Raw genomic sequence first — 72089 nt, 5'->3', positions numbered from 1 at the left:
TTCATTATTTTTTGTAACAATGCTGACTAATGTAAATATATTTGGAATGAGTTTTCCAAACATGTTCAGCATTGCCAAAAATAAATATTTTTGGGTACAGCCACATTTTCAAAAATGTATCTTTTTAAGGGTTGCATCTGTGCTAAACCCCAATAAGCCAAACAATTTATTTCTAGAAGAAAGCACACTTAACTTAAACCTTATTTCTGCAATCTCTCAGAACATCTGAGAAAGTATGTGTATATATATATACACACACATGATGTCTTCCCTTAATGTTTTGTTTCCATATTTTTAACTGCTCAAATATTTTAAGCCTAGTGTCCATTGGTGTATATTTGTTTCACCTTAATGTTAACTATCAACTTTAACTTAGAGGTAACAAAGTGCTGTTACTTTTCTTTGCTTGTTAGTTTCCCAAGTTCATTTCATCAACACATTTTGCCCGTTAAAGACAGCTGGTCTGCTAGTTGTGGCCATTTACGTATATTAACAGCAGAAGGCCAAGCACTCACTGGGATGCCTTAGAATGCTATCTCTGAGTTAGACAAATGTCTGTTACAAGAAGTTACAGTGACAAATAGTCTCTCATATTTTAAATTACACATATTTCCTTACACTTAATGCCTGTTGCCTCGTCCAAAAGCTTGGTCCTTAAACAGGTGCCTGGGGTTTTGAGTTCTACCAAAATCATCTTGAAATTCAAATTATAACATGCATGGTGGGTGGCAAGACCTTTTAGGTACATATTATAAGGAGCTTACAAAAGAACAAATTCTATTTACCCTTTCACAGTCAGCATCAAGTAGAAAACAAGTTAACATTTGTGGCAGGTATTAATGTTAGAGGCATCATTACAACAACAGATAGGGAGAGAGGATGGCGTGGCAGGTCTGATGCTAGCATGGGACTCTGAAGACAGGTGTTTAATACACAGTTCTGTGACAGACTTCCTATATGACGTTGGGCAAATCACTTAGTCTCTCTCTGTGCTTTGGTTCCCAGCTTTAAAATACAGATAATAGCACTCCCCTACCTCATAGAAGTGTTGTGAGGATAAAGACACTAATGATTGTGATGGTATTCAAATATTATAGTGATGGAGGCCATATAAGTACCAGAGCTAAATACTATAAAGCTGAGGGTCTCTTCATTTAGTCAAAGTGGTTCTGAGACACTCCACAAGGATGAGTGAAAGTGCTATGCTTGGATCTTTCGCAAGAGCAAGTTTGAATGAGTTTGGCATGGAATTACTTTTGTAGAGCACTTTGAGAGCTACAGATGGAAAGTGTTATATAAGAGCCAGGTTTCATTATTATCTTCCTCACCAACACAGCGCTCTAAACAGGGAGCTAAGCTTCTCATATAAACAAGAATAATATACCAAGTAGTATTTTAAGTGTACTGCAAATAAACAGTTGAATTGACCTACAAAACAAGGTGAGAGTCCTGCTTTTCTATTGAACAAATCTGTTCAAAATCTATCTGCAGGAACTGTCCATGTGTAAATAAAAATTCAATGGGATAAACTGTTACTCCTGTGTCTGGTGTCCCTCATGTTTTCTCACAGAAATAACTCATTGCTTTCTGCCTGACCCTGACAGTGCCAACAACTGCAAGTGCTGTTATGTTACAATAGAAGACCGGTACCTTTAAGAAGTTGGTGGTTGGATTTTTTTTAAAAGGTAGTGTTTTGTGGCTGTACAAAAAAGGCAATCCTGCTCTGCTGGCATTATCCACCTTCTCAACAACCCACACAAAAATGTCAAGTAAAATGTTTGACAAGCTACTCCTCTTTCTCATCTATAATTGTACTGGATTTTTTTTTCTAATCTGTAGTGTATACTGTTCTGTTTTGCCCCTCAGCACAGTTCCTTTCCTTTGCATCTTGCACATTACATGGTGTGGATATCAAGCTGGTGAGACTGTGGCTTTTGTCAGTTGGGTTTCCTCTCTCTTTTTTTTTTAATATAACTGCAGTGTCATCCTATACCTAATCTTGTGAAAAGAAATTGAACTACCAGAAGTGTATGTGAGTGTTATGTATATGAAACTTCTAGCTTCTAAATTGCTACAACCATTAAACTAAAACTATTAGTTTTGTATCTAATGGAAAGGAGCTGAAATGATTGGTTCTGAGACCCACTACCCATAAAGGAAAGTAAAGAGCTGAGGACCAGCATCTCACCTGGTGTTAATTGGGGTAGCTCCATTGGACCCATAGCAGGATTGTGGCCAGGGGACTCTTTTTATAATTTTCCCTTAATGTTCACTTTTGCATGTGGGACTTGTGCATGGCCCCATGGGTTACTGCTTTGAAATGGCTCCAGGACTCAGAGTGCTGAGTCACCTGTTCGCAAGAGTATGGTTTTGCAGTAGTAACTCTCAGATAACTTAACCTATATGTTCCAGTATTATATAGTTAATTGTCTAACTTACTAAGAAGTTTTGATATTAAGCCAGTTCTGATGTAGTATTTAATACAACTAAACATTCATACATGGGGATTCCACATTGCTGGTGTCATAAATGATGGCTCTTTGCAGAGGGATGGCCACCACTACCATTAATAGGCTCAGGCATATTAATTATAATGTAAAGTTAATCTTCAAATATAATATATCATGAGAAATGATTTTCATACTCAACTTTCAGGTTACTGTTCTGAGTTTAATAGGAATAATTTTCCTTTAAGCTAATGAAATAGGCCGTTATCAAAAATGGCAGCTATGGAATAAGGACTTTAAAGAAGCCCAAGTGCTAGTAAAGCCTGGCTTATTCTCATCTTATATATACTTTTAACACTGGTTGTGCTTTCTTTTATTTGGAAAACTTATTTAAAACTTATGGAAAACTCAAACATGTTAAGAAGCACCATATTTTTGTGAGTGAGAGACTCCAGTGAGAGTAAGCAAGCTATGTAACAGCTGAGAACAGCAATCTACAATAACTCTATGTAATAATTATACATTAGATCCTGAAATCTAGTTTTTCAATTGGTCAAATTAAAATAAATATTTGGTCTGTGATTATCATATATGTTCTTTCTTCAAATTAAGCTTCAATAAATTTCCGTATTGCATACCTGCAAAGTGTTTACATTTAGAGGGAAGAAAGAACATGATAAAAGGGAGAGATGTTTGCCATGCTCTTCCTCTCTCTTCCATGTCCATCTACAGACATCACCACCACGTGACTGAAGCGCTGATCAAAGGAGAGAGTGTTTGGTTTGAACTGTGTCAGAGACTTCCCTTGGAATAACAAGCCTGGTACATATCCATTTCTTTGTTAAATTGACGAACTCATATAAGCTTGCAGTGTCCAGCGGGCATAACTGGACACTGCAAAACGGAGGTTCCTAGGATTGTGTCTGGGACTGAAGATATTGGCTAGTGTCATTCGGTTGCACAATCCGAGCAGTTTACATGCTAGAAGCTGTGTGTGAACAGCCCAGGAGTAGGGGTTCTCACAGCAGAGCAGGGTAAGGCTGGCTCTCTGAGTCAAGGACTGGCGCGACCTAGCAGATCACCGGTCCAGATAACACCAGGGGAATGTCACAGTGGTGCAGCAAGCAGGGTATATGTGCAGCTTGTTACTCCAAGTAAAGTTCACACTATAAGCACTGATATTTGTGATTTTAAGTGAGTCTTAAGTGCAGTAGCTAAGAACACTCAGGAGGAGGTCACAGTTTTGTTATTTTCTGTTTACTTCGGGTGAGGGAAATAAGCACAAGAAAGCAGAAAAATGACTACCAGTGAGGCAGCTACAAAACTAGAGCTGGTCATACTGGAAGCGGCAGAGAAGGAAATGGACCGCGAGTTTCAGATGTGGCAGGCAGAAATGGGGCTCAGAGAAGAGAAGGCTGCACACAGAAGGGCCATGGGAGAGAGAAAGAGAGAGAGAGAGAGAGAAAACACCAACTGGACTTGCTAGAGAAGCAGAAGCAGAGGCCCCTGACCCCAATGATTCCCATCACTCCAAAAAATCCACAAGTGGGAACACTTATATCCTGCATATAGTGAGGAGGATGATATTGCTGAATATCTGACTACCTTTGAAAGGCTGTGTGTAATACATGAAATCCCTGATGATAAGAGAGTTTCTACCCTGATTGCGAAATTAACTGGTAAAGCTTGAAATGTATTTGATGGAATGCCTATTGAAGATTTAAAGATACTGTTTTGCGAAGTTTTCAAATTACCCCTGAAACATATAGAGTTAAATTTAGGAACCTTAAGAGGGATATTGGTATTAGTAATGGGGAATATGTAAACAAAATGAAAGATTTGTTGGAATGGGTGAGGGGTAAAGAGCTGGCAAGTTTTGAAGGACTGCTTGATCTTGTTGGTCAAGAGCATTTCTTAGGCATATGTAAGACTGATGTAAAGCAGTGTCTATGGGACAAAGATGTAAAGTCTGTGGATGAGATGGCTTTTTTAGCTGATGCTTTTGAACAGAATCAGACATCTATTGAAGGCAGGCTTCAGAAAGAGGGGTGGAAAGGGAGGATGCCATTTTCCCCCTGGGAGGAGAGAAAGAGTCTGGGAGCCTAAATATTCTCTGACCCCAAAACATCCTTCTACTGGTAATACCTATCCCAAACCTCTCAGCAAAACAGGGGAACCCAGAAGGTGCTACAACTGTAATTCCACAGAGCACCTGAAGAACAGATGCCCCAAGCTGAGGGAACGTAAGCACCCACTAGCCCATGTTAGTGAAGTTGTCCTTGGTACAGAGGCCCCAGAGGGGAACCAGGCAGGAACTCCGACAACTTACCTACCAAGTTTTGTGGGTACTGGCCCCAGTGAACCAGATATGGAGCACATTAAAGCTGTCAAAATTAATGGCAGAGAATACTTGGGGTGGAAGGATACAGGGACCCAGATCTCTCTGATTAAGCAAAGTGTGGTCCCAAAGGCTAGTATATTACCTGGCCAAATGGCAGAAATTGTGGGGGGTGGGTGAAACCAGGTTCCTCGTACCATTAGCTTAAATACATGTGACATGGGAAGGTTTGGAAAGCAATCTGGTTTTGGGGGGTAATGGCAGGCATCCCGGTTGACATGTTAGTGGGTAATGATTTCTTCCACAAGGCTAAGACCATTAGTGTGGTGACCCATAGCAAGAAGGAATATTGTATTGGGTCCTCGGAGGGAGGGATTGAAGCCCCAGAAATGGCTGAGGGAAACAGGGAAAGTCTCTTGATTCCCCCCGTGGCAGAAAGCAGCATTCTGCTTTCAGATAGGGGAGGGGCTGGGATGTGCCAGACAGCATGCCCTCAGGACCAACAGTGGGGGAAATGTTGTCTGTGACTGAGGATGCTGTCACAGTTGCTAGCTGCCAGAATTTTACCCCACTCTAGAAAGTATACGGAAGTATGTTCTAGAGGGAATCCCAGGAAGGGAGAATGGGGAGAAGTTATATAGAGAGGCTCCTGTGGAAAAAAACAAAAGCCCTGGGCAGCCCTTTAAACAGTTTGTTGTACCCAGCCAATGCTGTGGGGACTTAATGCAGCTAGTGCATAATGGTCCCTTTGATGGTCACTTGGAGGTACAAAGAACCTATGATAGGCTGACGAATTTCTACTAGCCAGGAATACAAAATAACATAAAAGATTATTGCAGGTCTTTTGTATTGCACCAGGCAAGGAAAAGGCCACAAGAACTCCAGAAAGTTCCTCTGCAGTGAGTTGACACCAGCTGAAAGGGGGGAGGTGTTATCAGTGCTGCAAGGATACAATGAGGTGTTTTCCAACAAGCCAGGAAAAATACACATGCTAACCCACAATCCTTACAGTAGGGACACAACCATCCCCTTCCAGGCCTTACAGGGCCGCTGGCAAGGTACAAGAACAAATCTGTACAAAGATACACAATATGTTGGACCTGGGAGTGATTAAGGAGTCTGACAGCTCTTGGGCATCCCCTGTGGTCTTGGTCCCTAAAAAGAACAACACTGAAAGATTTTGTGTTGACTATAGAAAGCTTAATGCTGTTACAGTACCAGAGACATACTCTATGCCTAGGATTGATGACATGCTGGATATACTGAGCAAAGCCAAATACTTCAGCACCTTTGATCTAACTCAGGGTTACTGGCAAATCCTTCTGGATGAAGCTGCACAGAAAAAATCCACTTTTATCACTGACATAGGTCTCTAGGAATTCAGTGTTACCTTTTGGTATGATCAATGCCGGCGTGACCTTCCAGAGGCTGGTCAACAAAGTGTTAAATGGTTTACAAAATTTTGCAAGGGCATATCTAGATGACATAGCGGTGTTCAGTAACTCATGGGACCATCATAAACACCTGGGAATTGTGCTGTCCAAACTCAAGGAGGATGGTCTTATCATAAAACCCTCTAAGTGCAAAATAGGAGCAGCCAGAGTCCCTTATTTGGGACATTGAGTTGGAGGGGGACAGATATCCCTTGATCCCCTTAAAGTGGAAGCCATTGTAAATTGACCTGTGCCTCAAACTAAAAGACAGGTCCAATCATTCATCGGTCTGGCAAACTACTACAGAAGGTTTGTGTGTGGGTTCAGCAACACTGTATCCCCAATCACAAACTTGTGTAAAAAGCACCAACCCAATAAGGTGGTTTGGTCAGAAGTGTGCCAAAAGGGTTTTGATAAAATAAAGACAGCCTTGTCTGGAAAATCCATACTAGCCAGTCCTGACTTTGAAAAAACGTTTGCGCTATGTACAGATGCCTCTGACATCTGTGTGGGTGTTATACTGATGAAAACAGGGGAAGGTAACAAAAAACACGCAACTGCCTTCTTGAGTAAAAAACTGTCACCAACGGAACAAAATTACTCATTAAAAAAGAATGTTATGCTATGGTATGGGCAGTTAAACAGTTGCGGCCCTATCTCTTCAATAGAAAGTTTAGGTTTCTGACAGACCATTCATCCTTGGTATGGCTAAACAGAACCAAAAGCACAAACTCAAAACTTCTGCGCTGGAGCCTGATCCTGCAGGAGTTTGACATGGAAATTATACACATAAAGGGAAGGGAAAACCTGGTAGCAGACGCCCTGTCCAGGAAAGAGGACCCTGGGCACACTGACGTTGAGCTAGTCAGTGACTAGCCCTCTTGCAGTAAACTAAGAGGGGAGATGTGATGTTCTGTACCTTGGGGGAATACCCTGCATCCCCATGTCCATCCTTATAATATAATTATGTGGTATCCAATGCAAAGTTTGTCGTGTCGGGTGTTTTCAGAAGGCTCATGATGCACTGAGCATTGTTGCTATGCTAATGTTCTCACAGGAACAAAGGACACTGGCCTAGGCAGCAACAAAGGATCTATTGGACTCTCTAGTGAGTCACCCCACTTCCTTTGGTCAGTTTGGGACTGTGATGAGGTAACGTTCACCTGACTCGGGGATGGAGGGGCAGCAAAGCCAAGAGGGAAGAAAGAACATGATTTTGCAAAGATTTATGTACATGAATAACTTTTTGCAACAGATGAATTTCAGTGGACTACTTAGGTATGTAAACCTTTGCAGGATTGAGCCTTTAGATTGCTGGTGAGCAACAGACAGATGTAATCTAGCAAATACAATAACCCATACCATACTGTTTGTGCTATATTACATAAGAAAATATGGAAGATACTGGATTGCTCAAAGGCTGTTCATATATCTGTAGTTAAAACTTCGAGTATGGCTTTCTGAAGCCAGTAATATTCGTCTTATTGCCAAAATAATGAACACAATTTTCTTTCCACTGTTATACTCACTTTGTTTACTGACACTGTTTGTCTAACTAAAATGAATTGATAGGATTTTCTTGTCAAACTGGATTTCCATATTATATTAAACAGGTGATCTTGGAACTGAACATTTGCTAGCTAAGAAAATAGACTAATTATAGATAATTTAAAAAATGAATATAAATTACCTTGCAAGAAACAAAGTACTGTTTTTTTTTAAAATACATGATCTTTGTCCTTAAATGAACCATCATTAGCAAAAATTTAAAAAGATGCAAGTAAGAAATGGGAAGTATTTAATATCTATTTGCTTGTCTTAACATAAGTCATGGTAACAGATAACAGATTCCTGCATGTGACTGGCAGCAACACACAGTGTTTAGTACCATTTATGGTGATGAAGAAACCCAAATGTAGCAATTTACATACCCTCCCACCTCCTGAGGTTACTTCTAAGAACTAGTTTTCTGTTTTATTTCTTCCAAAAATGCCTGTGCTTTAATCAAATTCAACGTTCTTCTAAAACAGAGCACACGAGATCTCATATCTGGTCTGAATACTTTATGACTTTGCTGACAGTTTTTGAATACAATTTATTACATTTTACACATTTCAGACAAAAACAGATATAATTATAGAAATGATAAAACGCATACACTCATATAAAGATAGAGGTAGCTATGAGTAGATACAGTTTTACAACATAAGATCCCAATTCAGGATCACTTAAGCACATACTTAAATTCATTTCTTCTTAGGAAAGCATTTAAGTGCACTTACTCAATTTTAAGCAAATGTCTAAAAGTCCCTTGACATCAATGGCAATTAAGCACATGCTTAAGTATTGTCCTAAATTGAGATGGTTTTTTGAATAGAGACCTAAATGATATAGTGGATTGGAACATCTTCCTTGAATTGTAAACACTTGGAAGTCTACAAGAGCACAAGAATGAACAACACAGATGGTCTGAGCTGCAAAGTTCAATCTGGATCTGAACTGTGCTTAGATTCAAGTGTGTTTTGATCTGAGATTTTGATTCTGGCCTATCACTAGAGGATGGGAAGCCAGTGCAAGGAGGAGAAAATGATATGAACCAAAGAAGGCTATTAGACTCAATATTGTTACCTGTTCCACATCTGAAGCAAGTGTTTCACACTACTAGCACAGGGTGATTCTGTGTCCCTGTAGTGGTCACTCACTCTCAAGTGGAGAGAGAGGCCACTCTGTCTCACTATGGCAGGCAACAATAGTTGGGCTGAGGCCATTCTGAGTGGAGCAGAGGAACAAGCACTCTATGACCTGCATCCTCCTGGCTGGGGCAGATAACATTTTAACAGTCTATGACAAGGCCTTTTGGCCTCAGGTGAGTAGGCAGCCAGCCCCCAAGTGTGAAGGGATGGTGGCAGGAGGTAGGGGAACCTGGGCCCATCCTACTTCACTGGGTCCCACCCTAGGGCCATAACAGTGGCAGGTGGTCCTGCCACTGGGCCAGCGAGGAAATCACTGGAACACATTGCCTTGCTTCCTGGCAATGCAATCAGATCAATGTCTGGTTCCCCTGGGCTACTTCCTACCCCACTCAGGTGGCGTTGCTCCATTGACACTAAGATCAGTTTGGCTGCTTGATAGTCGGGCAGTATCCCCTTTGTTGCTCCTTGGGGTCTTCCACCTCCTCCATCAGCAGGGTGCTGCTCTGCTTAGGCACTGCTCCAGGATCCCGCAGAGGGCTCAGCTCTCTGGAAGAGACATTTGCTCCCTCTCTGGGTCCAGCACTAACTGAGCTCCAGGGATCTCCTTTTATACTTCTGGTGAAGGGGGCAGTGTAGGTCTGGGAATAGGGGGAATAGGGTGGTCCCTCACTCTTGAGTCTGGAGGAAGGCCACTCTGCCTCACTAGTCTCATATTACAGAAAATATGTGGACTAAAACTAAACTGTTTTAAATAGATTTCCTAAGAATGAATTTCATTATGATGATATGTTTGTGGAAGAGTAGTGGATGCAACATTGCTATGCAAGGGCTGGACTCTGAAAGTCCATCCTTCACTTTACCAGAGAATTTGAATCCCAGTACTTTCTTTTGATGACGCTAGTGTGTGCACACATGCATGTGTGTATTTTTATAATAGCGGTTTAGTGCTAAAAGACTGAGGGCTCAGTCAAGCTCTTTCTAAAGTGGGATAGACTCCCACTGATTGCAATGGAAATTGGATTGGACTAGTTATCAACTTGAGTTCCGTCAACTTAAAATTTGAGATACTATAGCAAACTATGATGGAGGACTAATTTGAGACAATTGGTGATAGTAGCTGTAGTGGTTGGGTAGCAATCTTTCAGTGTTTCTATGTTTCTGAAGTTAAAATGAAAACCAATCCATAGTGGCAAAGAATCCTGTGGCACCTTATAGACTAACAGACGTTTTGCAGCATGAGCTTTCGTGGGTGAATACCCACTTCTTCGGATGCAAGTCCATAGTGCTGGACTGGTAATCATAAGGGTGACACATATTGAACTGGTGTCCTGGGTTTAACTAATTTAGAGGAGAAGAACCTGTTAGTTATAGTTGTTACTAAGCTTAGGTCAATGGCTGCTGCTGCTGTTAGCTAATGGCTTTTTAGAATTGGAAACCATTAGTTTCTTCAGCTATACATTTAGAAAGTGTCACTATGTGAATAATTAGCTCCTACTGTAAAGCTGCAGATACCTGATATCACATTACTTTTTTTCCTTCATTTTTATGTTTAATTTCCTTATCTACCTAAAACAGTCCAGTGGTTGTCAATGTTAGTTTACTACTTTGTAATACAAATACTTGGCACGTTAAGACATTTTATACTTAGCAAAACAGCCTTGATGTTCGCATTTCTTATGGCTGCATCAAAATTATAATTGAAACCCTAAAAAGCTTTTGCTTCTTATTCTAATGCAAGTCAGGCCAAATAAAGAATTTTCACGTTTCCTATATGGAAAATTAGAAAGTAGCTGTTCAAGCCCTCCATCTGTCGGAGAAAGGAAGTCTGCTATTAGAGACAACGTCTAGCTTTGACTCTATTTTTTTTTTGTTGCAGCTATTTTTTCCCCCCAGCCTCAAAAACTATACTTCTGTAGATATCTTTGCTTTTCCATATGGTGGATCAGCTTTGGTTAGCAATTGAAAGGGAACTGTAGTTCTCTCTCACAAGTCCATTACTAATGCAAAATTCTTTGTTCCATCCTTTATTAAGGCTTCTTTTAATATTATATTAAAAAGTTTACTAAAACCCCTTCTGTATTGATTTCATTAGGCTGCTAGAATCTTTCTGCTGCTCTGGATGTCTTCATAAGATCTAATAGAACTTCCTAGAGATAAACTGAACCGTCTAATATCAAGTCATATGACCCAAGAATGAAAATCATTTGCTGATTTACTTTAAGTACATTCTTTTCAGATTGTTATATGATGCATTTAAGAGGGATAAATATAGCAGTTTTCTATGTCTAATTTAAGTGACATTCAGATGTGGTTTTAATATTGAAATGATTTTTATTCAGTTAGGGTTAGATCCACAGAGGGATTTAGGAACCTAACAGCCAGTTTAGGTGGCAAAGTCCAAAATTTAGATCAAGACCCCCGCTCAACTTTTGCTTGATTCTATAGATGCCTAGAATCCTTAGGTGCCTACATGTCTTCCATTAAATTCCCCCAGGTGCCTAAAAATTTGAGTGAGCATGAACATAGCTGCCTGTCACACCTAAGCCCTGGCATGATTGTTATTTAGGTGTCCCCCCACCTATTTTGTCTGCAGGGCTCAATCCAGTAGGTGTTCTCAGAGGCTGCCTGACAGATCTGCTTCACACAAAACAGCTGGAGGAGGAGATAGTGTTGCCTTTACAACGTTTACCTCACTGGTTAAAGCACCTACCCAGAATATGGGAGACCTAGGTTCATATCCCCTGGTTAGGAGCAGGGGATTTGAACCCACATCTCAGGAGAGTGCTTTAACCACTAAGTTATGGGTTATTCTGAGGTGGGGCTTTCAATCTCTCCTGTTGAAGATGATCCACTAGGTAAACATTAGAACAGGAACTTGAACTTGGGTACCCTGCATCCTGGATGAGTGCCCTAACCACTGGGTAAAGGGCATAAGGGAGGCAGCGGTGGCACCCCTACTACCTTCTTTTCCTCCATTTTTGCAAGAATTTGGAGAGGGCTCCTGGCTGGGAATCTCAGGCAGAGATAGGCACTTCCCTCCTCCAACCCAGACTTAGTCATCTATATCCTTCTGAAGGGGTGGGGCTTTTGGTCAGCTATATTGGAAAATTTCTTCAGTATAATTCCACCCTATAATTTACATATTGATTTTTTTTAAATGAGTCATGGCTTAGGTTTGTCAAAAACAACTTTTAAAATATGTCTCACTTACTGAACTACAGTAAAAAAAAATGGCTGAATATTCTGATTGATCAGTATGTTCTATTTGTGAAGCAAAAAATGGTTTTCCTATCAAGGCATATTGCAACAATTTTTGTACTTAACAAGTAAATAAAGGATGCAAACCATTAACAAGTACTTGCCATAAGTGTAGGAATGTCTGCAGTAACAAATAAATATAAAACATGACAGGAAGAAATAAACATAGTAGAGCTTGAACTGAAGGCTAAAAATATCACATATGCGCTCAGGGCTGATCCTAGAGGTTACGATGCCTAGGCAAAGTCCATCTCCACAAGCTCTCCATCACTCAAACAGTCACTGAACAGCATTCTCATGACCCAGGAAACTGGTCCTGTATAGGCATAGTGGCTGTCTGAATTAAGTTTTAATGAATTACTTGAAATACAGTTAAGAATGGGTACCTCAGCAGCTATACATAATTTTAAAAGTTAATTGGACATAATTAGCTTCAGGATGATTTATTGCAGAGGGTTATCTTTCAGCATCATTTTTAGAAATTCATATGAGTTCTTCTAAAGTTGTAATGGGTACACAGCAAGTGTCACATGTAGTGCAACTTGCTTTGCAATCACTGAGTAGCGGTATTGCCTCAGGACCTCATGGATTATGAGGTTTATTATTATTGGCACATTTCTGATAAAACATTCTCATACTTCGAAAACTGTCTCTACCTGATGCCTTTTTTTTAAAGTCTTTCCCTCTATGCAGCAGCATATTACGAAACCATAAATTGATTGATGGCTCACAACTTTCACTTTGAAATCACACAACCATAGGAGGTTAAATGTCCAAGTATGGGCCCTAGTGATTTCCAGCTCCCTGTATGATTCTCTAGACACACTATTTTCATTTCTGTGTGCTGAATAACCGTGATTTGTTGACTCAGTTGAAATTATATTCACTTGTAAATATTTAGTTGCACTGATATCAAATAAAGGCTGCTGTTTCACTATGGCTACCAGATAAAAGCTAGAACAGCAGTTGACGCCAAGTGTATCATCAACAGGTGATGGGTCCAAAGCACTTCTTTTTTCTAGGGCTTGAATATCACCAAGTATGTCTGCTGTTTGCAGATCTAGATCAGCAGTTGAGTGGGGAACATGTTAAGGCTGGTGACAGACCAAATGACTTATAGCAAACATCCTGCAATATTCCAGGAGGATACTAAGGCCCACAAAGTCATTTCTGCAAACATGGATAACTCATGTTACATGGATAACTCATGGATAACGGATATGACCCGCGGGCTGTAGTTTGCCCATCCCTGTTCTATACCATTACTTTGGACATATCTCTGCCAGAAGGTGGTGAAATGATTGGGTATATCTTTTTGCAGGTCCATTAATTTGAGCATTGAGTCAACGTAATCATCAGGGAAAGAGGCCAACAACAAAAAAGCAGGAGATGCCTTTGAATCCAGCAATTACAGTCTTTCATCAGCCAATGACACACTAGCACAGATTATCACAGTCTAATACAATAGTGTTACACTCATGGTTAGTAAGGAACATACTCTCTGCCACCCAGTGGTGCAAGTAGAATTAATTTCTTACTGGTACGCTACACTCATGGGAGGGGCACAAAAGTGGGGGCACCAGCTGGGGGGGGCACATGATCTCCCTCTGTGACCCCCCCCCGTACTCTTCCCTGCCCGGTCCCTGCACTTTCCCCATGATCCATCCCATGTTACCTGGGGGGTTGGGGCTCTGTCCTCCTCCTGCTGCGCTGGAGACTTCTGAACTGCAGGGCTGTCCGGAACCACAATGGCAAAAGGAGCAGAATGTGGGGCCACTAGCTAGCCTCATGCTGGCAGCTCCTCCGATTCGGCTGTAGCGCCCCTAGCCCCACCTCCAGCCCTGTCCTCTGGTGGGGCTGCTGTACAGATCTCAGACAGGAGATGCAGCTGTGTGGAAGGGCTGGGGGCAGTACAGCAACGCTGGAGGAGCTGCCATCATGGGGCTGCCCGATGGCCTCAGTTTTGCTCCTCCTGTGTCTTTCTAGTACAGAGTACCAGCCGGGGCGGCTCTAGGAATCCCGCTGCCCCAAGCAGGGCGGCACGCCGCGGGGGGCGCGCTGCCGGTCGCCGGTCCCGCATCTCTGGGGGACCTCTTGCAGATGTGCCTGCGGATGGTGCGCTGGTCCCGCGGCTCCGGTGGACCTCCCGCAGGCATGACTGTGGAAGGTCCGCCGGAGCTGCCTGCCGCCCTGCTGGCAAAATGCCACCCCAAGCGCGCGATTGGCGTGCTGGGGTCTGGAGCCGGCCCTGGTACCAGCTATAAATATCTTACTAGTATGGCAGACTGGGCCACCTTACTTGCACCACTGCTGCTACCACTGTCCCACTTGTGAAGCATCCCCTGGGTTGCATGAGGATAGATACTTGTAACTAGTGTTTTCAACTCTGTTGTCAGTTGTCATAGGTCTCACCCCCTCTTGGAGCTGTTGGGTTCCAATGTGGGGACCTGCCTTGGTTTCCCTCTAAACTAAAATCCTAGTTTAGATCTAGTAAAAGCTGCCACCAGTCAGTTTTTAAGTGTCTGACACACTCCCTGTTCCCCCAAGAACTTCCCCTGGGGAACACAGATCCAAACACCTTGAATCTCACCAGAGAGAGAGAAACAGCCAGTTCCCCTCCCCCCTTCCCTCTCTCCAGCCTGCTTTGGAGAGATTACACTGAGTCAAATCCTTGACTCAACACAAAGAGGGACTCACCTCCCCCTCCCCTTCCCTTGAATCTCCACAAGAGAAGAAATTAACCAAGTCCAAAGAAAAGAAAAGAATTTATTAAAGAATAAAAAGAAAGTAACTGTCTCTGTGATACCAAGCTGGAGCAATACACAGGGTCTAAATTTATCAATCTCTGGAGAGAATTCCCCCTCCCCCTTTCTCAGTAAAAGCAATATCAGCAAACAGGAATAAAGAATTTCCTTTAGCAAACACACAATTGCAAATATAGAAAGCAACTCAAAAGACTAATCCGCCTTTCTAATTAATACTCACTATTAAATAGTAGAAATTACTCTAGGAGAACTTGGAGACATGACTGACCTCTCTTAGATCCAAAGAGAGCTCTAACAAAGAACACAGACAAAGGCTTCCCTCCACAGAGATTTGAAATTATCTTGTTTCTGATTGGTCCTCTGGTCAGGTGGTCATCAGGTACTGCATGTTAACCCTTTACAGGTAAAAGAGACCTTAACCCTTAACTATCTGTTTATGACATCAGCACTAAAACTTGATTGGTATTAGTAAGTTTTTGTCATGGTTACTGAGTGAGCTGTGCCTTGGACCCCTTTTAGTCCCTTCAGTACATCCTTTGGGGACCGGCTTCATTACCAACCACACAGTCCAGCCACACTCAGACTGGATGTCTGGGGTGCAGCTCCCCACTCCCCATTTCCCAACTGTGTTAACCTGACAGATCCAGCTCAGTTTGGCACCTGTAAGTCTTTTCCTCTGGGAACCTGTGACAGTGGCTAACAGATAACAGATAAGAGGTGCATACAACTCATATGACTCAAAAACAGTTTTTTTTCCAACACAAAGCATTATTTATTCTTTCACTCAAAGGTACATAGCACAAAGAACAAAGGGTTAAAACAAAAAAGAATCCCATATATGTATTTTCCTTTACCTATCCCTTAATCCTTCCTTGTCAGAATTTGTTAGTCCCTCTCAGCCCAGCTAACCCCCATCTCTGACTGTGAGAAGCAGACTGTTCTGCATGAATCATGCTCTCTATGTGTCTTCATTCTCAGGCTTCTGACAACCTTACTCCTCTCCTTCTCCAGGCCACCATCTTTAAGGTTAGGATCCACTTTGATCCTAGCTTTCAGTCTTGGGAAGAATAAGCTATTCCAGCCTGCTGGGAGTCAAGCAGGCACATTCCCCAATTAATAGCTCCCTGCATTGTTGCCCGAAAAAGCCTTATTGTTGTCATTTTTTCATCTACTATTTACTGCCTACTTGGATTTAATGCCTGGCAGTCAGTCAGGATAACAGATAAGAAGTGCATATAATACTTATAAAAATATACACAGCTCCCTCATTCTCCACAGTCTTGAGTGACAATTGCTTCCTTGGAAATCACATCCATCTCCAGCAGTCCCTGTTTTCATTTGTGTTACTTAAACATACATCAGACAAATGTCTTTATGACAATGGGTGCCAGATGGCTTTACATCCACTGTGGGAGATGTAGTTCTTAGTCCACTGATGGCTGGATCACTTTCAGAAAGGTCAGTTTTGTTGACTGCAGTCATTTTGAGTGTTTTCTCACAAATATCTAAAACTGTAAAAATTTGGACTTAACCCAGTGAGGTTAGGCATTGGCATGAGAAATCAATAGCAAAATGACCAAATGAAGTGATTAACATAGCTATTTGTCAAAATGAAACCAAACTTAGTCTAAGCCAGGGAATAATTATAGAGTACTTATAATACAAGCTTCCTTTAGTTGCTGTAATGCACTAGTGTTGCTGCATTTTTATCTGCAGAGTTCCTTAACTTCCTCCTGCTCACAACATACTTTGCTTAAAGGACCATTTCTAATTCTGGCTCTGCTATTAGACAAAACGTCCTGAGCAGAGTTTAATTGCAGGGCAGTTGCTGTAATCGCCAATGCATTCCCTAGTTTGGGGTTTGGATTTAAAATGTTGAATAATCTGAAGTTTAAAACTACTGCTTCTTTTTAAAGTTTGTAGTGTTTCTTTCCATTTATCTACAGGAAGGACCTTGCTGTAACAGGAAGGAGTAACCAGTGTGGTAATGAGATTTCAAAAATAGTTAAAATAATCCACATGGGTGAAGGAGTAAGAAGGGGAAGGATATCAGCAATGGGAAATTGAACAAGAATGTAAGACATTTACAAGCCTTAACAGCCCCTTCAATGCCATGGGGGCCTTTTTCCTCCCCTCAGATCCAGACTGCAGCAAGAAGATCAATGTGAGACAGAGGACCTCACAAAACCATAACCACGCTTGATTGTTTCTTTCATGTAATGGCTTCTTTGTCTCGTACAATGGGCAGGAGATCAAAAGAAGCAGGGGTATTGGAACAATTTGTATACTGGGGGTGCTGAGAGCCATTGAACCAAACTGTATATAATGGAAATCACTTAAATCCAGGGAATGCAGCAGCAACCCCAACACCCCTAGTTCTAGCACCTATGAAAAGAAGTGACCCTCATCTCACAGTGAAAGCTCTTCCTCACGCCACCCTCCTGTGGTGTCACTCTAGAGGAGCGATGTGCTCTTTGCCCGGATGATCTCACCTGTACCACCGTTAGAATCAGGAAACCAGGGTTTGCTTCTTAACCTGACCATTGCCTTCTGTTTTGACCTTGAACACTTGACCTTTCTGTCTCAACTTCCCCATCTGTAAAATAGGGAAAAAGGCTGAACTACCTTTATTAAGTACTATGGAGGACATTGCTATATAAATATAATGTATTATTATAGATTTCCTGGGACTTCTTCAAAGAAAGACCAGCCTTCTTTTAATATACAATTGCAGACACTAACTACAAAGCTAGCTAACTTAATATGGTCACATGACTTTATGAGCAGTCTAACCAAAGGCTCTAAAAATCACTCGCTTCACAACATTTAATCTATGGTGGAGTGTTAAATCAATCTGTGGTATCTGTGTCAAATACGTAGCTTCTAAATATCATTGTCACACAAGTTTTATGCCATTAATGTGACATTCTACTGGGTCTTGAATATGTAGCCTTTGACAGTCCCCTCTTGGAAACCATGCCTGAACACAACAGATAATAAGAGCTATCCAAAGTTTATAATTCCTATAAGGTGTAAAGCAGTTTAGTGAGTGCCAAGACTTTCCTTTCCTCTGTACTTGCTGATACAGCATACATTATCATATTAATGCTGACACAGATCACATTCTACAAATATCAAGATATCTCTTAGGCCCTGAAGATTCCAATTTTTATTTTGATTAAAATTTCCTGGGATTTTATCACTATTTATTACAATTTTTTTAAAAAAATGGATGAAAATCAGGACAAAAAATTAATTCCAGCTTTCTGGGTAAATATCAGGGTTAGTATTGGGGGATGGGAGGACAGGAATACTGAAAGTAGAAACAGTTTAATGCTGTGCTTTATTTCATGATCTGTACATTAACAGTATGTACACATATGCAAGTGCATGCATTTGTGTACCTTCGACATTGCTTTACTTTAGGAGACAGCCTCGCATTGACGCTTAGACTAACTTATTAACAGACAAATCTATATCTACTGGATTTTCTTAACATAGATCAGTATTTTCAGGTTCTTGAGTTGTCCAAAATTCAGGTGGAAATTAGTATAAACTGAATGACAGCTTTTGTAAAACCCAGGAATTTTTCAGTAAAAAATTCAGTTAAAAATGGAAAACAAAAGGGCCTTAGTCATCTCTTAATCTTCTCCTGTCTAAAGTAAATAGATTGAACCTCTTTTTTCTGTAAAGGCACATTTTTCAGACCTTAAATCATTCTTGTGGCTCTTCCCTGAGCCATTTCCAGTTTGTCTACATCCTTTATGAAGTATGTACACCAGAACTGGATACAGTATTTCCATAACGGCCTTGCTAATATGACATAAAGAGGTATTACCATCTCCTTACTCTTTCTTGATGTTCCCCTGTTATACATCCAAGGATTGCATTGCTCTTAGCTACAGTATTGCACTGTGACTCACCCAAGTCACATGGGCAGCCTATGGCAGAAATGGGACATGAAGTCAATTTCCTGTGTTGCAGTCCAGTGACTTCCGTTCTATGGATTCTTTGGAGACCAAATTAGGGCCTGATCTAAAGCCCATGGAAATAAACAGGAGTCCATTGACTTAGTAGACTTTTGATGGGGCCCAAAGCTACTGCATTTTTGACAGTTCTCCTGTATAAGTTGTTCAGTTCAGACCAAGTGTTTTTGTTTTCCAGTTCATCTGCGTGTGGGGGTGGGGGAATGACGACACTGTTGATTATAAATGCAAGCATTACCTCATGATGATGATCTTTCCTTTTGCATGATATTATTAATATGGGGCTCTGTGAGCTTGTTAGAAATTATTTCTTAAATGAAGTCTAAAGAAGAGAAGATAATAGGTTTTACAATCCCTGAGGTAAACAGTGTCATTTTAATTTTCTTTAATAAGGACCTCATCTATCTTGCTGCCAGTCTGTAGACCTAGAACATCTTGGGGAAGTGACTATCATGGTTACATGAACTTGCACTTTCCTACAATATTATAAATGGCAGGAATGGTTGAAAGTAATATAATGGAACATTATTTTGTTCCATTGTTACTCTAGGTAGAGTTTTGCTTTCACTCTCTCTTGGCTACTTTTTTCTTAACCCTACTTTCCTGGAACATTGATAGTAAAAGTTTCAGAACAAGGCATGGGCATTTTTCTGCATTGCTCCCCCCTCTACACACACTTGAACAAATTATTTTATGCTCGTGCCTCTATTTGAAGCTGTTCAGGGGTTTGGAAAGTTACAAGTGTCCTGGTAGAACTGAATGAGTGGTAGGTGAGCGGGGTCAAGGATCACCAGAAATGAAATTTATCAAATGTTTCTGCAGTTTATTTCATAGATATCATAAAAGTATTGGTGAATAGCTATGCAATAATTGTGAAGCAGTATAATAAGTCATATTTATTATGCACCTTTGACCCTCTCATCTGGAACTAATCCATCTTCACTGATATCAGTTCTAGTTTTCCAAACAACTTAACATCTTCCAAAAGCTTTTGTCTTGTTTCAATTCTGCCTGCTAGAAAAAAGGTTTCTTTCTTTCCCCCTAAATGGGAAGTGGGATTCTATTCTCTGCACAGGCTGCTCTGGCCCACAGGCCAGCCCAGTTCTGTCCTGGAACAGTGACAGAATAAAGATCAGGTTCCCCTTGCTCTATCAAGAGGTAAAAACAGGAACTCCATGCTATTACAATTTGGGGAGAGCGTGAATACATAATGGAATGGTATTAATAAAGGGGTTATTGACAATATTTTTGAATGATCACATTACTCATGAGTAGTCATCTGAGAAGATTGCGAATAAAACTCTTATTCCACTCCATCATGTATTACAAGTATACCACGTGAGTTATAGTATAACAATAGCTGCTTTATAAGTATTTAGAGAATTCAGGACTTTTCAGTGGGACTATATATTATCTTCTACCTGGAAAAATCTTACTTGCCACAAATCTAACTGTACAGGACTATGAAATATAAGTGCAACCGACAGAATCTTCCCCTTCCTTCTTTAAAGTGAATGAGGGATTTTGAAAGAACTCATACCTGGGGGAAATACTGTATTCTACACCCTTCTTCTGATTCCCCACTTTTATTTGCATGCATGCTGGCAAATACTCTCTTAGTAGGGAAAACACTCCTACCACTGAGTGATTATATTCCACTCTCCTTTTTGCTGTTTCTCTGTCTGGCCAGAGATGATCACATTCTTCATTCTGTCTTTATTAGAAGAAACTTTCTCTGGTTGTGCTTAAGCCATCAGCCTAACTAGAAAGGTTAGTCAGGTGATGAGGACTCACTGGGGAGACCAGAGTAGTTACCATCAGAGCAAATCATACACACTAACAGCTGAATAGAACATACTCTCAAGTGGCAAGAAGTGTGGCCAACTGTAGACTCTTGGACTCCAATGCACAAAAAAGATTTAAGTAATTTAAATTTCAGATTTAGGCACTACTGCATCCACAAACCCCCACTTGGCTGCTGCCTAACCCTTTATGCACATAGACTTGCTTGGTGCCTCAATTTCCCCAGGTGCCTGTCTCTCCCTCTGGACATGCACACTGATATCTTAGGCAGGATGCCTCTCTCTGGCCTAAACCACAGCATGATCCTCAAACCAGGTGGAGATAGATGGGCAGAGGCAGTGCTAGTCCATTGGGGGCCCTAAGCAGTAATATTTTTCAGCCCCACAATGCACAATAAAAAGTGAATAGGGGGTCCACTTGAGCTGCTCAGGACCTAAGTAATTGCTTAGTCTGCTTATGCCTAATGCCGGCTCTGTAGATAGGTGTTGCCCTAGCTCAGCTGGGGGGGGGGGGGGCAATCTTGTGGCTGTGCTCAGAGACCCAGGGTTGTGAGCTCAATCCTTGAGGGAGCCATTTAGGGAAGTGGGGTAAAAATCTGTCTGGGGATTGGTCCTGCTTTGAGCAGGGAGTTGAACTAGATGACCTCCTGAGGTCCCTTCCAACCCTGATATTCTATGAAACATGCCCAACTCCCATAAAATGGGTAGTGGTGGAAAGGAGGCCTCCCTTATATCCTTTAGCCTAATGGTTTGGGTACTCACTCAAGATGAAGGAAACTTAGGTTCAATTCCCCCCGCTGTCTGATGGGAACCAGGAAGCTCTTATCTCACAGGGGAGTGCTCTAACCACTTGACCACTTTCTTTTTGGCCCAATTAATATATAAATTATTTAATACAAAGTGGAACAGCTTCAAAAAGAGAGATTAAGAGAGGCCCACATCAGAATATCCCCATAGCCCAGTGTTTAGGACACTCAGCTGAGAGGCAAGAGAATTAACAAATAGTTAGTTACCTGAAACAGATGCCTCATATGGCAAGTTCTGCTGATGACACCAATCCTTGGCACTGGTTAGAAGGCACTTTAAGTATAGGTCAGAAGAGTGGAGTACCCTGTTCTCATGATTGAAAGTGGCCTTAAAAAGAAGCCTAAAAGGCTCTGATGAATAAATAAGAGGTCTTATGAGCTAGAGCTATAGGGCCTGGCAGTGAAATGCTAAGAAACCCACAAATTTATTTAGGCTGGATGTCTAGGTAATAAGAAAGCATTCCTAGCATCTTGCTTGAAATGCACTGATCAGAGTTACAGCTGCAATAGCTGAAACTAGAGAGAGTCAACATTTTTCAAACAAAAATTATTTCATTTAGAAATAGCCTTTTTTCCAAAAAAATTCTGTAGAAAAATGTCATGCCTTTTCAAAATACTTTTCCTCCAAAATTGTAATCCAAAGCATTATCCAAATGCGTATCAAATGTTTTAAATTACTGAGTTTTTGGTAAATGAAAAATTTCCCCCAATGTTTTCAATAACAACCCCCTGCTCCCAAAACTTTGAAACAAACCAACACTTTCAAGAAGTGTTGTGAAACTACTTTTGGATTTTTCAACCAGCTTAAGCTGGAGCTATGGAGGTCAGAAAGGCATGGTCTGGAATGCGCTGGGCCTTTGTAGATCTGAAAAGATCAGCACGGCAGACTCTTCAAGCCAATCTACAGATACCTTAGAGAATTTAAAAAAAAAAAAGGACACTCAGGAGAATTTCACCACAAAACTGAAGCTGAAGTCACAAGACTCAAGGGTGGGAATCCTGTGTGTATAGTATCTTTAAAGAAATAAATGTATCACATGGCTCTGCAATTTATGGCCTGGATGTAACTCAGAGCTAGATTAAGGCAATCCAGGAGGACCCTAGGGACAACATGATATCCCCACCCCTCTACTATTCCCACAGCTTGCAGTCCCTTGCTTTCCCCCTCCTTGGCCCTCAGAGTAGCAGCAGGGGTTTCCTCACCCATCCTGGAGAGGCAGGAAGGGCAGTTGTGGTGTAGGTGTCACAGGAGCAGGGCTGGCTCCAGGTTTTTTGCCGCCCGTTGAAAACTGCCGCCCCAAGCACATGCTTGCAATGCTGGTGCCTAGAGCCGGCCCTGCACAGGATATTGGTCAACTGCTCCTGCTGGACTCTTCTCTCCCTGCCACACACAGAGAACTCTACTGGGATGGTGTTTGCAGGTCACTCACCAAGAGCAGTTGACCAAGGAGCAAACATCCCTCTGAGGTATGTGGGGCAGTTTCCTCCTCTCAGAGCTATTGATCCAGGGTGTTTGGAGACTTGGGCAGAAATCACTGCATTGGTTACACTCACTGCTTAATTTGTAATGAAAAAGGTGCCAGAGCTCAAGCAATTAGGTGCCAAGTCTCAAGCAATAACTGATGCAGCAAGCCCAGAGGTGCCTGGGCTATGAATTGCAAAGCCTAGAGGTGCCAGGGCTCAGTCCTGGCAAGCTGTGGCACAAATTAAGACTGATTAAACTTGAGTCACATTTCCAAGCTTTTCTTCACAACCATGAAGGCTAGAAACTTGTTTTTAAAATGACAACTGAGATTCTGATGTACTCATATGATTCCAGGAACTGGGGCCTTAGTAGGGTTGCCAGGTGTCCGGTTTTCAACCATTAAAAGTCCAGTTGGCGGCGTAGGCAGGCTCCCTACCTGGCTCCATGCAGCTCCCTGGCAGTGGCGGCATGTCCCTTAGCTCCTAGTCATAGGAGCAGCCACAGGGGCTCCTCACGCTGCCCCTGCCCCAAGCGCCGGCTCCACAGTTCCCATTGGCCAGGAACCGCAGCAAATAGGAGCTGCAGGGATGGCTCCTGCAGGCGCGACAGTGCGCAGGGCTGCCTAGGTGTGCCTTCGCCTAGGAGTCAGAGGGAGATGTTGCCACTTCTGGGAGATACCTGAGGTAAGCACTGCCTGCACCCTGCACCTCCTGCCCCAGCCCTGAATGAATGAAACATAGATGAACATAATTTGTTGTGGAAGAGTCAACATGGTTTTTGTAAAGAGAAATCATGCCTCACCAATCTATTAGAATTCTTTGAGAGGGGTCAACAAGCATGTGGACAAGGGGGATCTAGTGGATATAATGCACTTAGATTTTCAGAAAGCCTTTGACAAGGTCCCTCACCAAAGGCTTTTAATCAAAGTAAGCTGCCATGGGATAAGAGAGAAGGTCTTCTCCTGGATTGATAACTGGTTAAAAGATAGGAAACAAAGGGTAGGAATAAATGGTCCATTTTCAGAATGGAGAGAGGTAAATAGTGGTGTCCCCCAGGGATCTGTACTGGGCCCAGTCCTATTCAACATATTCATAAATGATCTGGGAAAAGGGGTAAACAGTGAGGTGTCAAAATTTGCAGATGATACAAAACTACTCAAGATACTTTAGTCCAAAGAAGACTGAGAAGAGCTACAAAAGGATCTCTCAAAACTGGATGACTAGGCAACAAAATGGCAGATGAAATTCAATGTTGATAAATGCAAAGTAATGCACATTGGAAAACATAATCCCAACTATACATATAAAATGATGGGGTCTAAATTAGCTGTTATCACTCAAGAAAGAAATCTTGGAGTTATTGTGGATAGTTCTCTGAAAACATCCATTCAATGTGCAGTGGCAGTCAAAAAACAATCAGAATTTGGGAATCATTAAAAAGAGATAGATAATAAGACAGAAAATATAATATTGCCTCTATATAAAGCCCACATCTTGAATACTGCGCCCCATCTCAAAAAAGATTCAGAAAAGTTCAACAAAAATGATTAGGAGTATGGATCGGCTGCCATCTGAGGAGAGATTAATAAGACTGGGACTTTTCAGCTTGGAAAAGAGATGACTAAGGCCTGGTCTGCACTGGGGGGGGGGTCGAACTAAGGTACGCAAGTTCAGCTACGCGAATAGCGTAGCTGAACTTGAACTACCTTAGTTCGAACTACTCACCCGTCCAGACGCCGCGGGATCGAAGTCCGCGGCTCCCCCATCGACTCCGCCACCGCCGTTCGCGATGGTGGAGTTCCGGAGTCGACAGGAGCACGTTCGGAGTTCAACATATCGCGTCTAGATGAGATGCAATATGTTGAACTCCGAGAAGTCGAACGCTACCCGCTGACCCGGGCGGGTAGTGTAGACGTACCCTAAGGGGGGATAGGATAGAGGTCTACAAAATCATGACTAGTATGGAGAAAGTAAACAAGGAAGTGTTATTTACTCCTCATAACACAAGAACTAGGGGTCACCAAATGAAATTAATAGGCAGCAGGTTTAAAACAAACAAAAGGAAGTATTTCTTCACACAACGCACAGTCAACCCGTGGAACTTTGTCAGAGGATCTTATGAAGGCCAAGTCTATAACACGGTTCACAAAAGAACTAGATAAATTCAGGGAGGAAAGGTCCATCAATGGCTATAAGCCAAGATGGGCAAGGATGGTGTCCCTAGCCTCTGTTTGCCAGAAGCTGGGAATGGGCGACAAGGAATGGATCATTTGATTACCTGTTCTGGTCATTCCCTCTGGGGCACCTGGCATTGGCCACTGTCAGAAGACAGGATACTGGGCTAGATGAACCTTTGGTCTGACCCAACATGGCCATTCTTATGTTCTTAATGATTATACCTGTCATGTACTAGCAGCATATAGAGCAAAATACCTATGAAAGGAATTGATGCTGACATTCTAGTTTTAATGGGGTTTTTTTGTATAAGAGAAAGAATACATGACACTATGTTGTTGTGGCATAAAGATTTTAATGCATTCATTTGGAATAATGTTGTACTTGCACCTCTGTGATGTGTGTAATATAACCATTTCAAATTCATGCTGTTAAAACCTTAATACAACAAAACCCTATGCCCCATCATGCATACTCTCTCTCTCTGCGTTTGCAAAATCTCCTTTCAAAATCTGACATTAGCTTGCAGACATTTTGAATTGTGTTTGATCAATACTTGTTAACTTAAACCTAGAATATCAGCATCCGTTCCTTTCATGGGCATTTTGCCATATATGCTAATAATGGCAGGTATAATCCTTCCATGAACAGCATTGTATTCCTATGCTGAATTTCTACCTACAATGAAACAAAGACTTTGTTTTAACAGGGTATAGAGGTTTACTTTTAGTGTCTTAGAACCATCATGTTTGTATCTAGTGTGTTTATCTTTTTCTCTCATTTTTGTTGCATGCTCTTCTACTCTGTATAGCTCAAGACAGCATAATTAAATAGATTTAGATTTTGGAATTCTGATATTTAAGAATTATATTTTTCTGCTGGAGAAGTTTCAAATGTATTCAGAGAGGTGTTTTACTCACCCTGATCTCTTTGATATTCTCAGTTCTCTAAGATTCAGTGACTCAGTCACTGAGCACTAGACATCATCTATATCTTTTTCTTATTTCCAAGATCAAATGGTATAAAGGGCAGAATAGAGAAAAATAAAATGGTGTGGATGGTAACATGGCAATTGAATACCAGGAAACTGATAGATGTCACACTCATCTTTATTTTTTTAGTGATGCAGCACAAGGTAAATTGAACCAGTTAGTTCATCCCATTTTTCACTTTGTCCTTATGAGATGTTTGGAGCAATGAGGTCAGCTGAGAGATGGACATAAAACTTACCAGAGCTGGCCCAAAACAACACTTATCCTTATACTGTTTTTATGCCTTTAAACATTCACTTCACTTGTTTGCAGTGACGTGCTGCCAGTATGTTAACAAAAGATTCCAAACAAAAGATTTCCCTCTTAGCCAGTGACAAACCGTGTGTGTGTGCGTGTGTAAACATATTAAACGGCACTATTCTAAAAATGCTTATAACCTCTTCCTGCAAAAATATGTGGAGTTTATTAACAGTATAGTATAGTGTTCAATTTGTATAATCTGAATAGGCTGCAGACTTTATAAGTGTGCCAAGTAGAATCCTCTCCTGGATTTTTTTCTTCAAAGTAATTGTAATCTGGTCTATTCTAAAGGCAACACACTTGATCAGCAGAAGTAATTTATATGTCATCTCTGGAAGGGATGAATTCACAGTATTAAGAGATTTGGTTAGCCTTCATAGGCAGGCTAAACATCCCAAGCTTCATTAAACTGGTTAGCAGAATTTTAACAAGGGAACCCCCTGAACCCCAAATACTCCTTCCATTATATCAGTGCATAATCATTAAAGAGAAAATAATATACAGACATTTTAATGCATGTCTATATATGTATTTCTAGCTTGCTTTTGGGGTATATGGGGTGTTCAGGGAGGGGTAGCACCTCTGGTGTAGGGGCATGTCATGTCCCTTCCAGGGCAGCTCGTCCACCTTTGGTCCCCACCTGTCACTCAGCTCTCACCTGTGGCTCCTAGTAGCTGTAGCATGCGCAGCGGCCACACCCCGGGCAACAGCTTCGACAGGCTGGCCAAACCAGGTTGAGGGTAGCTGTCGGGCATAGACCTATGGTGAGATAGGGCCTTGTCTATCCCGAGCATGTGAAGACAGACTCCAGCGGATTGAGCGGATGAGACCTTTTAGAATAGGACCAACGGTCATGAAGGCGGTTTCCGCAAGCGATGTGATACGCTAAGAGCACGGCAAGACACGAAAGACGCCTTGGTCAACCACTGCGCCCAGCCCATCTCCAACCGTCTCGACTTTTGTCCTGCCATTGGAGCAAGATGGAATCTGGGAAGAGAGAGTGAGGCTGAATATGCGCACCTCTCCCTCACTTTAATCCAATTCACGCGCAAGTCTTGACATCCCTCCAATTTCCATAAACCTTAAAGTCCTGTGGCGATGGGCGAGCGACGAAGCAGCAGGTGTGGATACACTGGGAGCTTTAGCCGCGGACCTGCACACAGGCGGCTCAGGTCTAATGGTCGTCTTCCTGCTGACCGAAGCAACAGCTGGATTCGGCGTCTACCTGAGCGACTGAGCAGTCCTCTTTAGGACCGCACTGCTCACCTCCGTAGTAAGAGGAAGGGGCTAGAAAAGGTGCCCTAAACATTGTTTGCTTCATAGAACCCTGGCCAGCTTACCGCGGCTGGAGGGGATCCCATCTTATGCGGTCAAACAACAAAATTTCAAATAATAAAACGTAAGGTGACACCACTCATTATTGGTACATGGAATGTACGTACACTTCAAGACAACCCCTCAGCAGATCAACCAGAAAGAAGAACAGCCCTGGTCGCCAGAGAGCTCGCAAGATTTAACATCAATATTGCGGCCCTGTGTGAAACTCATCTAGCCAACGAAGGTCAGCTCACAGAAACAGGAGGTGGTTACACATTCTTCTGGTGTGGATGCAGCAGTGACGAACGTTGTGAATCTGGAGTTGGCTTTGTGGTTAATAATCATCTTGTCCACAAACTTGCCAGTTTTCCCAAGGCGTGAACGATCGACTCATGACACTGCATTTTCCACTACCGAGAGGAAAGCGAGTTATACTAATCAGCGCTTATGCACCCACAATGACGAATCCGGATGAAGTAAAGGACAAGTTTTATGAAGATCTTGATGCCCTACTCTCATCCGTGAAGCACACCGACAGGCTGATTCTACTTGGCGATTTTAACGCGAGAGTAGGATCCGATCACTCTGCCTGGGATGGCGTCATTGGAAAAAATGGAATCGGCAAATGCAACAGCAATGGCCTACTACTATTGAAGACAGGTGTGGCTCATGATTTGATCATCACCAATACCATCTTCCGCCTGCCCACTCGCAAAAAGACGTCCTGGATGCACCCACGCTCCAAGCACTGGCATCTCATTGATTATGTCATCGTGCGGAGGAAAGACAGACAGGATGTAAGGGTGACCAAGGCCATGCCGAGTGCTGACTGTTGGACTGATCATAGACTTATCATCTCTAAATTAAGCCTTCACATCAAGCCAAAGAGACGTCTGCAGGGAAACAAAGCTGTGATGAAAAAGATCAACGTCAGTAAACTGAGGAACCCCAACACAGCAGCTTCACTAGTAGAAGATCTTGGCAACCAACTCTCAGAGCTGCAATTAGAGGAAAATGTTGAGAGGAACTGGGAACGCTTCCGAAATATTGTGCACTTTTCTGCACTAAAGGTTCTTGGACCCTCACACAGGAAACAGCAGGACTAGTTTGATGAAAACGACGAAGAGATCAAGGCTTTACTTGCTGAAAAGCACCGCCTTCACCGTGCTCATCAGAATGACCCGTTGTCAACAGCTAAGAAAAATGCCTTTAACAACATTCACAGGACCGTACAGAGCAAGCTTCACAAGATGCAGGACTCCTGGTTGAGTGCCAAAACGGATGAAATCCAGAAGTTTGCTGATAGAAATGATGCCAAACGGTTCTACGAAGCCCTTAGATCCTTGTACGGACCTCGGCCTTCAGGGAGTTCCCCTCTACTGGACTTAGATGGTGTAACTCTCATTACTGAGAAGACTCTGATTCTACAGCGTTGGGCTGAGCATTTCCAATCTGTACTGAACTGCCCATCTTCCATCAATAACGAGGTGATTGACAGAATGCCCCAGGCGGATATCAACTACAGCCTGGACATTCCACCATCAGAGACTGAAACCTTACAGGCCATCAGCCAGCTGTCTAGTGGCAAGGCCTCAGGATCTGATGCGATTCCAGCGGAAATCTATAAGGATGGTGGTGCAATGCTTGTTGACAAACTCACTCAGCTGTTCCAGTCCTTCTGGAATCAAGGGTCTATTCCTCAGGAATTGAAAGACGCGTCCATCGTACACCTCTATAAGAGGAAAGGAAATCGAAAAGTTTGCGATAATCATAGAGGAATATCACTGCTTTCTAGCGCAGGTAAGATCCTTGCACGAGTGTTGCTGAATCACCTGATTGACCACCTGGAACAGGGTCTACTACCCGAGACACAGTGCGGCTTCCGCAAAGAGCGTGGCACTGTGGACATGATCTTCGCAGTCCGACAGCTCCAAGAGAAGTGTCAAGAGCAGAATTGCGAATTGTACACCATCTTCGTGGATCTTACCAAGGCTTTTGACACTGTCAGTTGTGAAGGTCTGTGGCGCATCATGTCGAAGTTTGGGTGCCCTGATAGATTTATCCTGATGGTATGTCAGTTCCACGACGGCATGATGGCTCGTGTTCTGGACAACGGAGAAGCTTCAGAGGCCTTTTTCGTCACAAACGGCGTCAAGCAAGGGTGTGTGTTGGCACCGACCCTGTTCAGCATAATGTTTTCAGCTATGCTGTCAGATGCCTTTCAGAACAGTTCCTTGGGAATCAGCCTGAGATACAGGACTGATGGGAAACTGTTCAACCTGCGAAGACTCCAGGCTGTCACCAAAATAAAGGAGACTGTGCTACGAGACCTCCTTTTTGCTGACGACTGTGCCCTGAATGCTGGATCAGAGCAGGAAATGCAAGCTAGCATGGATAAATTCGCAGCAGCATGTGACAACTTCGGCCTCCTCATCAACATAAAGAAAACCGAAGTGTTTCACCAGCCAGCTCCGAAAGCCCAACACCAAGAGCCCACCATCACAGTGAAGGGAGCAGTGGACCAATTTACATACCTTGGCAGCACCCTTTCTCACGCAGTGACAATTGACATCGAGGTCAATTGCAGAATCGCCAAGGCAAGTTCTGCATTTGGCAGACTGCTGACCAACGTGTGGTACCGCCGTGGAATAAGCCTTGCTACAAAGCTTAAAGTCTACCGAGCAGTAGTGCTAACTACCCTGATGTAGGCCAGTGAGACTTGGACTGTATACAGGAGGCACGCTAGGCAGCTGAACCACTTCCATATGACTTGCCTCCGCAGACTTCTGAGGATCCGGTGGCAGGATAAGGTGCCAGATACAGAAGTCCTCTCCAGAGCAGGCCTGCCGTCAGTTTACACTCTGCTCATGAAAGCCCAGACACGCTGGGCAGGCCATGTTGTAAGGATGCCAGACTACCGCATCCCCAAACAGCTCTTCTATGGTGAGCTGTCTCAAGGAAAGCGATCGCACAGGGGACAAAAGAAGCGATACAAAGACACGCTGAAAGCCTCTCAAGTCCCTGGATATCGACATCACCTCCTGGGAAACCCCGGCACAAGATCGATCGACATGGCGTATGCTGATCCACCAAGGCTGCCAGACATCTGAAGCCAGAAGGATAACCATAGCACAAGAGAAGCGAGCACTCCGTAAAGCCAGAGCTGCAAATGCTGTAACAGTGGTGCCCACGCATGTCTGCCCGACATGTGGCAGAACATTCCGTGCCCGTATTGGCCTTGCCAGCCACCTGCGAATGCACTGTGGACAGCTTACAACCTGCTAGATGTCAAGGTCTTCTTCGAAAACGATGGACGAACATCATCTAGCTTGCTTTTTATAACAATGAATCTATGTAGGATGCGGTTGAGAAAGAAAAAAATAGAAACAGCTGGATTTTAAAATCTTGACTGGCATAATTTGAGAGACACTTCTTACAAAGGTATTGCTAACATAAATTCTGTATATGGCTATGATTAGAAAGTTGAACCTTATGCCTGCAGGAATGCCTTGATTTTGAATGTGATAAACTGTTTAGGTTGCACTGAGCTAGGGACAGAACCATAGGCTGGCGTGTAATGGACACCATCTTATGATTGAAGTCATTTTATAACATTGTACAGTCATGGCACTGCCACTTCCTTCAGATCCACTAGTCTGAAGAAAGCCTGTTTGAGTATTAGAAAAGGTAGTGAAATTTACCATTCACTGGGCTATCATCCAGTTATAAATACCAGAAGTATTAGGGAAATACAAATATCAGGATATAAAGCAAGGTAAACAAAACTTAAATTCCAATTAAAAGCAAATCAAGGAAAACCGGGTAAGAACTTAGTTGATTGTGGGTGTTTGGTTTTTGGTAATAAATGCTATTTATCATAGCTGTAGTTCTATTACACTGTAGAACAGACAGACATTCTGGTTAATTTACATTAAAATAAAGAGACATTAATTTGTTGAGTGGGATCACTCACACATAGTTTGAAGAATTAAGTCTTCAATGTTTTTACCAGTTGTGCTCAAATAATAAAGACTTTGGGCCTTTGGGTCTGATTCTCTTCTCACACCAGTTTTACATGGGTGTAACTCTGTTGACTTTAATAGAGTTATTCCTGATATATATCGATATAAGAATAAGTCCTCAGTTAAGGTGATGAGGGACACAGTTAAAAACCTAAATAGAAGATTTAGATGGAAGGTTAGTATTTTACTAAGAAACCAACGCTCGTCACAAGAAATATCCTTTGATTTTATACAGAAGTGATGCTCTTGGAAATATTTTTATTTAAATATACCACATTGCTTTAAATCTTCTGGATTTATTTGTCTTGACAGGTTTTGTTTCCTCCGTATGTTTGCCAGCAGCTAAAGGATCAGAATTGATGAACTGCATGGAAACATGTTGTCATGTTGTATATACATTTCTTACTTTCTCACAATTGTTTTTTACATTTAACTTGCACTCCTTTGGAGAGGAGATGATTATTTACTGTTACACTTACATACTACTTGCCCATCAAAAATGCTTTGCAGATGAACCTTTCTTCCAAACATTGCACTGTTGAAGTTTGCACTGGCAACTCACCAGTGTCTGTGGGCTGCCCTTAATATGCATAGTCATTTTCATTGGTTCTGACTTTGGACAGACAGTGTTCCTGCTTGGTCTCAGCAAAATTGTCTGGATTGTCTGGAACAGTGCATCCCAGGGCACAGCAGTGCAGTGTAAGGAGACTACGTGTTAAGTAGGAGGATGTATGAGGACCTCATTTCAGATCGATACTGGCCTAATTTTTAATTGTATTTGTTGATTTATTCACATTTATAAAAGCACCAATGCAAAGCTCCAGTTTCATGGCAATAGTTATATACACATTCATACAAATATTTGACCGTCAGGCTGTAGATCCTATGACTAGCCAACTCCCTTTCTCTTTAAGGAGTGACTGCAGAGCACCTCCCTGCTCTCACTTCCTTGTTTATAATCCTACCACAGCTCCACCCCAAGCTGGACTTCATCTGCCCTTAGGTTTTATCTGTCCCTGATTTCCTTCCAGGTGCAGCGTAAGATTAGTTGGCCCCATTAACCCACTCAGCACTTGTGTGGGGTGGATACCTCAGCGCAATATTCCTTCCACAATAATTGTTATGTTTAATTATAATTTTGGATTGTCCTTATCAATACAAATGTCCAACTCCTTTTTGAATCTGATTAAGTTCTTGACCTCAGCAACTTCCTGGGGCAGTTTTCCCTCACCTTTTAACTACATGTTGTGGTTAAAAGTATTTTCTTTTGTTGTTTTTGAATTTCCTACCCTTTAATTTAATGGAATGTTCTCATGGTCTGTTGTTATGAGAAGGGGAGAGTAGAAGTTTTTGATCTACCTTTTATCAGGTCTCTTCTTATTCATCTTCTCTCGAAGGTAAATGATCCCAGGCCCTTCAATTTCTTTTCATATGAGAAATTTTTAGTGCTCTTGTTCATTCTCATCACCTTTCTCTGAACCAACTCCAATTCTGCAATCCTCTTTTTGAAATGAGATGACCAGTAATGCACATAGTATTCTGGATGAGGACGCACTATTGCTTTATATAAAGGCATTATGATATTCTCTGTATTATTCACCATCCCATTCCTTATGCAAAGGTAAATTATTGTTTGCTTTTTACAATTCAGCTGCACCTTCTTCATTGAGCAGTCTACAATAGTACCTCTTCTTGAGTTGATGCAGTTAATTTAGAACCCAGCAAGGTCTATGAATAGTTAAAATTTTTCCCTCCAATATGCATTTCTTTGCATTGAATTTGCAATATAATGTATATTGGAGGTTAAAGTTTAAGCTACTCATACACCGTATGGGGTTCTAAATTAACTGTATCAGCTCAAGAAAGGGACCCAGGCATCATGAAATTACTATCTGATGACTATTCAATGTACAATGTGTAATGCGTTTGATGGTCTCAGTCCAGTTCCTGAGGTCATGTGTCCACATAGCACGAAACCCCCACATTTGGCACTAATCTGTACATTTGGTGGCAGTTTCAGCTGAAAGGCCACAAACTGAATGGATATGAAGACTGAACAACCCTCCCGTTTGTAAAGGTGATACCTCCAGGTCAGGCTTTAGGCACATTGGCAGGAGAATGTGGGGAAGCTGCCATTGTCCCTGCATGTGCTGTATCCATTCTGTGGAAATAGGAATTTTATCTTCCTTCTCTTACTCTGATCTTCATGTGATCTTTGTCTTATGATCACCTAAGACAGTTTACTCCAGGTCTGTTAGTTGACAACATTCAAATGCCTCCTGAAGAGACTTTTTCCCTGATGCCTTTCACAGACAATCTACTAGAGAAAGATATTTAAATGATGGGGTGGAACTTTCAAAAACACCTCAGGGACTTAGGAGCACAACTCCCATTTATTTTCAATGGCACTTGTCCTCCTAACTCCTATGTGTTTTTCAAAATCTCTCCCTATACAGCTATTTAAAAAAAGTGAAGAAAATCAACACAAATTTTGGTAAATAATCTATGTACAAAGTTGGATTTCTGTGGGCAAACTACTCTCACTGAGCTGCATTCTCTTCTTATGGCTTTCCACTGTCACTCCATTTCCCTATTTCTTTCTCACCATGATCTGTCATGTTTGTTGTGCCCTTGATTTCATGCTGAATGTAATTTCCTCTAAGTTGGAACTTTGCCTTTTTAAATTTTATTTTACCTATTAAGTGGCATGCACAGTTCTGCATCATATATATCAGTGCTGTGCCATGTGTGTTCCGGGCCTGGTTTGAATATTCAAATATGGACACCCCTCCCACACAAACTCCCCCCCCAACAAACTCTGAAATCACCACAAAGTAATTTTACAAAGGGATCTGGTTTCAGAGAAGGCTAGGAATCTCATTAATTAGCTCATTCCAATCTGCCATGTTTCTGAGTTCTCTATAGAAATAACAGCCAGATTGCTTAACCTCTATTGCCCCATAGACATTCTTAGATAGGCCTTGATTAATTTATCTTTTCAGTAACAGCCACAGTTACAGGAAGACAGCAAAAAGTATGCAGTACTCTTTCTGTATATGGAAACTTAAATCTAAAAGCCCTTTTGTGAATGAGGCTAAGGAGATCAATGGACGACTTTATTTCCAAGCCATCCTTACAGATTTCTTACCAAAAAAACTGTCAAAGAACTGTCAATGTCATTCTCAAAGCTCTAGTCTAGTCTAAAGCATCAAAAACACTCTTAACCTGATTTTGTAGTAGACAGATGGTCAGCCAGGGTAGAGGTAATCTTGGCATGCTTTTGCATTTTAATGTAACGCTAATATACTTTTTCAGCAAATCCCAATGAAAGTGGAAAACAGGGTATACAATCTTTGAACAAGTCCAAAAAAATAGAACAACTTGGGGAACAACCATTGCAGCAGTTCTCCAATAAGATTCAGTGAGTGGACAGTACATGGGATGAAAGACACACAGTGATTTATGTCAGAAGCCATGATGGGGATAATCATGCCTAGTGATCGGAACGGTAGCAGTTGTGTCTAGTTGTAGGAGCCAGGGGTCAGAGCTGGAATCAGGAGTCCAGAGCAGGGTTGGAACAAGGTTAGAGCAGGACTAGGGCTGGAGCAGGAATCAGTTACCACTATCAGACAGAGGAGAGGTCCAATCAATGAAACACTGTTGGGGGAGATTGAACAGCTGTTTCTCCTCTGAGTCTGAAATACCTGAATTGAGAGTCAACAGACCAGCTCTGGCTTGTGGATTGGCTGGAGCCTAGCACAGAAATTACTCATTACTGCATGTGACTTAATCAGTGTCTACTTCAGAGATGACTCATCACCTTACAATTTACCCGAGAATTTGATTTTGAACATCTACTGTAGCCATATTAATTCCATTGTCATAGCTTTGTCCTCTGCAATCAGCAATATCTAAACCATCTTTTTTCAGCTTCTCTAAAATAATCCATAACACCCTCCCCTGTTTTGGTGTGGATATCTATGAAATCTACAAAGCATTAAATGGAACCCTGAATGGTCTATTTGGGGGCTGAAAATGGAGAATGCTAGGGCCCCCACAATGGAAGAAAAAAAAGAGAAGTTAAAAAACAAAACAACTCCCGTCACCAAACCAGGGCCCTTTATGGACGCCTAACTTGCTCAGTTCCACTGGAATCATTTGAATCCCCCTTCCAACAGCCGTGAGATATATAATAAATAAATAAAAATAAACAGTTAGTCTAGTACCTTTCATTAGTTCACACACACAAAACCCAGAAGAGTAGAATAAAAGCACTTTGTAATGAAACCCTGTAGTTGCCAAGTGGGAGAGTGAAAAAATTTCAAAGTGTTAAGGAATTTGAGATTGGTGTATGATATTAATGATATTAAATACATTACGTTTCAGTATTAAAATGTTTGGGTTGTTCTGTTTAAGGATGCAAATAAATAGCTCTCTACAAATTACTGTAAGATGCCCTTAATGCTGCTCACTTCTGAGACCTTATTAATCTTTTCAAAATTATTTGTAGGAGACTAAGAATTTCTAATATATTTCACAACCAATTAGAAAAGTCTTTTACTGGGGCTTAGGATATAGGACTAATATGCATACCAGTTTTAATGCACAATCTCTTCATACATTTCTGTGTTTCTGATGCATTGAAAAACAGTTTGTGCTCCATTGGGAATTCAGTTTTACTGAACATATTGCTGTGTTCAATTCAACCATTGAGCAAACTGTTTAGAGGCCCACTCTTCTCCAACATGAGTACATTTAAAGTGACCTAAACAAAGCTGTTAATGATGGATGCCACTTTTAAATTTGTCTAGTCATGGCAGTATATATTGATATGTTAATCAGGTTAGCCATGTTTCAGATAGAAGCATTATTGCATATTGGCTGATTGTTGGTATCTGGATCCTTCAGATAATTCACTCTGCAAACATATAGGTTTTATACCCTGTGAATGGGTGGAGTCTCTATTCTACTCCAGCTAAGGTCTGTGTGTGCTACATAAGGTCAAAAGCAACAAAGAGTCCTATGGCACCTTATAGACTAACAGAAGTATTGGAGCATGAGCTTTCGTGGGTGAATACCCACTTCATCAGACGCATGCTCCAATACTTCTGTTAGTCTATAAGGTGCCACAGGACTCTGTGTCGCTTTTTACAGATCCAGACTAACACGGCTACCCCTCTGATACATAAGATCAAGTTTACCTCCTTTCTGGGATCTGGTTTACTAGTAACTCAAATAATACATAACATATGCCTGCCTCTCTAAGCCTGGCTGCTTATGGGGACTTCTACAGGATCTTTTGTCTCTGCCCTGAATAACACTGTGCAAATGAACTTTCAGAAGCCCTCATATTTTTGCTGTTGTGAATGGTGGAATAATGTTTCAAAATTATATTAAAAACTTAGTAGTTCAGCTGATTCAAAGAAAATTTAAATTTGTAAGCGATTTTCATGTTGGAATGAATAATATAATTATATCAGATTTACATCTGTTTTCATTTTGCTGACTCTTTCTTTTCTCTTGTTTAAAACATATGTGACCTAGAGAACAAAATGCTTCATTTCCCAGCTTTGCCTCTCAATATTTTCTCTCCATTTCCCTCAGCAATTAAACGTTACTCCTACATACAAGAGGATATGTCACTTTTTGGCCCAACATTTTCAGTTTTCATTTTTTTTCCATGTAAAAGTCACAGTTTTCCGTGGGAACCCCTCTTCCCATTTTCCATCCAAATGTGTTCTACACATAAAGCACACAGACTGTTCTTAGATATAGTGGGCAAGTTGGAAATTTAGGTGACTGATGATGTCCCCATAACTTTAAATGTTAAAGAGACTAAAGGGCACATTCAGCCTTAGCATAAGCAGGTGCAACTCCATTGACTTCACTGGATTAGAACTCTGTCTGCTTATACTCTGAATATGGCCCTACATTGGGCAAAGTCCTACCTTATGAATGAAGTTATTACTCTGAATTTTGAGAACTTTCCTGTTTCCCTAATGGCTGAACTCCAGTAGCAATTTGGCTAATTGCCTAGTCACAGTAAAGATAAATAATTCATCAGTAATATTACTCACTGATTCAATTTAATACATAATATTATAAGAAAACCAGTTCTAAAATTGTAAAAATCTAAATATTTTCAAACTTCCATGTATGGTTCTGATCACATTCAGTTTCCATTTTGAATCCAAGTTTGGGTAGATAGGTATTTTCTCAAGTTTTTTGTTATTAATTTCATCTGTTAATAATTGGTTGACCTGGGAATTACATCTTTCTCCCTCAAATGATTTTAAAGATTGCTTTTAGTATCAGACACTGTAGCACCTTTGGTGGAACATTATAAACATCATATCTGCAAGACAGACTAGAGTATTTTCAAAGTGTCTTGATAAGGATAATAAAGTAAGAATGCTTTTTATTGATGTGTGTTACAGCCATTCCTCTGTTTGTAATTTCTATTCAGAGCACATACCTCTGCTCTTTGGCTGGTTAACATCTTTCACTTTAGATAAGGTTTTGTGCTAAGCAGAGGAATTTGGTTTTGTAAGGTTTATTGCAGCTTAATATGCTGTAGCAATAGTATAAATTTATCTACAAAAACACTAGCATAATTGCAGCAGAAAATGAAGACATAGCAAAAAATAAAGTGCATGTTAGATTTTCAAAGCAGTAAATTAGACTTCACACTGAGCTGATGCTTTGACTCTGTATAAGCTCTTTACCGCCAGAAGCCACTGTAGCCTTACATTACTTTTGTTTCTTTTTCTTTAAGAGATTTAAAATTTGCTTGATTTCTAAACCTTGCACACTGAATATCCTGCATAGTAATTAATGTTTAGCTTCTTCTAAAACTGTGTGTGTAGAAGGGCAGACACAAAAGTAATCTGCCAGCCAGGTTTTCTGTATGCTTCTCCCAGGCATTTGAAATGTTTAATATTGTATGGTAAAGACCTTTACTGTAGCATTGCAATTATCTGTCATTGCAGATCTCATTTTCATTATCTTTGTTGCAGTCTATTTCAAAATAGAGTGGAAACCTATTATCGGGAACTAGAATTCTTTTTCAGACACTCAAAACAATAGTCTAGTCATCTGTGGTTTCAGTCACAACAAGCCACAGGACTAATTTTAGTTGTTTAGATATACTCTAAAGTGAAGTAGTCACTTTCAAGTGATTATCATATGGTGATTTGTTGACGCAACTGAAACACATTTAAAGAAAAGTTGTTTTTACAACAGGAAAAGATAAGTTATTTTTATAGTACCTTTCTTGAATGATTATGTTTAAATGTAGCTGCTCCCAAGGTATCTTCAAGGAGATTTACACATGCAGGTCCCATTAGTGCCAATGGGAGTTATGCATACAGTTATTCAGACTCATTGAGTCAAGTGGTTTGACTCATAACTCTCTACCAGTCCTTTCAAGCTCTTTGTGGTAAGCATTAATCCTGATTTTGCAATTTAGCAATGGGCGTGCTTCAACCTTTTGTTCTGGGTCTGTTTTCTTTATATTTAGAGTCTACTGCTGCTTTAAATCATGTAATAGTTCTAGTACTGTTTCTGTGCTGGTGATGTTTGCGTGTGTATATCAGGGGTTGGCAACCTTTCAGAAGTGGTGTGCCAAGTCTTCATTTATTCACTCTAATTTAAGGTTTCACGTGCCAGTAATACATTTTAACTTTTTTTGAAGGTCTCTTTCTATAAGTCTATAATATATAACTAAACTATTATTGTATGTAAAGTAAATAAGGTTTTTAAAATGTTTAAGAAGCTTCATTTAAAATTAAATTAAAATGCAGAGCCCCCCGGACCAGTGGCCAGGACACAGGGAGTGTGAGTGCCACTGAAAATCAGCTCGCATGCTGCCTTTGGCACGCGTGCCACAGGCTGCCTACCCCCGGTGTGTATATATATATGTATACACACACACACACACACACACACACACACACACCCACCCGAGAGCCAGGGCAGGTGCAACCACTAGGCAAACTAGGCAGTCGCCTACGGCGTCAAGTGGTTGGGGACATCTGGAATTTTTCCTCCCTCCCCCTCATGCAGAGTACGGTGCGGCTGATTGGGCACCTGGGCTTGATTTAGCCACTCCCATTGGCCTCCAGCAGGCAGAGTCCCTCCCCTGCCCTCTCCTCCCCCTGTCCAGGGCCGGCTTTAGGAAGTGCAGGGTCCAATTTGAACATTTTCGGCGGGGCCCCGGCAGGGATGACTAAAAAAAAAAACCATGTAAAAAAAAGCCTTTCATTTCTTAGCAACTGGTTCCCTATAAAAAGTTCTGAATTAAGGGATGTGCCACAGTATGTATTTTTTGTACCAACAGAGTTAACATACGTCTGTATTTTCCCAGGACGAATTTTTAAAATTTAGCCTGACATGTCCGGGAAAATACGGATATGTGTTAACCCTATCTAAAGTACTTTTTTAAAAAGATGGGCCTGAACTAGAAATGAGCTCCGTTTCACATGTGTGGGTCCCCGCCACTCCCTGGGGGTGTGCTAGGGTGACCAGATGTCCCGATTTTATCGGGACAGTCCTGATTTTTGGGTCTTTTTCTTATATAGAATCTATTACCCCCCACCCCCGTCCCAATTTTTCACACTTGCTGTCTGGTCACCGTAGGGTGTGCACATGTGTGGGTACCAGCTGCTCCCTGTCCCCCTCATTGAAGCAGGTGTGCAGGGTTACTGCCCTGGGAACTACAGGGCACCAGTGGACATGGGGCTGGCTAGAGGCAGGGCAGGGACTGACTGGAGGTAGGATCTGGCTGCAGGCAGGGCAAGGGGTGTGGGGCTGGCTGGAGACAGGGGTGTGTGGGGTGGGCTGGCTGGCTTCAGGCAGGGCCGCAGGTGGGGTGCGGCAGGGCTTTGGCAGGGCTGGAGACAGAGGAGTGCAGGACTGGCTGGCTTCAGGCAGGGGGGTGCGGTGGGGTTGGCTGGAGAAAGGGCAGGAGGTGCGGGGCTGATGCGAGCAGGACAGGGGATGCAGGGCTGGTGTGGGCAGGGCAGGGGGTGCGGCAGGGGTTGGCTGGAGACGGACTGGCTGCAGGCAGAGGGTGCGGGCAGGGCAGGGGGTGCGGGACTGGCTGCAGAGAGGGGCTGGCTGCAGGCAGGGCAGGGGGTGCGGGACTGGCTGCAGACAGGGGGTGCAGTGGGGGCTGGCTGCAGGCAGGGGGTGCGGGTACAGGGGGTACAGCCCACCCTGTATGGTGAGTGCCCCTTCCTCCCTTCCCCACTGGGGTAGCAGCAGCAGCCTGGGGCTCAGGGGAATTTAAAGGGCCCAGGGCTCCCCTGCTTCCACCGCCCCAGTCCTGTTAATAGCTGAGGGAGCCCTGGGGGAAGCGGTGGGGCTCCAGCGGCTATTTAAAGGGCCGGGGCAGTAGAAGCAAGGGGAGCCCCGGACTTTTTAAATAGCCCCTAGAGCCCCGCAGCCCTACCCTTTAAATTGCTCCCGGGGGAAGCTGGGCCACCCTGGTACAGCGCACCAGCTCTCACCAGTACGCCGTACTGGGGCTTGGGCGCGGGGCCCTCTTAGGGGCGGGGCCCGATTCGGGGGGGGTCGGAGTCCTGGGGGTCCATGTAGGGGTGGGGATGTGGATAAGGGTTGGGGCAGCCAGGGGACAGGTAGGGGATAGGATCCTAGGGTGGGGAGGGGGTCTCAGGAGGGGGCAGTCAGGGGACAAGGAGCAGGGAGGCATCCTATTCATGATGTTTCAGGGTGCATTCCAGACCAGTGAGGGGCTTTGGTACCCCTGACTTGCAACCTTGGGCAACTTACAATGACTTGTTGCTGTAGCTCCCACCTGGGCCACTCCCAAACAGCCTCCAGGAAATTGCAGCTATTCAACACCCATTGCTACTGGCTGTGACTAAATGCCATAACTTAACCCCAAAATGTTTGGTCATCAAGTTATATCTGCAAAGGGGACTTAGGCATTGCAGTGATGAGACTAAATTCACCCAATGGAATCCAAAGCTCTGAGATAGGTACCCAGGCTCCCTATATAATGAATTGGGAGAGTTGGATGTCTAAGAAGAGGATTCACAGAAGGCAGCAAGCTGAGCAGCCAGTGCTTAAATTAGCCAGTAGGAAGTACACAGGCAGAGGGTGTGGCCTAAGCCCCAACCCTGGGGGGAGTTGGGGGCTAGATTCACAAAATGACTTAGGCGTCTAACTGCTACTTTAGGTGTCTAAATCTTAGAATCAGGCCCTACTGGGATTCCCAAGTCCTGGCTCAGCTGACCCCAAGCCCCGTATGTGCCTAAAGTTGCCCTGTGCCTACATTTTTTCATTAAACATTCCCTAAGTGCCTATATTTCTGTCTCCGAGAGTGCGCACTGCTGCCCCAGGCCAGGCATCCAACCCCTAAGCCCCAAAGCAATGCACAAACTGGGAGAAGATAGGTGTTCCTCTGCCTAACTCCTGTGCGGGGCCTGAGCCAGTAAGTGTGCTCAGAGCTCGCCTACCAGATTGGCCCTTATAGACGAGCTTACACAAAACAGATGCGGGGAGGGAAGAACCTCCCTCATAACCTTTAGCCCAGTGGTTAGGGTTGAGGGTTGGATGAGGGGAGACCTCCAGGTTTTGAAGGGATTTGAAGAGAGCTCTGCCAGTTCTAGAGTGGATGGTGCCTGAATCATCCCTGAACTATATGATATAGTCTGAGATGGGGCTGCTCAATTTCTCCTGTTGAAGCTGGTCCACTGTGAATAAATAATTTTTTTAAAGGAGTCACCAGAGCAGGGCACTGAATCCAGCTTTAACAGGAGAGACCAAGATACTCACCAGGCTATCCAATAACCCAGTACTTAGGGTACTCACCTGTGGGGTTGATGACACAAGTTCAAGTCCCTCCTTGTACTCAGGCAGAGGGCGAGTTTGAACCTGAATCTCCTATGTTATGGTTGACCACTGTTTATTGGGTATGGGAAGGGGGCACCTCCTCAGCTTTCTGAGAAACAGCTGACCAGGCTTAGGTGACTAATTCCAGGAGAGGAGTCATGGCTATGAATCCTGACTGAAGGGAGGCACCTCCTTCTGCCCTGGAGTGTACCTAGGGCCAGATTCACAAAGAAACTCTTAGGTGCCTAGAAAAAAAAATCACTGGAGTCACAAAGCCTGAATTTGGCATCTAGGCTCCTCATACAATGAATGGGGAGAGACAGGTGCCTCAGAATGGGATTCACAAAAGCCAGCATGCTAGTCAGCTTGTTGCCTAAGATAGGTGATGCCAAGCTGAGAGGTGTGTACTAAGCCGTGCCCCTCTCTTGTAGACAAGTGCCTAAATCCTGGCTGCAGGGAGGCATCTATGCCATTTTAGCAAGAAGTCAGTGGGAGAGGGGAAGGAGCACTCTCATAACTTTTAGCTCTATGGCTTGGGTACTCACCTTGGATGTGGTTAACCTCTGGCTCAAGTCCTCCCTCTGCCTGAGGAGGAGAAGAGATTTGTATAAATTCATTGGGCCAGAGAAAAAAATTATGACTCAGCCCATTAGTGAGGGCACTCACTTGCAAGGTTGGATACCCAAGTCCCTCTTCTAATAAATGTGTTTATTTATACAAAGTAGCACAGCTTCAACTGGAGAGATTGCAAAAGAGTGCCTTACAGCTGGATTGGACGAGGTGGGGGAACATAGTTTGTGAATCCTGCTGGGGCTTAGGCACCAGGCAGCTCAGCAGTGTCAGGATTTATGTAGTGGTGCACATGTGCACCACCGGAAATGTAGGGACTAAGGGAATCTTAGCTATCTATGGACTTTAGGTATGTACAGGGTTAGGTGGCTGCTAAGCAGGAGTTTTGAGGATCTAAATTTTGGACATAGGTACCTAAAATGGCAGTTAGAGGTCAAAATCTTTGTGGATTTAGCTCATTGTTTTTTCCCCAGTTGTCTATCTTTAAAGTTCTAGTCTTCCTACATGACATCATCCAATTTGTGACAATGTTAGTATACTTTTTATGCTGACCTAGCATTTGCCACTCATGTTAGTAACAATGGCCAGATTTTGTATCCTCCATGAGTCTAACATTTCAAATATTACCTGTTTGTTTCTCACTGTAGTTTTTTCCTCACCTTTATTATCATAATGATCATCTTGCTGGCCCTTCAGATTTTTCTATTCTGCCCAGGATCCACTAAAAATGTTGCTGCTCATTTAATTTGTTACACTCTCCCCAATTCCCATAGGAGTCTTCCATTCAGGAGTTTACATGGTTACCTCTGAAGCTGACAATTAAGTTCAAAATCTTATTCATATTTAAGGCTCTTAAAACCTCAGATGCTTTGATACTTATGGAATCTGATTCATGTTTAAGTTCCCTTTTGAAGTTTGCATTCAGTTTCTGATTTATCTCAACTTCCTCCCTTGCCATTTGTTTTGATGAGCTATCTTACCATTGCTAGCACTACCCTGGTTTGGTGGACATCTCTCCCTGTATTCGACCTCTGCTCTTTTTTTAGTATGTTTTATGTGAGTTTCAGTGACAGATTAATAAACCTTTTTTAATCCATAGAACTGATACAGTACAGATGGAAGCAGTGTGCTTCTCTCCTGACCTGGAGGAACCAGCACAACAGGCAAGAGGGAAATTCTCTGCCCATATTCATTCAGTTCCTGGAGTATCTGCTGCAATTGTCAGAAAGTGTGTGAGCTGTGATGGAGACTTTTTGTGGACTCACGTCTGCTGGAACCACCAACTCATTTCCAGTGGACTCCAAAACAGGTTTGCCACATACTCACAAAGCGACCTTGCCTTAATTTTACAGTAATAAACTGATACTTAATTTGAGATGGGCCCCTCAGCTTTAAATTCCATAACACTAAACCACAATCCTTCACTGATATAATCAAAACGTGCAGTCAGCGTAAAGCCCTGATTGGGTCAGGCATCTTGGATTAAGAGAGGGAAGATCCTTTCTTCATGTCCCACTTCCACCTAGAACTGGCCCTTGGAAGAAGCAGGTGTGACAATGCAGTTCTGGTGGGACCCAACTGAGAGTGCCAATTCAGGACCAATTGCTTAAACAGGGCAGTTACAGCCCAAGGCTGGGTTTTTTCCACCTCTAAGGCAAACCAAACCAGCCAGACAAAGAAGACTTTGGTTTCACCCCATTGGCTAACCACAAGTCACACAAACAATTTCCTTAGACACTCTAGTTTCCCAGTATCACCACCAGTGCCACTCGTCCTGGGGATGAATGGTTGTGAAAACCAACACCCCAATAAAAGAAAAAGGTTTTCTCGATCCCAAAGAATCAAGCCCCAGACCCAGGTCAATATACAAATCAGATCTTACCCACAAATCACGCTGTTGCCAATCCTTTAGAATCTAAAATCTAAAGGTTTATTCATAAAAGGAAAAAGATGAAGATGAGAGCTAGAATTGGTTAAATGGAATCAATTACATTAAGTAATGGCAAAGTCCTTAGTTCAGGCTTGTGGCAGTGATGAAGTAAACTGCAGGTTCAAATCAAGTCTTTGGAGGACATCCCCCACTGGGATGGGTCATCAGTCCTTTGTTCAGAGCTTCAGTTTGTAGCAAAGTCCCTCCAGAGATAAGAAGCAGGATTGAAGACAAGATGGAGATGAGGCATCAGCCTTTTATAGTATTTTCCAGGTGTAAGAACCCCTTTGTCCTTACTGTGGAAAATTACAGCAAAATGGAGTCTGGAGTCACATGGGCAAGTCCCTGCATACTTTGCTGAGTTACAAGGTGTATTTGCCTCCTCTCAATGGGTCAATTGTGTAGCTGATGGTCCTTAATGGGCCATCAAGCAGGCTAGGCAGAGCTAACACCAACTTGTCTGGGATGTTTCCCAGGCCTTGGCTACACTGGCGCTTTACAGCGCTGCAACTTTCTCGCTCAGGGGTGTGAAAAAACACCCCCCTGAGCACAGCAAGTTACAGCACTATAAAGCGCCAGTGTAAACAGCACTGTAAGCTAATCCCCTCGGGAAGGTGGAGTACCTGCAGCGCTGGGAGAGCTGTCTTCCAGAGCTGGCGCCACGACCACACTCACACTCTTCAAAGCGCTGCCGTGGGAGCACTCCCGCGGCAGCGCTTTGGAGTTTCGAGTGTAGCCAAGCCCCCAGAAGCATAGCATAAGTTTGAAGTACAGACAGTATAGAGCCAATATTCATAACTTCAACTACAAAATGACACATGCATACAACCAACCTAATCATAAGCAGCAACCCATAACCTGGTCTTAGACACCTTATATGACCCCCTTTACAAAAGATTGGTGCCACTACAGGAGCTTGGTTGCAACCATGTTCTATATGGTCCCAGATTATATCAATAACGTCACAGCAGCCAGCCCTTTTTATCTCACCTGCTGGGCCCAGGTAGGCCCTCTAGCAGGGCCAGCATAAGCCTGGTATACCCTGTCACAAGCTAATAGACTTCCATTCATGCTGTCAAATGGATCAAAATTGAAATGGGAGACATAGAGTTTAAAAATACTGTTTAACCCATTCTTGAACTCTCCTATTTCAATAGGTTTAGGCATCCAGTCTGACTGAAAAAAGAACTAACTAGACCAGGGTCGGCAACCTCTGGCACGCGGCTCACCAGGGTAAGCACCCTGGCGGGCTGGGCCAGTTTGTTTACCTGCTGCGTCAGCAGGTTCGGCCTATCACGGTTCCCACTGGCCATGGTTCGCTGTCCCAGGCCAATGGGGGCTGCGGGAAGTGGTGCAGGCGAGGGATGTGCTGGCCGCAGCTTCCTGCCGCCCCATTTGGCCTGGGACGGCGAACCGCGGCCAGTGGGAGACGCGATCGGCCGAACCTGCTGACACGGAAGGTAAGCAAATTGGCCCAGCCCGCCAGGGTGCTTACCCTGGCAAGCCACGTGCCAGAGGTTGCCGACCCCTGGTCTAGACCCTCTACCCATTACCTGAAAAGAACATTTTGTACAGGTTTTAGCAGCCCCCCCCAAACTTCTGTCACTTAAAGTGTAACAGGCAGGTAGTTTTCTGTCTACAAGGAGAGGTCCAGCAGCTCTTATACAGGGCCGGTGCAAGGATACTTTGCGCCCTAGGCGAAACTTCCACCTTGTGCCCCCCCCCACCTCCACCCCTCCCCCCAGAGCGTCGATTATAAACTTTCAAATATGAATACTGCATAATAGGGCATTGTTCATTAGAATAATACACCTTCGGCTTGAAAAAATTATTAATTTCATTATTTAGTCTACATATTTAATGAAAATAAATGAATAACCTGACAGGGTGTGGGGCTGGCTGGCTTTGGGCAGGGGTTGCAGCAGGGGCTGGCTGGAGACAAGGGGGTGCGGCAGGGGCTGGCTGGAGACAAGGGGGTGCGGCAGGGGCTGGCTGGAGACAGGGCAGGGGGGTGCGGGAGGGGTTGGCCGGAGACCGGGGGTGTGGGGTTGGCTGGAGACCGAGTGCGGGGCTGGCTGCGGGCAGGGCAGGGGGTGCATCACGGGCTGGCTGCGGGCAGGGCAGGGGGTGCATCACGGGCTGGCTGCGGGCAGGGCAGGGGGTGCATCACGGGCTGGCTGCGGGCAGGGCAGGGGCTTTGGGGTTGGCTGGAGACATGGGGTGTGGGGCTGGCTGCGGGCCGGGCAGGGGGGGGGGGGCTGGCTGGAGGCAGGGCAGGGGGTGCATCAGGGGCTGGCTGCGGACAGGGCAGGGGCTTTGGGGTTGGCTGGAGGCAGGGCAGGGGGTGCATCAGGGGCTGGCTGCGGGCAGGGTGGTGGGTACTGGGGCCATCCCTAGATATTCTGGGGCCCTATGCTGGCTCCCCATGGGGGGGCGTGGTGCCCCCGGCCTCTGCAGGGGGAGGGTCCTTGGTGGGGCAGGCCTCGGGGGGGGCGGGGCTGGCTTGGAGGGCAGGGGGGAACCACCCCCCAGCACTCACCAGTGGCGCGGCTGAGGCCGGGTCTCTGCACTTCCCCCCCGCCGGTGAGTGCAGGCTGAGCCCTGCTGCGGAGCTCAGGGGAGTGGGGGCGGGGCAGGGCTGAGCAGGGGCAGGGGCCCTGGGGAAGATCCAGAGCAGCAGGGAGTAGCGCAGCACCCCCGGCGGCCAGAGGAGGAATAACATCACTTCCTAGTTGGCCGGAACTGATCAAAGCCGCAGCGCTGGGTGAGCATCCCAGACATTTTGGGCACCGCTTTTTGGCGCCCTCAAATCTTGGCGGACTAGGCAGCCGCCTAGTTTGCCTAATGGTTGCACCGGCTCTGCTCTTATACCCAATTCAGTAGTGGTATGAACAAGGTCCCCCACGCTAAGCTAGACCACTTTTTTTCAAATTAAAGCTGCAGTCTGGTGCTTCCTGGGAACAAGCAACTCAGATTGCATCATGGCTTCTGAAAATGCAGAACCATTTAAACATGTGCTATAGAGTTTCATCACCTGTGGTGTGCTTTGAGGCATGAGTTATGGGAAAGAATACATCTAAATTTAGAAAGCTGTTCAAAGGGGCCCTGCAGGAGGAGATACTGCGGCCCTCCACTGGGTGGTCAGCAAGAAGCACATCTTCCTCTTCCCTGCACAAATTAAACCTGCCCAACCACCCATTTGACAATGGTAAGGAATCCCAGTCTCATAGCACTAAGTATGAAACATAATAATGTTATCCCTGAAATTTACTCTCTACACCTCTACTTCAATATAACACTGTCCTCGGGAGCCAAAAAATCTTACCGTGTTATAGGTGAAACCGTGTTATATCGAACTTGCTTTGATCCACCGGAGTGCGCAGCCCTGCCCTCCTGGAGCACTGCTTTACCGTGTTATATCCGAATTCATGTTATATCGGGTCACGTTCTATTGGGTAGAGGTGTATTTCATAATATACAAGAACTTTGCCAGGCCCCTCCTGCTTGGATAATCACTACAGATTTAACCTCTGCCCCTCTCCTCTTTTTTCCTGCATAAACAAAATTACTATTTAACAATACGTATAGGTAAGGCTGCGATTTAGTCACGGAGGCCATGGAAGTAGTGGATTCTGTGAGTTCCAAAGACCTCTGTGACTTCAGTTAGCACTGACTGGAAGCTGCAGGGTTCTCTGCTACCTGCAGAGGCAGGGAGCTGCAGGGTACCTCCATGGCCCCCGCAGCTCAGAGCTGCCAGTGGAAGGGGGCCCTGGAGCTCTGAGCCCCCATGGGTGGTGGGGGCCCTTTGAGCTCCCAGCCCACCTGCAGCTGCCCAGGATCCTCATTTAGTCATGGATATTTTTAGTAAAAGTCAGGGACAAGTCACAGGCTTCTGTGAATTTTTCATTATTGTCCGTGACCTGTCTGTGACTTTTGCTAAAAATATCCATGACAAAATCTTAGCTTTAGTTGTAGGTCAAGATGAGTCATTGGTTTCATCACCTGTCCACATTTATTTAGATTTAACATTAAGCAAAACTGTGCCAGGTGCCACTCACCTCTTGAGCGCCTCCTGCTGCTGCAGGCTTTTTCCTGCTCCTGATGCCGCCCCATAGGCCTCATTAGGCAGGTTTTCAATGGCTCAGCCCTCTGGCGAAGTTGCACAGTCAACACGAATGAATGAATGAACCCACCCCATCCAGGGTTACAAAGGTCCAGTAAGGACAATTGGTGTGCCCTTGTTAGTGTCTTCAGCCCTGTATCTGGGCCCTTGGGAGTCTAGCCCTTTTCTTGGGCTTTTTGTAAAGAGTCGAGCCAGAACTGGTGGTTTGCTCTCACCAGGGTCTTCAGCCCTGTCTCTGGTCCCTTATATCTAGCTCCTTTTCTTGGGCTTTTAAACTAGCCATGTCCCCTTTCCAGGGCTTTGGCCACGCCAGCACTGTCTGGCAGGGGGGCCCCAGGCCTGCCCACTACTTTGGGTACCAACCTATGGACCCTATACACTGCAGCCACATATTTCTCCCTCCAGTTTGCTGCTGCTGCTATTTCCTGGGCCTTTTCCTACATAGCCCCCTTCTCTTTACCTTTCCCTTGGGGCTGAAGTTCTCAGAGTCTCTTTCTCCTAATTGAATGCCAAAAATGCCACCAGAACCCTTTTTCTGGTCCTTTCTCAAGCTCCTGTGACCTGCAAGGCTCACTTTTCATAGATCCTCTAGTGCCAGCCAGGGACTTTTATCTGAGCCTGCTGGGCTCTGATTGGTTGCTTCCATATAGTCTTTCTAGGCAGGCCTGGAGGACTCACTTTCACTGCTCTTTTTCTGGGGTGTGGTAGGACCACAAGGACTCCAGCAAGGGTGTGGTGTTTAAATGTTGCTTGTAATTATTAGAACTGGGAGTACTGGCTGTTGGGACTTTGAAAGGATGGGAAACAGGAAGGAGGGGGAGGAGCTGAGGAGGCAGAGTGAGAGTTACAGAGGGAGCAGCAGCTGCTTGGTAAAGACGTTTCCACTTTAAAAATAAAGTCCTGTTGAAGTTTGTTAGTACCTTGCCTGGTTGTTACAACATTTTGGTGATGAGGGTGGGATCTTCTGCCTCTGAACCCACCTGCACCCTTTCTGCAAAGCCCAGGTGAGCCTCCAATTGCTTTTACTGCATGGATCCATATGTTTGAGACTTATCTGCTTGCAATCAGTGCTACAGAGATTTCTGAAGTGAGAAAGCGTGCTCTGCTAATCCACTGCCTTGGAGCAGAAGAGCAGCATATATTTTACACTTTTCCCCTTGCAGATGATAAATATGAGACTGCAGTCACTGCATTAAAGAACTTTTTTTGTGCCAAAAGTGAATGTAGTAGCTAATTGCTACAGATTTCACCAGTCTGAGCAGTATATTGCTTCCCTGAGGAGTCTGATTGTAACTTGTGACTTTGGGAATATGGCAGATGAGATGATTAAAGACCATCTCATTGAGAAAAACACCACACTTTGTGTAAGAGAACGTTTACTTCTAAAACAACAACTTACACTAGAAAAAAGCAATAACCATTACTACTCAGATTGAGTCAACTACAGCTGAAACCAAAATAATGAGCAGGGATACAGGAGGCACAGTCCAGGCTTTGCAGAAAAGTTCACTGCAGACAAACAATTGCAAGAAGAAACTAATGAAAAGCCACTGAATCAGTAAATTCAAAATACAGTAAAAGCATACTTTCGCTGTGGATCCCCTACACAGGATGTCTAGCAAAAGTAGCTCAGTGCAATCATTGCAAAAAGATTGGGCATTTTGCTAAAGTATGTCACAGTAGCCAGTTCAATCAACAGGTGCATGCAGTTACAATACCAGATGTTACTGTGCTGAGCATGGACAAAAATCACTACTGCACATATTTCAGAACAGATAAGGTGCAGATAAAGTCCGCCATACCCTCAGGCAAATCACACTCTATTCAGCTAATGTTGGACACTGGCTCAGCAGTATCTATACTACCTGATTCCATCTATTTGCATTACTTTAAAGATGTGCTTCTTACTGAACCCAAACTTCAGTTGGTGTGCTATTTGAAAAACCGTATTCCAGTACATGGCTGCCTGCCAGCAATAGTTACTTTTGGTGATTGCTGTGTAACTGTAGAGTTCTACGTTGTCCACAAAGGCACTCCTATCCTTGGCAGAGATTTACTGGCTGCTTTAAATCTCAGGGTAATTAATGAACAAATTGATCTTCCTCAGCAAAGCACTCTTGCGGTACACACACCAGTTTCAGCTGGGACCTAAGGTTGAGGAGAAACTCAGCTGTGCTTATGGGTTTCTGCATAAAGTTAAAATGCGGAATAATGTGATGCCTGTATGACAGAAATTACGGTGCTTACCATTTTCAGTCAGGGAAGCTGTTTCAGAGGAACTTAGAAAACTTGTTCAAAAGGACATGCTTGAAGAGATTAACTCCTCAGAATGGGTTTCACCTATAGTAGTGATGCAGAAGGGTGGAGGCATTTGCCTTTGTGTGGACTTAAGGGAGCCAAATAAAGCTATTGTGATTGACAGCCATCCTCTTCCTCACACAGAAGAAGTATTTGCAGAACTCTGTGGAGCAAAGATGTTTTCTACTCTTGATTTGCAGAGCGCATACCACCAGGTTATGTTGCATGAAGATAGCAGAGACCTCACAGCATTTATTACACATGAGGGACTATTTTGTTTTAATCATGTTCCACACTGTCTCACATCAGCCCAAGTGCCTTCCAAAAAATGATGTCATTGATTCTGAAGAATCAACATGGAGTTCAGTGCTATTTGGATGATATTATCATGTTTGGAAATACTACTGAGGAGCATGACAATAACCTGCAGTCTGTACTAAACTGCATCAGCAAAGCAGGCACCAAGCTCAAAGGTCCAAATGCAAATTTAGACAAACTGAACTCTCCTTTCTGGGGCATACAATTTCAGAGGCTGGACTAAAACCTGATCCAGATCATATCCTGGCAATTTCAAATGCTTCTCCTCCAACAGATTTGCAAACCTTACGTTCCTTCTTGGGTCTTACCTCCTGGTATGCAAAATTCATTCCCAATTATGCTTCTGTTATTGAACCATTATGAGAATTACTACGGAGAAGTTCAACCATAGTGTGGACAATGGATGCACAAGCTAGTTTCAAAACAGTGAAAGACTTGATTGTACATACTCCAGTACTTGCACTATTCAGTCCTGCATTGCCCACAATTGTAACTACTGATGCTTCTGATTATGGACTTGGGGCTGTCCTCACACAACTTCATGAGGACAACCCAGAGAGGACTGTTGCATTTGCTTCAGGGACACTAAGTAATGCTGAGAGAAAGTATTCTACAGTCGAAAAAGAAGCACTTGCTTGTGTCTGGGCTACTGAAAAATGGAGAACTTACCTGTGGGGCCGCACGTTCAAGTTGCGCACAGAACACAGCCCTTTGACGACATTGCTCACCACGAAAGGACTGGGAAGAGCAGGATATCGTATTGCTAGATGGTCTGCAAGACTACTCTCTTTCAATTATGAACTGGAATATAAGCCTGGAAACAAAAATGTGGTAGTTGATCGCCTTTCTTGCCTGCCTTTGCCTTCACCAGATGGTCCACCGGAGGATGAGGATGTAGTAGTTGCGCTTATTACAAGCACTTTTACTGCAGTTACAAGAGAACAATTTCAAGCTGCTTGTTCAGCGTGTCCAATTCAACAAAAACTACTGGAATTTCTGACAAAGAGATGGCCCAGTAACCCTGAAAACCTTGACCCAGTTTTGCTGCCTTATTTTAGAGTTTGGGATGAACTTTCTTTGCTCGATGGCTATGTGCTACGAGGTACACACTGGCTACTTGTGCCAGAAGAATTACAGTCAAATCTCATACACCTGGCACACAATACTCATCAAGGAATGGTCAGAACCAAACAATGACTACAGGCTCTGTATTGGTGGCCAGGGATGGACTCTCAAACTGAAGCACTCATAAAATCCTGTGTCACTTGCCAAATGCATAAGACAGCAGTGACATGTACCCCTCTATTACAGCCTGTTCCTCTTCCTGAATCTGCATGGGAAAAAGTGGCAATTGACATTGTAGGACCCTTTGATACTGCTCCAACTGACTGTCGTTATGCCATCACTTTAATAGACTATTTCAGTAAATGGCCTGAGGTAGCATTTACATCGCAAATCTCTTCTGCTACAGTAATTAAGTTCCTCTCTTCAGTTTTTAGCAGGGAAGGTAACCCCAAAGAACTGGTTTCAGATAATGGTAGTCAATTTACTTCTCTGGAGTCTGAAACTTTTCTAGCAGAGAGGAACATTTGAGAGAGAAGGTCATCCCTATATTACCCTCAAGCCATGGGGAAATCAAATGGTTCAACAGAAGTTTGAAAGAGAGTTTGCAAATGGCTCAACTGGAAGGGCGATTGTGGATAACCTTCACTACTGATTTCTTGCAAGCACATCGAGCTATACGACATGCCACAACGCAAAGATCACCTGCAGAGTTACTGCATGGGAAACAGATGAATACTAAACTGAACATTGCTGGATTGTTAAAGGCACAACCTGAGGCCCCAACTGAGGATGATGTGAGAAAAACAGTTGAACAGAACCAAGCAAAGTATAAGGCTTTCACAGAGAAGTGGCGGGGTGCTAAGGAACCAAAGTTTGAGTGTGGTTCCTTCATTAGAATACAAAAACCTGGAATTTTACACAAAGGGGACCATAAATTCACAGCTCCTCTTAAAATCATAAAGAAGAAGGGACCTTACACCTATTGACTTTCTGATGGGCGGGTATGGAATTCTTCTTATCTTGCACCTGCCTATGCACCAAGAGGAGATGATGCCAACACCCAGTCTGCATTGGATGACTTCACTGTAGTATCAACACAACAAGACATTGCACTGGAACCGGGGCTTGAGAGACGGCCTGTCAGACCCAGATGACCACCTGTCTGGACTAGAGACTATGTTATGTAGTATTTACAGTGTTTTCTGTGTAATATTTCTGCCAATAGTATAGTGTCTTGTCTCCTATTTGTTCCTGTGGTTAGAACAACAATGTTTATTTTAATTGGGAGAGTTTCTTAAGAGAGGAGGGAATGTGGTGTTTAGATGTTGCTTGTAATTATTAGAACTGGGAGCACTGGCTGTTGGAAGTCTGAAAGGACAGGAAACAGGACGGAGGAGGGAGGAGTTGAGGCAGAGTGAGAGTTACAGAGGGTGCAGCAGCTGCTTGGTAAAGAGGTTTCCACTTTAAAAATAAAGTCCTGTTGAAGTTTGTTAGTACCTTGCCTGGTTGTTACAACAAAGGGGTCACAACAGCCTGGTACACCCCGTCACAACAAACACATACAGTCATAATGCAAAGGCGCTGAGAACCCCGCCTGCTGACTTACAATAACAATAACCATCCAGCAGAATAAATATTAATATAAAATAAATTAACTCTGCCAGACAACATAGAATAATCACATGGAGATAACAAATTACCTCAGCCCCAGCTGACAAATAATACTTGAAGAACTCCAGAAAATCCTCTGCCCCAAATCATACCAAGTAACATATCCTCATCTCCTCCATCAACAACTGGTTATCTTATGAAATCCTAAAGGTTTAAACTCTTGTTCAATAGGTTTAGGATTTTCCTGAACAGTCTTTCACCTTCCACTAATGCTGTGGTGAGTATAATTTTTTCTAGGGTCACATGGCTATTCAGTTAGGTTTAGGACCAGCTGAAGTTGTTGCCTGTTTCTTGTGAGTACCTTAATCAGTCTCACCCATGAAGGGTTTCATGATGCTGCTAAGTCCAATGATTACAGGTTGTGTTTAATATTTTTCCTCAACCAATTTTATCAGGAGTGTGTCTTATGACTAAATTTTCTAGTAAGTTTTCTAGTAATCATTTTTGTTGCCCTTCTCTGTACTCCCCTGCCAATTCTAATATATACATATTAAGGCCACATCCTTAAAGCAGGCCATTTATGACAAAGTTTCACCTCTGAGACTGGCAGTGTTATTCTGATCTGTTGAACCATAAGCAGCTGAACTGGTGAATTCTCTGGTGACTGATGTGAATTCTTCAGTGACTCATAGTTCCTCAGCAATAATATGGTGTTTTTTTGCTGTACAATTTTCTTAGAAATATCTGTTTCTCTCTCTGCCATTCCCATATCTTATGTGCGATGGGGTCTGGAAGAAATAGGTTTGAAATCATACAATATCCCAAAAGTTTGGAAATCAGAGCTAGAAAGCAATGACTCATTGGCAGTGTGTATTTCTTAGAATCCTAGAATCATAGGGTTAGAAGGGACTGCAAGGATCATTTGGTCTAACCCCCTGCCAAGATGCAGAATTTGTTGTGTCTAAACCAGGGGTCAGCAACCTCTGGCACGCGGCTTGCCAGGGTAAGCACCCTGGCAGGCTGGGCCAGTTTGTTTACCTGCCGCATCTGCAGGTTTGGCTGATCGCGGCTCCCACTGGCCGCAGTTCGCTGCTCCTGGCCAATGGGGGCGGCGGGAAGCCGTGGCCAGCACATCCCTCGAACCGTGCTGCTTCCCGCCACCCCCATTGGCCGGGAGCGGCGAACTGCGGCCAGTGGGAGCCGTGATCGGCCAAACCTGCGGATGCGACAGGTAAACAAACTGGCCCGACCCGCCAGGGTGCTTACCCTGGCGAGCCGCGTGCCAGAGGTTGCTGACCCCTGGTCTAAACCATCCAAGACAGATGGCTATCAGACTCCTTTTGAAAACCTCCAGTGAAGAAGCTTCCACAACCTCCCTAGGCAGTTTGTTCCATTGTCCTACTGTTCTCAGTTAGCAATTTTTTCCTGAGATTTAATCTAATCTGCTATGCTGTAGTTTGAACCCATTGCCTCTTGCCCTGTCCTCTCTGGCAAAAGAGAACAACTTTTCTCCATCTTTTTTTCAGGTATCTGAAAGTATCATATCTCCCCCCCCCCCTTAATCTCCACTTTTCCAAACTAAACATACTCAGTTCCTTCAGCCTTTGCTCATATGACTTGCATTCCACCCCTTTGATCATCTTTGTCGCTCGCCTCTGGATCCTTTCCAGTTTCTCTACATCCTTTCTATACATTGGTGACCAAAATTTGGACACAGTACTCCAGCTGAGGCCTGACCAGTGCCAAGTAGAGAGGTACTATCACTTCCCGTGACTTGCATGCTATGCCTCTGTTAATGCAACCTAAAATTGCATTTGCCTTTTTTGCAACAACATCTCATGCTGACTCATGTTGAGGCTGTGATCCACCACAACTCCCAGATCCTTCTCAACAATGCTGCTGCCAAGCCAGTTTCCCACATTCTGTATTTATGATTTGGTTTTTCTTCCTTAAGTGTAGCACCTCACATTTATTTTTGTTGAATTTCATTTTGTTTTTTATAGCCCAGTTCTCCAATTTATCAAGATCCCTCTGAATTGTAGCTCAATCCTCCAAACTACGGGCAACCTCCCCCCCAGCTCTGTGTCATCTGCAAACTTGATCAGTCTATACTTACATTCAGGTCATTAATTAAGATGTTAAACAACACCGGACCCAGAACAGATCCCTGTGAAACCCCACTTGAGATCTCCATCCAATCCAACATCATGCCATTAATAGTTTCTCTTTGTTAGCAGTTGTTTAACCAATTATGTAACCACTTAATGGTAGTTCCTCCAAGCCTACATTTCTGCAGCTTATTTATCAGAATGGCCTGTGGGACTTTGTCAAAAGCCTTGCTGAAGTCCAGTATATGCCTATCGTATTCCCCCTATCCACCAAATTAGTTACCTTATGAAAAAAGGACATCAAGCTGGTTTGCAAATTGAATGTTTTATACGTTGCTCTAGTAGCTTTCCAGGTATCTAAGTCAAGCTGACTGGTCTATAGTTCCCTTTTTCCTCTTCTTAAAGATGGGCAGTGTGTTACAGTCTTATGTGACTTCTCTTGTCATCCATGAGTTTGTAAATATTATTGCCAGTGGCTCTGAGATTTCTTCAGCCAATTCTTCAGCACCCTGGGGTGAATAGCATCTGGCCCCACTGATTTGAATTCATTCAAATTGGTCAGATGATCTCTGACATGTTCTTTACTTATCCTGATCTGCATCCCTTCCCCTTTATTGTCTATAGCAACTACACTAGTCATCTGGTCACATGTTATTTTTTGCAAGAAGACTGAAGCAAAGTAGGCATTGAGGCAGCTCTGCCTTCCTATCCTCTTCTGTTACCAACTCACCTTCCCCACTGAGCAGTGGACCAACACCGTCCTTGATCTTTCTTTTTGCCTGACATATTTGAAGAACTCCTTTTTGTTGTCTAACATTTCTTGCCAGCTGTAACTCATTCTTTGTCTTGGCTCTCTTGATTTTGTCCCTACATACCCGTGCTATTCCCATGTATACTTCCTTGGTGACACTTTCCTCCTTCCATTTCCTGTATGTATCCCTTTTGCTTTCAAGATAGCTAAAAAGCTTCTTGTGCAGCCACATTGGCCTTTTGTGACTCTTCTTATCTATCTTCTGCATCGGAAACGCTTGATGTTGAACTTCTAGTATTACATCTTTTAAGAACTTCCAGGCCCCTTCCACTCCTATTCTTCCTGATTGGTCTTTCCAGGAGACCTTGCCTACTATTACTCTGAGTCGGTTGAAATGCTCCTTTTTGAAGTCCAGGGTCCTCCTTTTGCTGTTCTGATGTCCTTCTTTCCAAAGGATCTTGAATTCTATCAGATCATGATCACTTCCTCCCAAGTTCCTGACCACCTTCACATATGCAAGTAATTCATCCCAACTACCTCATGTGTGTGTTTCTTCTGGAATGTCAAATAAAAAAAGAGATGCCTTGAAACTGTGATGACCTTTTGTGGGTCTAGTGAAAAATAGAATTTTGACAAACCAGAAATATATTTCAATAGCTATCAGATATTTATGTCTTTTTTCTATACCAGGTTCTAAGAAAAGTTTACACAGCCATTCCCACCCACTGTCTCAAGATATCCAGCTCTTTTAATCAAAACAACAATTCTTTAAATTTAACTCAAATTTTTAAAATTAAATCTGTATCTTATTTTGTGAATCATAAAATCATAAAAATGTAGTGCTAGAAGAGACCTCAAGAATTTATTTAGTCCATCCCCTTGCAATGAGGCAGGACCAAGTGTACCTAAATCAACCCTGACAGATGTTTGTCTACTTATTCTTTAAAACCTCCCATGATTGTGATTCCACAACCTCCCTTGATAATCTATTCCATTATTTAACTGTCCTTATAGTTAGAAAGTTTTCCCTAATATCTAACCTAAATTTCCCTTGCAGCAGATTAAGCTGATTACTTTTTGTGCCACCCTTGGTGGATAGGGAGAACAACTGATCACTATTCTCTTTATAATAGCCCTTTATGTATTTGAAGACTGTTATCAGGGCCTATCTCAGTGGTCTTTTTTCAAGGCTAAGCATACCCACTTTTTAAAACTTTTCCTCATAATATTTTTACTAATGCAAAAAATGTCTTGCTTTAAAATTATACTTATTTAGGGATCTTTATTATATATAGACTTTGTATGTGAAAGGTGATATAGAAACTGATATATAATCACTAATAATAAAATGCTCTGAAACTTCATGTTTATTGAGATGAGACCATATCCCTGAGGTGACTAAAACATTGTGTCTTATGCTCAGACCAGTGCCAGCCTACCTGTACATGCTGAGTGAAAAAGCTTTTGAGTCTCTCCACTACTGTATGTCTCCAGTGAATACCACACCTTATATTATGCTTTGTAACATGATTGTCAACTATTTTCTTTGGACTAATCATCCATGAAAGACTGAAATCTTTTACATCAGCAAGTATGTTCTCTTCAGAATTTTCATGTTGTGGCACTGCCTCTTTCTCAAGCATAAATGTGACCTTCCTGTCTCCCTCATGAACAGACTCACTTGAATGAAGAGGAGGAAGGGAGAAAAAAAATGCCTTGTGATTTCCTGTTTTGGAGCGGGGAGGGGTTATGCTGCTTTTTTCCTCTTGTGCAACCAGCCAATGCCCTATTAGAGACTGCAGTTCCCTCTCCATCTTTAATGCTGATTTCTGTAGCTAGTTTTTGTTCTGTTTATGATACATTCTGACAAGGTCAGCATATTAAATTACTAAGCTTCTTGTTAACAGTATGTAGCAAAACAACAAGGAAAAGAGAGGGCAGTTACTTCCCTAGTAAATACAGAGGCTCAGCATTGTCTGGAGATCTGTTATTTGAGTAATCCAGGGAACAAAGGCTAGGGGCACTAATCTAATTTCTTCAATTATACTGGTAAATCATTTTAAAGTCTTCAAGTATAGTTGTTTTGCTCAGGAACTTATATATGAAAGAATGTAACCCAGTTTTGTTTTGCTGCTATATATAATTCTTTGTAGTTCAGCTGCAGAACATTTTTTATCCAAAGAGAACACAGAATCTAAAAACACTGTTACCATTATTGCTACATGTAATTCTGATGCAAATGACAGAACAAAGAATGTACTGTGTATTTTCCCTTATTTCTGCTTTTCGTTTCCTTTATCATTTGCCTATGAAAATATATTACAGATCTCCACTTTCAGACAGCTTCTCTAACTATGGCCATAATAGGAAGAAAGACCAATACTTTAATTTTATTTTTATTTTCTTGTAGAACTTTTTCAAACAGTGTTACACAGATAGTTCCTAAACTGTGCCAAATCTAACCTGACAAAACATTTACAAAATTGCACAAAACTATTTTGTTCCATTTGAACAGAGCAAGCAGAATGAAAAGCCAATGTTTGGCACCTCCCGGGTCTTCAACAAAGGCTCAAATACTGGCTTTTTGTTCTCTCTTGCTGTTCTATAGCAATAGAATAAAATATCAATCATGCATTTCTATAAATATAACTTGATTGAGCTCTTTTAACATTTCAGCTTTGGTGAATGGTAGCCTGAGTTTTCATTTTCCTCTATAGCTTAAATTATGTAACTTTTCATGGGTCCCTCACCACTGGAGGCTCCTTAAGAATCTTTGAAGGGTTTTGAGCTTTCTGAAGATCTTATTTTTTAATATTGTGAAAAAACCCACAGGTTTTTCTGAAGACTCCATAGACAATAGTTGCTTGTGTGCTGGCAGGCCATATGGGGCCCTATTTGACTGGGGAAAATCATGGTTTAAAACTCTTGTGTTAGCTAATCCCATTTGAAATATCACTTAAGTCCTGGAGAAGCTGCAGTTTAATACCTTGAAACCCATATTTGCTGGTCAGGTTTGAACCTAGTAGGGAGCCAAGTGTCAATGCTGCCCAGCTAAACCAGGTTGAAACATGTTAAATTGCTCTCAACGCTGAGTTCTCAGTGGTCAGTTGGTGCCACTTAATAGCAGACCTGATATTAACAATTTATGGTTAATAGAAACATTTTTGCTGTGAACCAATCCCATCCCATTGACTTTCATGTTAATGGAATTTGGAAACTGGCAACAGAAATGCTGATTATTGACAGTGTTTTGATGTGCCTTCCTTGGCTGCAGCCCTGCAGCCCGGCCTGCGACTGGGAGGGGAGGCTGCAGGCCAGGCAACAGTGGGGAGGAAGGCTGCAGCCTGGATGCCAGGGCTTCCCATTGGGATCTGGATGCAGGGGGCCAGTTGGACTTCACAGTACCTCTCTATGCTCTCCAGGTTGTTCACTGCCTTGGCACTGGAGGCTAGGCTTGGCACATCCCAGTGCTCCATTCCTTGGCTACAGCCCCACAAACCTGCCAGAGGTTCTGCAGCCAGGGAAGGAGGCACTGAGATGTGCTGAGCACCACCTACAGGCAGGTTTGCTGGCCTGGAACCATGGAAGGAAATGCTGGCATGTCTAGCACCAGCCACAGACAGGTTTGCTGGGGGGTAGCCAGGGAAGGAAGCGCTGTGAGCTGGCTTCCCTAGCTGAAGCATTATAAACCTCCCTGCTCTTACCCTGCCTGTGGCCTCCCCCTCAACCTCTTCTCCCAGCCACAGGCAGGTTTGCAGAGCTGTAGGGAGAGATACCGTGCATGTCCCAGCACGTCCTTCCCTGGCTGCAGCCTGGAAACTTGCGTTCTGCTTATTGGGAACCTGCGGATAATAAACAACTTCTGGCACTTGTGGGTGCTGAGTACTTTTGAAAATCTGGTCCTTAAGTGTTAATAGCATGAGTACCCCTGTATTATAGGTCAGTTATTGGTTTTGTAGCTCTGAAGAAAGTGGCTATTTTCTAGAGCCTTCCTCCCCCATCATGGATAGCTCAAAAAGGCTCCCTCACAAAAATCTGTTTTGTTTTGGAACACAGACCACATATTCTTTCAAGCTTGTTTATCCCTTTTAGTTAAGTGGCTCCACTGTATCACAAATGCCTGAAAAAGGAAAACATCTTAAAGTTACAATTGAAGCCGATCAAACTCTTAAATGCGACTAGCAAGTTTATCCCTTAAGACTATGTTTTACTGTGCTGCTATTCACTATGTCATATAAAATAGAACATACTGGAGGCAAAGAGTAGAAAAACGAGAAGCCAGAGATTTAAGTTCAAATCTCTAAATATCTTCATTAAAGCTCACACTTAAGCCGTAGCAGAATTCACAAGCTACAATGTAACTTGAGAGCGTAAAAATTAGATTGGTGTTTGTTGCAGATTTTTGTGCACACAGCTTCATGCTTAGGCCAAACTTGCCTGCATGTGATTTTCATGAAAAACCTCTCACTTTAGCTCCAAATTCTCTTCTATTTTCTGTCGCTAACAGCAGCAATTCAGAAAAGGAATCAAATACCATCTCGTTACTTACTTTAAAAATTCCTAATAAAGCAAACTACATTTTGTTCAAAATTAAATTCAGTGGTGCTTGAGTTGAGATCTTTCCTTATATTTTTGGCCTCATCCAAGCTTTCCCCTTCCAGATGAAAAGTACATATAGTACTATGTATACAAGGAAGCACAAAATAAATATGAAATGGAGCTTAGCTCTTTGTTCAAAATCATCCCCACTGAGACATTGGAATCTGGAAAACTCCCAGCAGAGATGACTGACTGAAACAGATTTATATATTTTTATCGAGATGGATAACACTTTCTGCTTGGCTAGGAAGCCAGAACAATTGTACATAGTCCAGCTGCCCTTTCTAAATGCTAGCAGTATATCTCTGTTTGTGACAGGATGCAATTCTATTCTTTCTTCTAATCTGGTTTACATGTATCTTTTACTTCAGTAATATTTCTGTGCCACCCAGGGCAGCAATAGTAGTTTAGAGCGGTTTTAATTTGCCGTCACAGATAATGGCCATGATGACCAGGATTAGTGGCGCTTATTGTGAGCCAGCCCCACTCTCTGGCCATTCTTGATACACCTTCATTGAAATGGGTGGGGTACATAGGGTCCGGTTTAGGGCTAGTTAAGTTACTACCTCAAGGAGCAGAGCAAAGGACACTTAACAGGGGCTAAGGATCTGGCCCTCATTCTTTATAATTATTATCTAATATCCTTTATTAGGTAAGAAAACACTGGAGTTTTCCTTTTGGGTCTGGAATAATCATTTCTTCCAAGTAACTCAAATTACTGCAGATGATTCAAAGTCAATTACTTAAATCAAAGACAAAGTCACCAATGTTTTAAGGTGACAAAAGTCAAATTTTCAGTGCTTTTTGCAACTGCAAAAAAATTGAAAAGACAGGCTTTTACTCAAGATTGTGGAGATTCTTATGCATAAGGGACTAAAGTCGGAGGCAGACTAAATGACAAAGTAAGTTACACAATGTGGAGTCACTTCAAGTTGGTATAATTTACACATTGAAAGGACAGAAAGGAGGGGTAGAACATTTAATGGTGATGGGTACATTACAGAGATATAGAACCTGATTCCATCAGCTGCACTTGCATCTCGCTCTGTGAGTAATCATGGTGCAGTCAACATGTATAAGACTGGAAAAATTAGGTACATTATAATAGTAGCTAGAAAAGCAACAACCAGGGTAGTGTCAGATGGTGTAAGGTAAAGAAATATGATGGGTGACCTTATGAAAACCTAGATAGATAGACAACAGTGCCCCTACTTTATCTTACACCTTTTTACTCTCTTGCTTTCTTTTCTTGCTCAAGCCTTGTACTTTTACCCATTAGGGATGTAAGTTACACCATCACTTTTTATGTTTACTTGGGATGTGAATTTGATCCCAAGTTTTGTATTTGCCTATATCAGTATACAAATTAGATAAAGTTTTCTGATGAAAACCTTCAACTATCTGACGGTGACTTTGCCAATCTTTTTAAATCGTCAGCCCTTGACCAATGCAAATTACCCCATACCTCTGAAAAATTGTGTACATTTATTGGACTGTGGATGTGGAGGAGAAAGAAGCTGGATGTGTGCTGCTGCTGACCTTTTGGTTCTTTTCTTCTCTTTACTTGCAGCTGTTGTTGATTCAGGAAAGGGAGCTTTTCTAATGGCTTTGCCAAAACTCAGAATGAGACATTGTTCATTTTTCACCCTGCTTTTCCAGTTTACCAAATGATTCCCTAGGGCATAGCTATATAATAATATTTGCCCATAAATCTCACAGCACTTTACATAATGGCATTATATCCATTTTACAGATGGGGAAATTGAGGTCTGAAGCACTTGGTCAGTGGCCTCTAAGGTCCCGATATACCGGTATGTTCCACACCAAAAAAATTAGTAAGCTTAGATTGTTGAGGCCAGATCTTTGGCTATGTCTGAAAAACATGCAGTGCAGGTCAAGGTAAGGAATGGAACAATGGCATAAGTCTAACCTTTACAATTCACTGACCTTAGACCTGTTATGTGCCAGCGCTGTCCCTAGGTGTCAGTTGCTGCTTTTTTTCCAACAATTCCAAAATGGTAGCCAGAGATCTGTGGAGTATAGGGAAGTCCTGGCCATGCCCATTTTGTTCTGGCCACACCCCTACATTAGCAGGAGAGTGGGGGATGGTGTAGGAGACCTCCACTGCTTGTACACCAACAGAGCGTCCCCCTACATTAGGCAGTACCACATTAGAGTATCTGGGCCATGCTGCTACATTGCGCATCCCACCAACACAAACTATAAAAACCAAGGAAATAAGTAGTTAAGTCACTGGACATCCCAGCAGGTTTAAATAGGAATAGCTCCATTGATTTCATCACTAGCTGAGAATCTGTTTCTCATACTCCCCCCCTCCCCCAGCCCATTGACACTGCACTCATCAATTCTCCTTCTCGAGGTCAGCTATTTTTTCTTCCACCACCCACAGCCTTCATATTTCCACCTTCATTCTGAGGAACTAATGGGCACCCTTGGACAACAACCATGCCTATTTGTTTTGGTGACTAACATAGGGTTGCTGGTGCTTTCAGAAGTTACATTGTATTTATTTCTGTACATGGTCTTGTACTGATGTGTGTAAGTAAATGAAGTATGGTGACCACTGCTCAGAATGCTCCCCCTATATTCCTGATTTCTAATTATGCCTCCCCTTTCTTTCCTGGGCTCAATTTCTGGGTCAAACACAGACTTCGTGTGTGAACTTGGATAAGTCATTTTATTTAAACCATATCTCAATTTCTCATCTGTAAAATTGGAAGGATTCTTCTGTAACTCACAGTAGTGTTAGCATAAAATCCCAGTTGTGTGGCATTCTGAGGTGATACGGACAACTCAGACTCAGCATTACAATGCCTATCATTGAGGTGCCCTGCCATCTAGTGGAATCCACCACCCTGAGTTAGGCACCCAGGCTCCCTAGACAATCCATGGGGAGAGTTCGGCCCCTAAAAATGGGATTCACAAAAGACAGCAAGCTGAGTGGGGAGCTGTCTAAGCTAGCCAAGAGGAAATGCTGAAGAGAGGGGTGGGACCTAAGCCTTGCTCCTCAAAGGGAATTAGGCACCTAATGGGAAGCATCTCGCTCTGTTTGGGATTCATACTTGTGAATCCTCTACCAGACTTAGGTGCCTAACCTAGGTCAGTCCTTTTTTGCACAAAACCAAGGAAAAGAAAGTGCCCTGCTTCTACCCAATAGCTCAGTGGTTAGAATTCCCTCCTTTTCCTGATGTGAGGTCTCCCCTATATCAAGAGTGCCCTAATGACAGGGCAATAGCATATCCTGGGGTGGTTTGCTCTCAATCTCTCCTGTTGAAGCTATTCCACTTTGTATTAAAATAGTCATTGGAGTAGGAACCTGAATCCAGGCCTCTCCTCAGTGCCAGGGGCGGCTCTAGACATTTTGCCGCGGGAAGCAGGTGGAGTGTGGGCAGGACCACACAGGGCTGTTTGCGGAGGCACAGCCTCTCCTGGCCTTTGATACCCACCACCCATGCCATAGAGTAATTCTTGCTCTCTCTGGCTCAATGACGATTTAAGTGGTTATACAAAATGGAACAAATTCAACATGAGACAGAGAGAAGCACTCACACCAGATTGCCTTTTATCTCAGTGACTAAGTCACTTTTGCTGGGATATGGGAGATCTGGGTTCAAATTCCACTCCAAATCAGGCAAAGGAGGGATTTGAACCTAGGCTTCCCAAATCATGGGTGTGTGTACCAACTGCTGGGCTATGGGATAAAATGGTATGCTACCACTTTCATTTCCTATGGGGTCGGGTTCAGGAGGTGGCCTGTAAGCCTGCCTACTGGATCAGGTCCAGTAAATGAGATAGGCAGGGGAACACCTAGCTTGTGAATTCTGTTGAGGCTTAAGTGTGAGCTGGGAGTCAGGACTGAGGTGGCTTTGTGCATGCCCACCAACAGGGGTAGGCAGCAGCTGGGTGGGATTTTGAGAATCTATATTTTGGATTCAGGCACCTAAATCCCATTGTGGGTCTAGCTCTAGGAGCTTGTATCTCTGTTAGCAGACAGCTGCTCCCTGTAACATTGGGAAAGGGAAATAGATGACAGATCTGAAGAGTTAGTTGATTTTTCTTGGCAGACATTAGTTCAGTTATTATTATTAAGAGGAATAGCCTCCTTTTGTATTTAATTTAAAAAGTAGTCTGTGTCTGAGATGTTATGAAAAAGGGTGCATGTGGTTCTGAACATTGTTTTCCTAAACAACCACCACAAACACCAAAGTGTGAGCCTGTTATGGCAAAAGGAAATATTTAAAAATGTGTCTGCTACAAGAATTAATACATACTTTTCTTAAGAAAATGTGGAAAACTCAATCATCCTCTGAGGTTATTCTGCCAGATTTGGAGATTAAATTCAAGAGGGACATTATTTCTATTCAAGTTTCCCGGCAACCTGAACTGTGGCATTGCTATGTTGCCTATGTAGTTCAATGTGAATATAAATTCTGGTCATTTTCATCATTCCTCCAGTCAATTTTTCTGTTGTTTACTATGTTAAATAACTTGTAACCTATATTCTCATTTGCTGTTTCACTTTCCACTTAGAGGAACAGAGAGATAATGATGGATATTTCAGACTCTTGTAGACACAAGCCACTTGTGAAATTAATGGGCACACATGGTGGAAAGAAGAGAACTATCACTGTGTTTGTGCAGTTAAACATGAAAAATAAGTAATCCAAATACCCTCTGAATGTGCAACCTGTGACCTAAGCAAATTGCTTAGATACACAAACCAAAGTGGATTATATTTGAACAAATTGTAGATTCAAAGACTTGCTGCTCCCCTTTACCCAGCCCCCGCAACACCTTGTCTTCCCCAGCAAAAATACTCTTAAGCTGAAAGTTGACTGTTTTACCAACTGTGCGCTGGTTAATAACCAGAATTCCTTTTTAATTAAACTAAACTAGCTCTCTGTTAAAGCAACTATTTACAGAGCTGCTCCAGCAGCAGCTTAGCTTTCCTAGCCATATGCACACAGACTGACTTCCTGATGCCTCCTCCAAACAATCCCCCCCTGCAATCAGTGCTCTTCCCTCTCAAGTGCCAGGCCAGTTCCTTTACTGGCCACTTCTAGAAAGAGTGGCAAGATGTACCTTTTAACCCAGGCCTTTCCAATGAATTAAATTATTAATTCCAAGGCTCCTAGCTGAATGGTCCAATCAAAAGCTATGCTGGCATGCAGGCATGCTGTTTTACTTCCCTTTTTTGGATCCCGGATCCAACTCTCATGATTTCATCACAAGTAATGTGATGTTGACCTTGGCTGGAGCCAATCTCACCATGACAGAAAAACACAAGCTGTTAGTAAATGGGAGAATGCCTCTGATTAGCTGCCTTCCCCACTTACTCTGGTGAAGAGCAGCAAACCAGGGCTACATCAGAGACAGGTCTCTCACACCTCCAGTGGGGCTGGGCAGAAAGCTCCTCCCTCCTTCCCCTTTCTTTCTTCCTCCTTTTCAATCCTCCCTGCTACTCTGAACAAACCTGATAGGCTGTGGGGGAGTGCCCCTCAGAAAGGACATACAATTAACTCTCAAGTATCAGAGGGGTAGCCGTGTTAGTCTGGTTCTGTAGAAGCAGCAAAGAATCCTGTGGCACCTTATAGACTAACAGACGTTTTACAGCATGAGCTTTCGTGGGTATGCAGTGGCTTGCATCCGAAGAAGTGGGTATTCACCCACGAAAGCTCATGCTGCAAAACGTCTGTTAGTCTATAAGGTGCCACAGGATTCTTTGCTGCTTCTACAATTAACTCTGACCCTCTGGGAGGGTTTGAGTGAATGAATACACCAGGCAGAGCAGGACAGTACACCTACCACCCTGGAAATATTCTGTGAAGGAACAAAGAAGCAGCAAGCAGCAGCTTGCGTTGTGGCAGGGAAAGAAGCAGAACTGGGAACTGCTTGGAGAGCCAGTTGCTTGCAAAAAGAGGATCTTATAAATCAGGGGTTGCCAACCTCTGTCGGCAACAAGTGTTCTCTTGTTAACTGAGGTGCTTATTCCACGGGTTTAATTCTGATCCCCTGTAGGAGGGAGGGGATGGTGTTTGTGCAGAGCTTGCCGGGGACGACGGGAAGCAGTGCAGGCCGAGGGATGTGCTGGCCGCGGCTTCCCGCCACCCCCATTGGCCTGGGATGGTGAACTGCGGCCAGTGGGAGCCGCGATCGGCCGAACCTGCCGACGCGGCAGGTAAACAAACTGTCCCAGCCCGCCAGGGTGCTTACCCTGGCGAGTCGCGTGCCAGAGGTCCCAACCCCTGTTATAAATGCACAACGTGGAGCAGACAGGAGAACTGAGACCATACTAGGGTTACCACCTGGCCGGTATATGACTGGCCTGGACTTTTTTTGCCAGAAAAAATAATTGAATCTGCCATTTTTTTGCATGGGTATAAAGATTTGCATTAATATCACAATACATTGGAATACCCAATGTTAAAACTTTATGTGTCTAGCTAAAGATTCTGCAGTGTTCTCACTTCCACAATTTAAGCGATAACAGATCAAAACTGTTGAAAATACAGCAGCTGTCAGCCCACCAACACATAAACACACTGTGCATGTGTGTGAGAGAGGGTACTCTCTAGATCAGGGGTGGGGCCCTTGCTCATTGTCATCTGGCCTGTGGGCCACATCTCACCCATCGGAGGAGGGAGGGGTAGAGTCTTGGTGCTCCTCTGTGGGGCTGGAGCCACGAGTGCTGGCTTGCCCCACTGTAGGGGGGAAGCCCCGAGCGTCTGGGCCCCCCCGGGGCAGGTGAGTTGAATGTGTATGGCCCGCCTTTGATTTTTTCAGTAAGTCAGTGGCCTCTGATACAAAAAAGGTTCTCCACCCCTGCTCTAGATACTATAAATGGCTGAAGTGGGGGAGGGTGGCTTGCAGATTTGCCTTGTGGTTGGGTTTGCAGCAGTGTGTGTGTCTGGGGTGCTGGTTTTTTTGCATTTCAAATGTGGTAACCCTAAATAGGACCCACCATTCTGAGCTCACATCAAACACCAGTATCAGCATGCACAGACAGGTTGGACTGACCCAAAGTGGGAGAATTGCATAGGAGTGGGGCAGAGAGTCTGTGTGTGACTAGCTAGGTGGGGCTGCGGGGAGGGCTGTGTGCTGTATCAGGGGTAAGGGAGTCACCCGTGTAATCCCTGCTAGAGATCCTGACCTTGGTCTACTCCTAGGGTGACCAGGCAGCAAATGTGAAAAACTGGGATGGAGGTGGGGTTAATAGGAGCCTATATAAGAAAAAGGCCCAAAAATTGAGACTGTCGCTATAAAATTGGGACATCTGGTCACCCTATCTACTCTAGCTTTATGTGAGTTAGATAAAAGTGTTCTCTTGTTAACTGTGGTGCTTGTTCCAGGGGTTTAATTCTGACCCCCTGTAGGAGGGAGGGGATGGTGTTTGTGCAGAGCTGCATGGCTGGGGCCTGGGATCCCATTTCCCAACTCAGCAACGCCCCCCTCCCCAGCACTGATGGTAACTGGCTTATGCCTTGTTTTATGTATGGTGAGGATTCTGACTGGGCAGATCTCCCTTTGAAGGTGTGGAAGGTACCTCTTTGGGTTATCTCACTGAGTTCTGGAGGTTAATTTTACACTGGAAACCAATCCATTTAATCTATTTTAAATTTGTTGCATTTTATTTGAGTGCACTCTTCTTGAGTTATGTGAAAGAGTAAAACAGGAGAAAGAAAGTTGATTTCTTTGTATCAGGCATTGATTTATATACAACTATTGTATCTCCCTCTTGCTTTTCTCCTTTTAAAATGTAATACTCAATCTTTTAACTCTCTCCTCATATAGAAGTCCCCACCCTGCACTGCTACACCTATAACCAATGATTCTAATAATTTTCCATTTCCTTTTTCTATTTCAGTCTTTTTTTAAATGAGGCGACTAAGCTGACTGAAATATTCAAAGGGTACTATATTTTGAATATATCCTAGCCATGTATTTGCTTATTAAATTTTTGGTTGAAGTTGCAAGGCCTTATGATCAGTTTGATAGCATTTCTCTGTTTGTAGGTGGTGTGATTGTAGTAAGTACAGGCCCTGATAAAGGCCCAGTATGAGGCCTGAGGCCTGAACTAAAGTAATAGACAAGACCTTGCTAACATAAAGCAAAGTTAAGCTGTGAGCTAGAGGTAGGCCCTGCTCACAGAAGCTGGCACGGAAAGGGCTGATGCTGCATTCACCTAGCATAAACACAGCACTAGAACACACTATACTGAAACATTCCATAGATAATAAAAGGACAGGCCGACCTATCCCAATGACAGGGGCAAAAGGGTAAAATGATGGATAGAGTTGTTTTGTTCGAACCAACATGTACAAGGTAGAAGGCGGTGCCTTAATACGTAGAAGGGTTGTAACTTGCTACGTAGAGAGGTTGTACCTTAATACGTCAGGTGTGATGTGTAACTTGTTTGTATCTGTGTATAAGAATGCATCCCTGGGGAGGTGCCTTTGTCCGGCCGTAGGGGGAGTGGAAAGTCCCGCCACTAAGCCGGGTCCTTGCCAAGAGGCACTTTTGCAGTACGCCCGGTAGACTAAGTAATCTACGGGGACCCTGCACGGGTGTCCGAGGTCGCAATAAACCTAGCCCGATGTGGCTTTGCATCTTACTGGACTCTGTGGTCATTGGGGATTCTCGTCGGGTCTGCTGTGTCAGCTTCTGCAGAGCTGGGGCAGCACACAGAGGGACTCACACACGCAGCCGAGTGATATCAACAAGGAGACAGCAGAGCACCACACCGGTACCGCTCTGACAACACTGGTGACCCCGACCGCTGATCTGGTGAGTAAGCGAGCCTGCCGTGGTAAGAATCGCAATCCAACATGGCAGTAAACCTCGAGCTAGGGAACCCCCTTATCCCCTCCCTTTTAATCCCCACGGAGTTTGATAACTCCTGGACCCGCTGGATTGCCAGTAAAGGGGGTCCTTATGAATTTAAAAAAGAGAGTGGGGAAACATGGACTGGCATATGTAGAGCAACGGTACAGACCGAGACTCTGAGAAATAGTAATAAAAGTAAAAAAGCAGTGAAATGGCTTAAACAGCATGCTGGCATGCTGGCCAAACAAGTAACAGTAACAAAAAAAGAGTTAAAAGAATCAAAAGAAGCTACACAGCCCTGGAATGCTCCCACCCCCCTTGCAGGGTGGCAAGCAGCCCAGAAACAACCAGTACAGGAACAGAGTGAAACACTGGAAACAGCTGTAAGGAACCTACAAAAAATACCTGTGCCGTCCCCTGTTATAAATATAAATATTGGTGGTAAACAGCAGGCTTCAGGTAGCTACTCTCTGCCTGAAGAATGGGGACAGAAATGGAAAAAGGTGACCCTAGTAAAATTAAAACATGAAACAGGGTCCACTGCATTGCAACCATCACCTTATGATAAAAGCCAGGTTCCAGTTAAACTTAAACCGGAACCTAGACGGGTGCCTGTCAAAATGGGACAAGTAAGTGTACAGAAGGAAAGAGTAGGAAACAATACTCTCACTGAATTGGTAAATCAAATGAAGGAAAAAATGGAACAGTTCACAGAGCACATTAGGAGACAGGAGCTGCGACTCGATCGCAGGGGAGTGAATAAAAAAGAATTTCAAAGTAAAAAACTGAAATTAAGCGGGTTAACACCTAGAATTGATGCATTAACACATGGAGCTGCCCAAAACCAGTTAACTGCAGCAAAAAAGGGCACTCCCACTATCCATTTGGCATGCACACAAAAGCAACAAACACTGGGGGAACAAATTCAGGTTTTACAAGAGCAGGTAACTACCCCCAATCTCCTCTCACAGCCAGGATAAAAACCAGGGGCGCAATTCCCAACTGTGCAGGTTCCCAATTGCTTTGACCCATGGAACCACACTCGCGCTCATATCTAAAAATATAACCTTGTTTCTTAAATATTTGTACATACCAATTAAGTTTTGTCCTTTATATGTTAGGACAGTTTGCTAAATTTGCTGCTGCTGCTTGTACTTTCAAATACCTTGATAGAGTTAATCTCTCTTGGCTCAGGTCTCGCTACCTTCCTAGGTTGC

General features: G+C 43.3%; 1 long non-coding RNA gene across 2 annotated transcripts; it reads right to left on the bottom strand.

The window, feature by feature from the left end:
• Nucleotides 1-15793: 15793 nt before the first annotated feature.
• LOC120391022 lies at nucleotides 15794-49956 on the bottom strand. Of its 2 annotated transcripts, XR_005591208.1 has the most exons (4): nucleotides 49214-49956; nucleotides 43201-43240; nucleotides 17427-17530; nucleotides 15794-16445 (listed from the first exon to the last, which is right to left on the bottom strand). It is a non-coding gene; the product is annotated as an uncharacterized LOC120391022 (long non-coding RNA). The 2 variants fall into 2 exon arrangements; XR_005591209.1 differs by lacking the exon at nucleotides 43201-43240.
• Nucleotides 49957-72089: the final 22133 nt, after the last annotated feature.

Source organism: Mauremys reevesii, linkage group 1 (assembly GCF_016161935.1).
Source record: "Mauremys reevesii isolate NIE-2019 linkage group 1, ASM1616193v1, whole genome shotgun sequence".
Lineage (NCBI taxonomy): Eukaryota > Metazoa > Chordata > Testudines > Geoemydidae > Mauremys > Mauremys reevesii.
Note: the sequence above shows the minus strand (reverse complement) of the source record. Positions and strands in the feature narration are given on the sequence as shown.